This window comes from Microtus oregoni, unplaced genomic scaffold (assembly GCF_018167655.1).
Source record: "Microtus oregoni isolate MIOR12 unplaced genomic scaffold, Mior012 000065F_ref0000479, whole genome shotgun sequence".
NCBI lineage: Eukaryota > Metazoa > Chordata > Mammalia > Rodentia > Cricetidae > Microtus > Microtus oregoni.
In genome coordinates, this window is record NW_024543875.1 from 6,936,687 (window position 1) to 7,008,775 (window position 72,089).

A 72,089-nucleotide genomic window follows, 5' to 3' on the forward strand; every position below is an offset into this window, starting at 1 on the left:
TGGGTGACTCTCACACATTACCAAGTCTGGCTTCCAGTACGAGGTTCAATCTTAGCTGCCCCTGCAACATATCTTCTCTGTGTTCTCAAAAAACACTTCTCAGAAGATTTCACCTCAGTGACGCTGGTCTCTTCTTAAACACCTCTAATTTCTTAGCTCCAGCAACCAGCATCAAGTATCCCAGCAAAATATTTACTTCAGCAGTTCTGGTATCTTATTAATCACAGTTGATTCTTCAGCCCCAGCTAACCAGAACCACAGAATCTTAATTCAAAATAACAAATGGACCTGATAGAGTCTTTAAACTTCTTCAGAAACTTGACAAGCCAGGCCTTCATCCTCTGTACTGCTCTTAACATTCTTTTCTTCCAGGTCCCACAGAGCTTTTAACACTCAGTGGCTCTTCTAGCCCAAAGTCCCAAAATCCTTCTACAATACTCCCCCAAACATGGCCAGGTCTGTCACAGCAACACCAACTTGTCTTAGAAGCTCTATTGCTGTAACCAAACACGGTAACCAGAAAGCAAGTTGGGGAGGAAAGGGCTTATCAGGCTTACATTTCCACGTTATTGTTCATCACTGAAGGAAGTCAGGGCAGGAACTCAAACAGGGCAGGAACCTGAAGGCAGGAGCTGATTACTGGCTTGATTCCCATTACTTGCTCAATCCACCTCCTTATAAAACCCAAAGACCTGCAGCCCAGAGATGGCACCACCCACCAGAGGCTGGGCCCTCCCGTTGATGACTAAACGTGCAAATGACTTACAGCTGGGTCTCTCTGAGGCAATTTCTCAACGGACGCTCCTTCCTCTGATGATTCTAGCTTGTGTCAAGTTGACGCATAATACCAGCTTGTACACAATCCTTGTAGGATTTCTCAGCTTCTAAAGTTGTGTGAGAGTCCCCAGTAAGTTTTTCGCAGCCTGAACCTCTTCAGCTCTGTCTCAGGACATGGATATTGCACATACAGAGTATGTGCCATGAGCTCTGTCTCAGGACATGGATATTGCACACACAGAGTATGTGCCGTGAGCCCTGTCTCAGGACATGGATATTGCACACAGAGTATGTGCCGTGAGCTATGTCTCAGGACATGGATATTGCACACAGAGTATGTGCCATGTGCTATGTATTTAATTTTCTCTTTGTTTTATGTTAATCTCTTTCCATTAAACAATGTCTGGATGAATAGGCACACATATCATCTCACATATGTTGATATGTATATATGATAATTTAATATAGGTGATTTGAATAAGACAAGGCATATCAAGGTTTATAGTTAATTGTTTTTACTGAGCTATGAATTTTTGTCCACTTCCCTCCCTTCCTCTCTTCTCCCCTTCCACCCTCTTTTGTGACCCCTCATGCTCCCAATTTACTCAAGAGATCTTATCTTTTTCTTCCTCCTATGTAGATCCATGTATGTCTCTCTTAGGGTCCTCTTTGTTGTCTAGGTTCTCTAGGGTTGTGAATTGTAGGCTGGTTTTTCTTTGCTTTATGTCTAAAAGCCACTTATGAGTGAGTACATATTATATTTCTGGGTCTGGGTTACCTCACTCAATATGTTTTTTTTTCTAGATCCATTCATTTGCTTACAAATTTCAAGATGCCATTATTGTTTTACTGCTGTGTAGTACTCCATTGTGTAAATGTACATTTTCTTTATTCATTCTTCGGTTTAGGAGCATCTAGGTTGTTTCCAGGTTCTGGAAGTTTTTCCTCTCTATTCTTAATAATACGTTCGTGCATTCTGAACTCTTTTAGACTTCTCACAACTGCAGACCCATTCCGTAGGAGGGGTATGCCGTGAAGAGTTTACCTCTCAGTGAGAATGGACCTTGTTTTACCCTTGGCTGTTAGAAGAAAGACACGCTGACCTCCCGCACACACCCGTTTTCACATATGTCGATATGCACCATGATAAATTCCTACAGATTATCTCCCTTGCATTACCAAATAGTTTGTTTTTAACTTTATTGCATGAGTCTTGGGAGTGAGTTTTGCAGACAGCAGCAGATTGTCACAGTATCAGAAGGCTGGACTTGCCTTCGACACTCTTGTAAACCATAATGTTACCAAACTCTTTTCTCTTGGATGGTTCACAGATGAAAACCTTTCAGTTTGTCTTTAGTTATAAGCAAGACTGAGCATGTTGACATGTTTAAGGTCTGTGTGGCTATAAATGTGTCCCTAGCACCTTGCTAACTACACGTCATCTAAAGATGAGCCCTGCCCATCAAGAGTGAACATTTTAAATATATGTGTCTGGCTTTGTAGTTAGGGGTTGTTTTGTTTTAATGTAGTTAGATGACTCAAGCCTTCCTTTGTATTGTCCAGAGCATAGCTGCACAGACAGCTCTCCTGTCTGGGATTCAGGAAAACAAGTGTGCTTTATGTTGAGAACTTGCATGTCTTTCTTCCATAATTTACTGTTCAGGCAACTTGGTATCTGTTTTGGTGACAGCTAGGAAGTTTGGTCACACCCCCACCCCAACCCGGTGTGTGTGTATGTGTACATGTGTTAAGTGTGGAACCCAGGTGTTAATCCTCAGGTAGCAACACCCTCATTCCTCCCTTCCTTCCTGCCTCCCCTCCTGCTTCCCTCCTTCCCTTCTTCCTTATTTCTTTTTTAAATTGGGTCTCTCACTGGCCTGGGTTGCTCAGGTAACCTAGGCTGGCTGTCCAGAAAACTAAAGTGACCCACCTGCGCCCCCCACAGTGCTAGGGTTACAACTGTGTACTACCATACTTTGCTTTTGTTTGTTGTGTGTGTGATAGTGTGGTTTCTGGAAACTGGCATCAGGTCCTTGTGTTTGTACAGAAAGCTCTTCAAAGACAAAGCCATCTTCCTGGGTCAGCGGTTTATCTTTTTAATAGAGTACGACATAGTGTTCTGATGATTCCCTGAGCAATCCATCTTTCCCTAACTTGAAGTTCCATCGCATATCAACAGTGCAGTGGGAACAGGCCATGGCTGATTTCTGTTTGAGCACACACTACATGACTTCACAGTTTAGGGCTTGGTACTCACCTACCCATATTATCCTGTCTTTAGAAAATTCAACTATGTTCACTTGGGACTGTAACCAAATATGTAGGTTAGTTTGGGGGAAACTGACTTCGTTCTGATAAGGGTCACCTGAAGGAGGCATGTGTTTCTACTTCTCTACCCTCTCTCATAACCCTCAAGACATTTCAAGGCTTCAATAGTGGGCCTTAGCTATCTTAAGTACTCCTAATATTTTCACCTTAATTGTTTGACTTGTAAGTGGGATCTTTAATCATTTAAATTGGATACTTTGGACATAGATGATTATATTGGTTTTTTTTATACTCTACTGTTCCATGGAATTCTCTTATTTCTAACTTATTATCTTTACCCTTTTTAAGTTTATCGTCTTGGACTTATTAAAGAAATAACTATATTTCTGCAAATGATAACAACTAGAACTCTTTCCAACTTTTTAGACTTCTTTCCTTCCCTGGTCTAGTTATCAACAGGCTATAAGATTCTGTGACAGCTATGGACCTCTGAGTTCCTTTCCTCTTTTGTGGGGACAGCAAGATGTCTGCTCACCATGACAGCATCTTCGGGGTGAATCCTGCATGTTTCAGCAACAAAGGAACAGGTCTGGTCCTGCCATATGACTGGATTTGCAATCACCTAGGAGACACAGTGGGCATGTCTATGAGGGCATTTCCTGAGGCCAGCAGAGCCACTCGGAGTGTGAGGGCACCACTCTGTTACAGATGTAGTGCGGGTCTCTGGTTTCTTTTCTTCTTCCAGGAATAAATTCAGTTGAAAGACGTAGACAGAGTAAGCAGAAGTTTATTTATCAAAATGGCAGAAGCAAAGCAATCATTCCAAAGAGAGACTAGAGTGGGCTGCCCATAGAGAGAGCAGCAACACAGAGGGTTCAGCTCTGTGGAGGTTAGAGGCATTTTATGAATATGTATGAGATGAGTTGCATATTCATGAGGCAAGGTAACCCTTTTTATACCAAATAGTGGTAAACCAGAACTTTCTTTTCAGCTATTTTCTCCTGTGATCTCCACAAAAGGAGAGGATTGTCAAAAGCACAGCGTAAGGGATGCTGTCATGATGTGCTCTCTTCGGAGGATGCAGGCCCCTTGCTTGTACGAGTGTGTGGACAAATCCATGGTGCTCTCGCTTCTGATAGGATGTGAATGGCTGAACTCCAGTGGTGAGGATGTCTAGCTACAAAGAGGCACTCTGTCCATGAGCAGATCCAGGAATCAAGAAGCAGCTGCAGATTTCCCTGCTCACCTCATATCTAACTCCTTGTGGAGCAATTTGGGGTGACCTTCTTGGCATGGGGGACTCTTTCTTAGAAAGCCGTCCTTACTCACAATTTAGGGTGTTCCAATTAGAAGCATTAGGCGACAGAATGAGTGAAAGGGCCACAGTGCCTTGAGCATCCTCAAAACGACTGTCATGAGAGCTTGCCAGAGCCTCCCCAGACCGACGTGACTGCTCTCCCCAGAGCGTTTCCTCTTCTCTGGTCTGCTTGGTTAGCTCATAGGCAGCAGTGAGCACCTTCACTTTTCATCCCTAGTGTTCCCAGCCTTGTCATTTTAACCCTATTCTTTTCATTTATTTTAAAGATTTATTCATTTCTTTGTGTATGTGAGTGTATAAGGTGTGGGAAGTGGCGTGAGAGAGAAGAGAGAGGGAGAAAGAGAGAGACAGAGGCAGTTTTATGTGTAGCACATTCATGAAAGAACCAGAGTTATATTCAGTTGTGAGCTGCCTGATATGGGTGCTGGGAATTGAACCTGGGTCCACTGGTAGCACAGAAATTGCTCTTAACCATGAAGTCATCTTACCAGGCCCTTGAACCAAGCCTTTTAATATTCACTTTAACTCTGATACTTGACTGTCCAGCAGCTTTCATGGGCTGCACTATCAGACTACATGAAAGAAGAAAGGAGAAAGTGGACTGATCAGAACCCTCCCTTTTCTCTGCTTCTTGGTGGCCATCACAGGCCAAGCTGGTTTATCCACCACACCTTCCTCCACCCAGCACAGTGGACGACATCATAGTTAGGGTTTCTATTGCTTTGAACAGACACCATGGGCATGGCAAAGCTTATAAAGGAAAATATTTTTAGTTGGGGCTGGCTGGCAGTTTCAGAGGTTTGGTCCATTACTGTTGTGACGGAAGGCATGGCAGTGTGCAAACAGACATGATGCTGGAGAAGGAGCTAATAGTCCTAAATCTTCATCTGCAGGCAGCAGAGAAAGACTGCTACATACTGGGTATAACTTGAGCATAAAAGACCTCAAAGCCTGCCCTCACAGGGTCACACCTACTCCAACAAGGTCATACCTCGTAATAGTGACACTCCCTATGTGCCAAGCATTCAATCACATGAGTCTATGGGCGCCATACCTATTCAGACCTCCACAGTCTGCATTCCTTCTGAGCTGTGAACCAAGATAAACTATCCACCTCCTGTAGACTATATATATATTTTTTTTAATCATAGCAACAGGAAATGCTATAAAGACTACCCTTGTGCCACCATCAAGGGACCTGGCCTCAATGCATCTCCATATGAAGCAGTCCCATCCAAATGCTGGAGCAAGGGTGGCTGCTTCAGTAGCTATTCTGCCCCATCCTGATCTTCATCACTTTCAGCCTAATGGTTGGATGGAAAAGAGTCAGAATTTGGGGTAGGAGGGAAACAGGTGAGGAAGAAAGGCTCTATAGCAAGATACAAGGCATGGAAGGTGGACCTGCGAGCTGAATTCTGAGGGCTGGGCTTCAGAGCCCTGCCTGAGCACACTAGGGGACAGCTCAGGAACCAGCAGGAGGGGATGAATGTCTCTCTGATGAGCTGGGGCTCACCATCTTCATGCCTTGGCTCCTTCGCATTCTCAATTGCAGTGAAAGCCTTCAGGAGGTAATTCTGCAACACTAGGGTGGGATCCCTCCTAGGCCTTCACCATGCAAGCACTTCAGCTCAGTATGGATCTACCTGTTATTGTACCAGCCAGAGGCACTGGCTCAAGCAAAATTCCTTCTCGAAAGTCCACCATCATTCCTTCAGCTACACTCTGGACAGGGAAGAGGTGAACTTGATTCTGAATGCTCACACCTTCCAGGCCCTGAACTGTTTTCACCCAGTGGTACACATCCACACACTAGAAGTGTTACCAAGCTCACATCAAGGCCAGGTAACACTGTTGGGAAGAGAGCCCACACAGCTCACACCCCTCGTCCCCGGGCTTTGGGGACAGGGTCTCTACTTTTCTGAAACCACCATGTGCTCTGAAGACAGTTCAGTGGCTCTTCTGGGACTTGGTCAGAGTGGTCCACCTTCTCCCTGTGACACCAGCCAACTAAGTTTTGGACAAGTGATGTCAAGGCTCCCAAGAGCCACAATTTCATTATATCACATACAGCATGGCTTGAAATCAAACTGAAAAATCAATTTAAAAGAAGGGCAGACTATGTCCATGAGCTGGGGCAAATTGCGGACATCAACTCTCAGCTCTCTGGTAAGCCTTCTTGGGCTGGCAAGCCCCTTCGCCTGTGGAGCCCTCTGGCAACTGGGTTGTGATGTTTGGCAGTCATGGATTTCTCTCTCTCTCCCTCTCTCTTTTTTTTGCCATTGCTAATCTTCCGTTATGTAGCATTAGTGCACAATGTGTCTGCCCCCCTCGCTGCGTTCTGCAATTAGTCTCTGAGTGACCATGTTAATAACACTGACATTAGCCGTGTTCTTGGGAGCCCTTTCCTGCAGCACCGCCCGATTCGGTGCGGTTTGGAATAAAGGGCCTGGATCCCTGTAAATGGAGCCAATAGAGCCCAAGGCAGAAATGCAGTGATAGGTTTCTTATCCCAAACGCCCCCACTGCCTTTGAAACTCAGCTAAACAGAAGCTTTTGACCATTTTGGATGACTTGAATGGGAATATTATATTTGTCTCCACTGTGAGAAATTTGCAAAACCTCGTTAAGTCTTTGATATCTAGGATATGAGCCTAATAAATATTACCGGAAATTGATTATCCTATGAATCGACTGGGAGGAACAAGAGAGTGATTGTTAATGCATTATTAGCTGTTGGCAAAAATACCGTATTTTACATTTTACTACACGGATTTTATATCCTGGCACACACATTTATATGGCACAATCTTTGCCAACATGGTAGCCATTTTCAGGGACTTTCAAAGACTACTTCTCAGAATATCAAAGCAAAATAATTTACGTTTATAAAACAGGTACAGAAAATGATGCTGTCTGGACCAGCAATGATCATCATGTCAAGACAGCCCATTGCCCATCACTGGCTTTCTTCTCAGAAAGTAGAGATCATTAGATGTGGTTTCCAACATTTCTAATGCTTCACAAATCTTCCTGGGCAGAGATTTTGTTTACTAAGTACAGTTCACAGAGAGCAGGGGGGAGTATGTGGCTGGTCTCTCACCAGACAGCCACAGGGAAAGAGGACACCAGGTACGTATGGGACTGTGCAGGCAAATTCACGGCACAGAAGAGCACCCTACTGCACACAGGCCAGGCCCCCAGCCAGAGCCACTTTTTGCTTCAACACATTCGAAGCCTGGCTATATCAGGCTTTCTTTTGGGCCACCAACCAGCTCCCAAATCATGACTCTTGTTATTAGTTTTGAATGCTCAGCCTTATCTTATGCTTGTTCTTATAACTTAACCTGTTTCACTCCCTCTACATTTTGCTCAGTAGCTTTTACCTTTCTTTCCTTCTCTATGTTCTGCTCCATCTAATTTGCTGGCTGGCCCCAAGTGTCTCTTCTTTTTCTCCCTGGTTCTCTCCTCCTTCTTCTCTTCTCTCTTTCTTGAGCGTAGGTTTCTTCTCTTGTTAAATTTCTTTGCCTGCCAGCCCCACCCATCCCTCTCCTACCTAGCTATGGGCTGCTCCAGGTGCCTTAGGCAAGCAAGGTGAAACAGGAACACATCTTTACATAATTAAACCAGTGCAGCATAAACAAGTGTAACACACCTTTACACAGTTAAAGTAATAGTCTGCAGTATAAACAATTGTAGCACATCTTCGCCTAGTTAAAGTAATATTCCACGGGCTGTGTTGTCTCTGTCCTTATCTTTGGAAGGACATCTCTAAGGCCCATTCAAGTGCTCTTTTCAAACCTGCCAGTCAAAGTCTTGCACTCAATAGAGTCCCTGGCTCAAGAACTGTGCCAAGCCTCATTTCCGGTCACACTACAACCCCTTATGTTCATCTTTACCCTTGTTATAAAATTTCTCCAAACCTAAGAGCCTGGTGCGTGATGGTCCAGGAGGCCTCCTGCTGAACTGATTGGAAGCTTTCTTTCTTTCCTTTAGAAATTGTTATGTGTGAGTGTCAGATACGTGTGTGTGTGTGTGTGTGTGTGTGTGTGTGTGTGTGTGTGTGCCCTCTCTACATGCCTTATGCCTGTAGAGGTCAGAAGTGGGTGTTCGACCGCAATAAAATGGGATTACACACAATTATATCTTATCCTGTCTGTATCTGTAGCTATCATTTGGATGCTGGAAACCTAATTTTAGTCCTCTGCAAGAGCGGCAAGTCTTCTTAACCACATCTCTCTAACCCCACCACAAAGCTGTCTTGGTTGATCATGCTGACCTGGTAGGGGAAACTCACAGCCCGCCACAGCCCAGTGTCTGTACTTGCTCTGGGTCTAAATCCACAGCTGTGATGCACCACGGTGCCTTCGTCACTGTGAAGACTGTCAGCCTCACTGCCAGTGTCATCCTGACTGCAAACAGGGATCTACGGGAGCACCAGGATGGGCATCACCCTACAACTGTTACCAGGGAAGTGATGAAGAGCCAGGCATTATCCTTGGTTCTTGCAGAGCCATGGCGTAGGCTCTATGGGTGCTCTTGGTTTTCATACACAGCACTAGCCTGGGCCTACCCAGGTTAACTCAGGGCAAGATTCCCAGGGGTACCTGATACCAAAGCCAGAGGACTCAGATTCCAATTCAGAAGAGTCCCTCATAGATGAGTACAGAGCTCAGTTATAGGTACCTTGCCCACACGGTCAGCACCAATGCCCATCGTCAGCACTTGCATCTGTAGTCAGCATCCGTGCCCATCGTCAGCATTCATGCCCTTTATGAGGACCTTGTCCATGCTCAGCACTTGTGTGTGTGAGCCACACTAGTGTCTGAGCTCAGCACTTGAATCTGTGGTCTTCACTCTGCACCTGTGTCCATGCTCAGCACCTGCGTCCATGCTCAGCACCTGCGTCCATGCTCAGCACCTGCGTCCATGCTCAGCACCTGCGTCCATGCTCAGCACCTGCATCCATGCTCAGCACCTGCATCCATGCTCAGTACCTGTGTCCGTGCTCAGCAACTGTGTCCAGGCTCAGCCCGTGCACCTATGAATAACACTCATCACCTATGTCCATGCTCAACACCTTTGTCCAAACTCAGCACCATGCCCGTGGTCAGCATCAGTGTCCACTCTCAGCACTCATACATGTGGTCAGCACTGTCCCCTGGTCATTACTAGATGTTCTCTGCCAGCACCAGGTCTCTGCTGTTCACCACTTAATGCTTAGGGGTCATCTAGAAACTGAAGGTACTCACAAGCATGAAAACTTTCAATATTTTCAGCCTGGAGTACTGTTAGCATATACCAAAAAAAAAAAATTAAAAAACAAAAAGTCCAGCTTGCTGTGAGCAGCTTTTGTGAGAGTTCCGTTTGAGCGGAATCCAAATATATTTTAAACCCAAATTCCATGCATTTTACAAATTGCTTTTTGTTGTTGTTGATGTGTGTGCTTTCTTAATTTCTGGTAATGCTCAAGCGTGTGGTCCCTTCTGTATGGCTTTCCTAAGTCTTGATCCTTTCGGCTGCCAGAAATTAAAACAAAAAGGCCATATGCCTCCTTGTTCTGACACCCGAGGTTCCCTAAGGAAAGCCATTGTTAACTGCAAATTACACTGAATAACTCACTTGGTATGGGCTTTTCTCTAAATTCTAATTATTAATAATTACCCTAAAGTTTTGGAGCTGAGTGTAAAAGGAAATATTCTTGCTCCTACACACCAAAAGCCCATGGCCCCCTTCCCATTCTGCCCCCAGTGGAGTCTCCTGAGGAACAGAGGGGGAGGAGCCATTATGCACTTGACCTTTTATGAAATAAACATGTTCGTGGAATATAGCACCAACTATGGGCTATTTTTAATGAATGAGGAGAGTTAATCACACCTCGGCAATAAATATTACAATATATAAAGGCTTATTGATAAACAACTATCTTCTAACTTATCTGGAGTTTTTCAACCTATTTTTTTGCCGAGAGGATGCTAGTGAAAGTCAATCAATTAATTAGGCAAGAGTGGTTTTATCATGTTACTGCTTCATGGTGGAAGCAGAAGTCCTCATCAGAGAGTTGAAATGACTGACCAGGGGTTGAGTGAGCTGGGACCCCTGGTCCTGAGACAGTCAGGCCATCCGAGAACACCACGTGAGTCATGACAAGCTCACCTCGGAACCTTTCTGTGGATTCTGGGTCCAGGTTGCTACTGCACCCTAGTAGCCTAGCCTTCCCAGAGTCCTGCAGCTTAATCCTCTAAGAAAGCTTATTCTTCTCACTCAGAATCTGACTCTCTGAACAAGAAAAGCAGGATAGGAACTAAGCTGAAAGCAGAACGCTCAGAAAAAGAATCGGCCAGTTATTTGTATGTGTGTACATACGTGTGCAGGTGTGTTTATGGGAGCACACGCATGTGTGGACAAAGCTAGAGGCTGACGACAGGCGTCTTCCTCAGCCCCTCTCGACCTTGTATTTTGAGGCAGATTCTCTCGATGAACCAGAAGATCTTGTTATGCAAATCCAATTGATCTTGACTAATAAAAACCTGGAGTCAGATATCAGGGTAAATGCTGAAAGATGAGAGAAGTAAAGGAGCCAGCCACTAAAGAGACTTTTTACCTCTACCAAATCCTCACACCGATCACTGCAAGATCCTGTCTCCACGAATCCTCAGACTGAATGGGCTGAGCTCCTGTCTCCTCTAGCCTTTTATATTCCTCTCTCTGCCCAGCCATATCCCTTCCTGTCTCCACCTTCCTAGCCTGGGATTAAAGGCATATGACTCTCAAGTACTAAGCTTAAAGGTGTGAGCCACCACTGCCTGGTTCTGGTTCTCTTTTAGACTGAATCAATCTTGTGTAACCCAGGGTGGCCTTGAATTCAGAGATCCGTTTGCCTCTGTCTCCTTAGTGCTGGGATTAAAAGTTTGTACCACCAGTGCCTGGCCTCTGTAGCTAACTAGTAGCTCCAGACTCTGATCTTCAGGCAAACTTTACTTGTTAGATCACAAACAAAATATCACCACAAGCTCCCCAGTTTTGGCCAGCCAATGAGCTTCAGAGGTCTTCCTGACTCCACTTCATCAGCTCTGGGATTACAGGTGCACACCGCCTTTTATAAAAGGGGTGGGGGTCTGAACTCGGGTCCTCATGCTTACAAGGCAAAACATTATTGACTGAACCATCTCTCTAGCCCAAAATGCTGAACTGTTTAAGTTATTTTAAATAGGCTCGCCTTGGTAGAGGCATAGCTGTCTTCTTGCCTCTCCATGACTTCTCTCACCTCCTGTCTACTGACTTGAAGCAGGTAAGGGGGTGGGTTCCAGGAAGGGACTCAGCCCAGTCAGTCCTGTCATGGAAAGAGAAGTGTCTCCTGGCATCCTAACAGAGACCACAGGCAACCAGAGATCAGAAGCTGGCTGGGATCCCAGCAAATAGGACATCGCAAATACTTCCTCCTCTGAGGCTATACCACCCATCAAAGTTGCTGCCCCTGGAGCAGATTCCAGAACATACAATGGAAATCAATTGCCTTTGACCAATGGAATAGGGATTTATGAAACTAACGTGGAATCTATCCACAAGATGTCTCTGCCATAAACCAGCCAAAATCCAAGGGGCGGGAACCCTCAGTTCCCTCCTTCTCCTTCATCCTCCCTCCCACTATTACAGCACTGCATCTAATTGACTTACAATTTTTCCCTAATATAATTCTTTATGAAACCTGCCTTGAGCGAAGGATCCATGATTGCTCACCGAGGGTCGTGCCTCATTTGTTCCTGTAGATCGTGCCTAATTAACGCTAACTTGTCTGTACATAAAAAGTACAATAGACTGTCCTTTCCAATTTAATGCCGACAGTTTAATCGAATCTGTGTTCTTTCAAAAATAATTAGATCATTTACACTTCATTAACATGTAATGTAATGTTGGGACATCCATCATAATGATTTCTTATTTTTCTTGTGCAATATTATCCCCTCTAATGAAACTGCTAGCACCAAGCATGCCTTAATTAGCTGTATCATATCACTGACGATTTCTGAATAAGGCTCTTTTTACAGATGAAATTACATTATCTCAGTAGGTACATTTTCAGCAGAATATGCTCTTTTTCTGTTGTTCAAACACCTTCCCGGGGTCCAATCTCACAGTACTGTGATTGGTACCCTCAGGAAGACCTAATGGAAACCCCATTAGAAGAAGGACTGTGTGAACATGGTGGAGTTGACTCTCCAAGAAAGTCCGCCTGTTAAGGCAGGTTGCTGTGTGTGCTGTGGCCAGGAGAAGCAGTGTGGGCATAGGACTGTCTTGCTGAGTCACTAGTGAAGAAAGAGCACAGTGGTCCTTCTGCAGCAGCTCAGGCAAGTAATAGCGTCTGAGAATGGTACTTCTGCTACCCCAGCTGGCTTACAGGGCTGAAGAAGGAGCTCTCGGGGTACACACGCCATCCTCCTTCGCGTGTCGCCGTGGTATGAGGTCCAGCATGATGTCGGAGGAGACTCAGTCAATGTGGCAGGCGAGTGGATGGTGAGGTGAGGTGACCACACATGCAGCCACTCTGTCTGCAGATCTGCATACAGGGCAGTCACTGCTTAGGGAGGGAACCAGTGAGGGCACCTGCCACAGAGGATTGGGCATCTACTGTGCCTCATTCTCCAGATGCATTTGCCTTCCCTCCATTGTTAAGGAACAATGACAAAAGTCACATAATATGTACAAGATGGTATATAGTACGACATAGGAAAAATTGAAGGTCACAGATTTGTGTTCTTGCCCCAGTCCTGTTCTCCCAGTTCGCCAGCTGGAAGCAGGCTGTGGTAGTTGGCTCCACTTACATTTGTGAGCATAAAAATGATGTTTATAAACAGATTCATTTGGGAAGGATTAAATTACATTGATTAACACATCTATCCGCTACGACTTGCCGATTTTTCAGGGTAAAATGTGAGAAATGTTCTCTCTTTCAAATTTCTGTGGGTAACAAAGTGCTGTTAACTCCTCAGCATGCTGCTCAGGTCTCCAGAACTTGCTCTTCTTCCCGCCAGAAATGTTGTGCCTTTGACTGACACCTCCTCAACACAGCCATGGTTTCCATCAGTCTCTCCCTGAGTTCGATTCGTATCACAGAGATCAGAGGACCTCTCTATTGTCTCTTTCAGCATGATGTCCTCTAGGTCTATGTATGTTGTCACAAGTGGCAGGGTTTCTTTCCTGCACAGGGATAAATAGTATCAAGACTCAAACAACCAAACACAAAAACACTCTCTTAGATGTAACAGTTTGTTAAAGCTTGTAGGATACAAGATCAACATGCAAAAACCACCAGAGTTGCTATGCACTAACAACGCATGATCCAGAAAAGATATCAAGAAAAGATTTCACCTACATTAAAAGCAAAAGCAAATACCTAGGAATACATGCAACCAAGGAATTAGAAAGCAGACCTGTGGAATAAGAAGTGAAAACACGCTAAAAAAGATGGGAGATGCCATAAATAAATGAAAGTTATTCCATGTTCCAGGACCGAAAGAATTAATACAAATTAATTTAAATAGACATATACCCTAAATGAGCTACAGACTCAATGGAATACCTAACAAAATTTTTAAGGAATTTTCTGACCACCCTAAAATTTCTATGGAGCCACAAAAAATCTTGAATTGCCAAGGCTATCTTGAAAAAAGGAAGGAGAAATTGATGACGCCTCCTGGGCAATTTCAAAATATACTCCAAATTGGCAATAATCAAAACAGTACGGCACAGACGTGCAGACATTAAAAACAGAAAAACAGACACATAGATTAATGAGACACAAAAGAAAACCACCATATAACTCTATGAACTTAAAATTTATCTTTGAGTAAGATGCTACAAATGCATAGTAGAGAAAGGAGAGTCTCTTTTTAGTAGGTGGTATCAAGAAAACTTGATACCCATGTACAAAGCAATGCGCATCCATTCAAAATGAGGTAAATACTTTTAAACAGGAGAAATTATTTGAGGATATTACAGGGGCACACTTCCTGAGGCTGATCAAGGGGTGGGTTTGTCTTAATTTACACCCAAAGCAGCAACAAAAACAGAAACAACATCACGTCAAACCAGAATTCTTCTGCACAGCAATGAAATTAAGCAACAGGCTGAACAGACAACCCTCCCAGTGGAAGAAAATGTTTGCAGGCCAGACATTTGATACAGGGTTAACAGCAAAGAAGTAAATGATCTCATTTTTAAGATGAAGGCCTGTGAATGGCCAGTGAGTACGTGAGAAAGTGCTCAGTGTCACACGCTGTCAGGAAGTGTGTAAATAGAAACCAGAACGAGGCCTCAGCACACACACGTTGGGATGTTTGTTATCCGTGAGAGGAGAGACAACAACCACGGGCGAAGAGGGGGAGTGGGAGGAAATGGACACATATATGCATTATGGATGTACAGAAGGGGTTCCTCGGGTATCAGATGCAGCTGGTATACATCCAGATGAAGAGAAATGAGCAAGTACAACAGACACCTGTGCTACTTGTTCATGGTGACACCACTCACAGCAGCCCAGATAGGGGACCAAGCTGCTGTGATTGGTAGATGAGCCAACATTCAGAAAAGAACCATGTTCTGTAAGATCCAATGGGCCCTGAGCACGTCAAGCATTATAGTTGCCCAGGAGAGTGAACTCTGTGGTATTCACCTTGATGTCCAGGAAAACAAAAGTATCACTAGGTCACCAAAGGACTGTGAACAGAATGTGTGCACTCTTGAGCTGTGACACCTACATGCACCCCACAGCATTCCTGGGTGAGGACTTGGATCTGGGGTCTTTGTCCACGCTAGCCAGAGGATGCTCAGAAACCAAAACCAAGCATCAAGATGGATACTCCTCGGGAGGGATCTGAGTTGGGATACTCCTCAGGTGGGATCTGACTTCCAAGCCAATGGTGCCCTTATTCATGGTGTTTTAACTCTTCTGAGAAATGGCCCACGAAGAGAAGAGAATGTATCAAACCTGATCCTGGCTGTCCCACCTGCCCTTCTTGTCTTAAGTCAGGAATGATTCTAGTTAGCACATGATTGCCTACAAGCTCAAATACCTGGGAACCGAAGCAGAGACTGGATAAGATGGAAGTGTAGGAGAACACGACTACAACGCTAAATATGTCCTCTCTGTCTGGAAAACTGAACTGTCCCTGCAGGACAGGTGAAGAAACATCCCCTGCTCCAACTGCATGCCACGGTTAAACGTGCTGCCATCCATCAAAAGCCGTGAACCACTCCCACATTCAGCTCGGTGTGTTTGCGGCCACCGATGTTTTGCTGTTCACCCATTCTTCTCATCTTTCCCCCATCTTTAAATAAGCAGAAACCATGCATCGGTTTGCGTTTGGGCAAAGAAAATGGAGGAGCAGGAAACAGAGCAAGCTCGTTGCAATTAGATGCTTCGTGTTTACCTTCTCCTCCATGGAAGCCATGAGGAGTGCGTTGGGTGACGACAGGACCACAAAGTGGAGGTAGCCAAATGCAGCTCTCAGACGTTGAGTCTTTTGAAAGCAGCACAGCATAATTGTCCTGAAAAACATTTTGGGGACTCCAGGCTGCTAATTAACCGCCAGTGCATCAATTAGTTATAATAGCCATAATAGCACACAAACAAGGGCACGGGGCTCTGCGCCGCTGCGCAGCTCGGGGAATTTGGTGAGCATTTTTTTATAAACCTTTCCTTTGAAGATTTAAGTTAATAATTTATTCCTAATGAATGGAGTCTTTCTGTTTCCCTGGTACAGAGAGTATTGAAATGGTTGGAAGATGCTATTAACACAATTTTGTTTCAAAGAAAACTTCCAATACAAAGAATAACGTTTTCATATCCGTGTTTCTATTCTCCATTCCAGGGGCCATGTGGCGGAGAGCCTCGGTGTATAGCGAAGCTACAGGAAGTTGGTGTGCGGCTTTTGTGTGTGTGTGTATGTGGGGAGCGGATGGTTTTGTTTTTGTTTTCCTAATGATGATGATTTGACAGCATCTCATAAAAATGTAGCCCCATTTTCTACAGCATCGCTAAGCACATGTAGCATTGCAAAAAGAAAAATAAATAAAAACAGTTGCTAATGAAGCAAAATTGTTTCTAAGCTGTCTGTCCATTCTTGCTCAATAGGAAGATGTGGTGTGTGGAAGGAAATCCATTTTTCTTCAAAATAAATTTCAAGTAGTGAAACCTCCCAGCATGTATCTGTACCTGTCCAAAACTGTGTTTACCTTGTAAACATAGAGCTGGGAGCCATGGTTTCTGCCCTTATTTCTCTTCCCTCCAGTTAATAGTGTCATGTCTTCCTCTTGGACTCCAACTTAATCTTTTTCCTTCGTACCTCTGTACCTATCCTGGTCTGATGAGCTGTTCCTCTGGGACTGCCCGTGAGCCTGCACATTGACCCCACAGCAAACAGGCAGTGCGAGCATTCTCCCTCCTCTGGAAAGCAAGCATGTTGCAGATGGGAATCCTGTGTAATGTATGTAGCAAGCGGAAGTGTCCAAAATCTCAAAGAATTTGACTCAGTAACTTTAGAACTTTGTCAAGATGTTTCTGCTCACAAACAGTTTCTAAAGCTGCTCTCTGCATTTCTGTAAACCATCGTCTAGCTGAGTTTCCCTCAAACTTTGAACAATGTCACAGGGTCTCCCAGACTGGACAAAAGCACCTCCACTCCAGGTTCTAGTGTGATAAGAACAGACCCTTATGTTCTCCCTCCTTCTGTTCCTCATTTGGACCTTGGGAGCTCAGTCCATTGCTCCAATGTGGGTGTCTGTCTCTATCTTCATCCATCGCCAGATGAAGGTTCTATGGTGATATGCATTAGTATGACTATAGGATCGGGCCATTTCAGGCTCTCTCTCCTCAGCTGCCCAAGGACCTAGTTGGGGACATCTCTCTGGACCCCTGGGAACCCCTCTAGAATCAAGGCCCTTGCCAACCCTAAAATGGCTCCCTTAATTAAGATATATACTTTCCTGCTCCCATATCCATCCTTCCATTATCCCAACCATCCTATTCCCCCAAGCTCTCTCCATCCTCCTCTTCTCACCTGTTTGAACATCCTTAGGCAGCCCTGCACAACTGGGCAAGGCTGAACTTGCCATTGGGAAGATAAAGACTTTTCTGAAAACAGACTTCCTGAAACCCTGAGCAGAATCAACTCCGACTATTGACAGAAAAAGCCTATGGTGCAGGGATGTGGAGCCAGTAATTCTCCATTGCACCTACGGACCACCAGAGCCTTACAGGCAAAGACATAAGCCCCTATCCTGTGCATCCTTTGTCTGACAATCAAAGCAGTCTAACCATAACCAGGGTCACAGGAGAGGGTAGAAGGGGAGAGGGTATGCTGCACCCTGAAGAGATGGTCTCCCAAAGACACTGCCATTTGATAACCAGGAACTGAGAGGCAACCTAAACTTTTTAATTAAGGCTCTCCCTCAGCCCCCATCTGGATCCAACAGCTGTTGTGAGGTGGTTAACTTTTGAAGATTGTTTATGTGTTTTTATCTGGTGTGAAAAGCGACAGTGGCTTCTGTCAGCCTCCTCTTCCCAAATACAGCTGTATCCCACTGATCCCTGCCTGCCATGGCTGTGGACAGCTCTGCCAGTGCCTGCCATGATCAGATGGCCCAGAGAGCTGTTACCTGGAACCAGAATATCCCCAAAGCAACCTTCCCAGGCTTAGCTGCCACTGGGATATGCCTGCATGGCCGCTTCCATACACCGTCAAGTCCAGAGCATTGATCCTATGTTTGATGTGAAAAGAAATTAAAGCCGTGCTCTCATTAGACGAAGCAGTTCTGGTGAGAGATCACAGGAGAGGTCTTCTTTTGTCCATGCCGAGTGGCCGCAGCAGGCAGCTTCTTGCGCACAATTGATTTCAAGCAGAGTTTTGTCTGAAAGTCGCTTCTAGATTATGGCAAGAAAGCGTTCTGTAATCCTCCTGCCAATGCAGTTACGTTTAACAGACGAGCCGCTCCTATCACTGACTGATAACGCTTAACTCAAAACATATTTCAGCTTGGGGAATGTCAATATTTTGCCTCCGACTGAAGGTGACCCCCGCTCAGTTTGTTTGTTAGTGTGCACCACGGCTTGCTGGTGACTGGGGGGGGTGGCTGCGCGGGAGGCTCCTATGGATTTGCTATCTTAGCCTGAAGTGCTTGCTGCTGATTATGTGATTAAATCAATAATAATTTCTGCTTGGATCCCATGCCGCCCAGCTCGTCCCTGAGTCCACACCTTGGCACAGAGGAGCATACTCCTATGCTGAACCCTTGAATGCTTTGTCGTGGAGGAAATGCCCAAGGCATGGCAGGTGCTCTCCTATCTCTCTAGAAAGCAAAACATTAGAAGGAGTCTGCAGGTGATTGAGTGAGTGGTTCTGGGCTGCAGAGGAAGGGGCCCGGCAGGTGGAGGCTGCTCGGCTGAATCAGTGGGATTGCTTTCCCCGCTGCACCCTGAGCCCCTCATATCCAGATCCTTCCTTTCATATTAAGCAGATGTTCCTGCTAAGGGGGGAGGTGTGCTTCCTAACAGCTGTGACACTTACCCCCCTGGCCATTCGATCATTCAGTGGAGAGCTTTCCAGAATCCTCCCTTCTCAGAAGTCACAGCTGGCTCAGCAGGGCAGACTATCGTTCTTAACACTCCTGGCCCCCCAGAAGACATATTCATTCCTGGACATTGTGGCTTAGGATAACCTACACAGCGTAGTTAGTGGCTTGGTTTATAGCAAAGGATATCAGAAACGCCACTCGTCACTATTTTTGCATACATCTGTGACATACTGGGAAGGACTTCTCTGTCTGGGCCATTTTCCTTCATCCTCCTGACACTGCGGTATCAAGAGAAATATACCTTCTTCAACCATGAGGCCCTCAGCAAAGTAACCCGGGGCAATTCACTCTCCTGATGGGACACCAGCAGATCTTTTAAAAATTAAAACATCTGGTCAGTCACCTTCCCCATATGGGTACACAGCACTTTGCTAATAGGCAAGCCAGAAAAGGGATGGAGATGAAGGTAGGGACTGGACAGTGCTGGGGTAATGCTTCGACCCAGGAAAGGCGCACACTGCGTAGGACAACTGTGCTAATCAGTTCCTTTAAACAACAAATAGCTCCCAGTGATGTTAAATATTACTTAAAAAAAAAAAAAGTAAGGCCGCCCCAGGGAGTGTGTTCATCAGTTTGTTGGTAAAAGGCAAGCTTCCTGAGGTTCTTGCACTGAGAGCCAATTCAGTATTTATTACTTTCACGCAATTGTAAGTGCAATTACTATTTATCTATTGGGAATTGAGCTTTTTTATATATAAAAGGGGAGATTGTTTTGTTGGGAGAGCAGGCCAGGGAAGAAGAAAGCCTTCTGTTTCCAGTCAAGCTCCACTTATGGGGAGCCCAGAGGCCACTGCTGTGTGGGATGTCCTGGATGGGAAGCAGATAACAGCAGAGTGCTGAGATTGGCTATGCCCACTGCTGTGCCAGCAAGGAGCGTGAGACTTCTCTGACCCCTCCAAAGCTTGGGCTCTCGTGCCGCATTGCAGCAAGTCCCATACACTTGCAGCCTCTGGCTTGCTGTCTTGGCCAGCCACTGTTGCCAGTTCCAATGAGAACTCACCAAACACAGCCAGCTCTCACGTACCTGCAATATGTGTGGGAGTGGGGCACTCAGAGGCCGATTGCCCTCCAGACCTCCTTTGATGCAAAAACATTGCCCTTGGAACCAGATTTGAACTATGGTCAGCTCAGCTCTCTGTGAAGTCGATGCTCTGACCCCTTGAGGTTGTCCACCTGTGGAATAGAAAGCAGACAAGGGTCAGACTAAAGCTTCCCCTGCTGAGATGTAGAACCCAGAAGCTCTTTGTTCTGTGCAGCTCACCTATCTCATTGAACATTTAACAGTATCATAGACTACCCAATTTCTCCATTAATAAACAACAAAGACTGATGCACAGCCAATTACAAAGACCACTTCCAATTGTGAGCAGAAGCGAGCTGAAAACATCATATATATAATAGTAAGGAAAGATCTTGGTAGCTTACTCTTTATGAATAGTAAACATAATACTAAGATAAATTCACTGTCCTAACCAGTCACTATCTACCTAAACAGAGCAAGATCTATGTGTCCTTTTACTCTTTTAATGATTTTTAAACTTTAAATTAACTTTAAGTAACACATAAAAATTACACAAACTAATGGAGAGCCATGGGAAGTTCAATGCATATATGCACTGTGTAATGTGAAATCAAATTAAATGTGTCTGTCTCCCCAATCAGTTATCATATCCTTATAGTGAAGAAGATTTAAAATCCTCTCCTCACACTTCTTGAAAACACTTACTGTTGGCCCAGGTCCTCCATTTTATTTGATCTAGCTGCATGGCCCCACGTTTTAAATGTTTGCGGCAGATAGCTGCTGGGGTAATTTCTTTTAAAAGCCACACTGTACATCATTTGGCAATTTTGTCACTCCAGGTATGAAAAATATCCATGATTATGTGTGATTTGGTTAAGTCCCCATAAAACTCTTTCCAATTCAAAGGAGCCGGCTCCTCAATGAGTAACGGCAGCCCCAAATTAGCCATCACAGATTTTCCTTGGCGTTTAATTGAAACTGATGTGTTTTGAAACCATCGTGGGGGTCTCTCAAGAAAAGTGCTACGTGTTATTCAATCAACACAAACCAGGCTGCAGTCAGCAAGGTGCTTAGCTCCTACCCTGGGACTGTACTGCTGGCAACATTGGGCCAGACCACTGCCTTGCCCAGTGGATAAATATTTAAATTATATGTGTGCATTCTACAAAGCAATCAGAAGAAACCTGGGTTTTTCCTTCTCTTCTCTGGGTAAACACTGAGAACTAAAAAGCAAGGAACCTGTAAGTTAGTATAGTCTTGCCTTGTTGGGTCAGCTGGAGCCAGTTCCATTTTATGGAATCCTAGGACAGGGAGACACTCCATAAATTTTTCACAATGATCATAAAATTCCTTTTTATTGTATTCTTCATCCCCACCCCTTTCTATGCTTCTAGGTTTTTATTCATGTCATGTGAGGCGTATCTGGGCTGTGAAACCACTACCACACACCTCAAGACTGATCCTGGCCCTGTCATCTGAACTGGGTGGAAAAATACCCCCACCTATGACACGAGGATGTTTGCCCTGTTAGCTACCGCAATGGCTGGGTTACAGCTGCAGTGTCCCACGGGGCAACAGATTACCTGGCAGGCAGTGTCGCCTTCATGAAGGGCCAGTGATGACTGCTTCACAGACAGAGCACCCTTCTGACGCCCTGGTGAAAAAAGGGAAGGGTCAGGGTCTAGAGGGATGAGCACAACTCCTTGAAGCCCTTCAGGTTAATAGTATGCAGGAGATGCCTTGTGTGGGAGCCAGTGTTTCTTCAGCTTTTGCTGTTATTTTGATTGTTGTGATAGGAACTCATTAAAATAGATTGACCCTAAGCCTGCTACATAGCCATGGATGACCTTGAACTTCTGCCTTTACTTCCTAAGTGCTGGGAACACAGGCATACACTACAATATCCTGCTAGATTTTAAAATATAAATAAACTATAATATTTCTTTAATTCTTTTCAATTGACTATCATTAATTTTTATCGTCCAACTGATGTCAATCGTAAAATTAAGCTTAGATAGAACAAACAAGCCCATCCTATATCTTATGGAACACACATTTTAATACAAGAATTATCTTCATTGTTCCTGGTTGAGAGAAACAGACAGTCCAAAACCGCGTGAGAAGTAGTCTCTTGTCCTGAGAATGTAAGCTCCCAAAGGAAAAGCCTACATTCCAGAAGGCTTCCGGCCACCATTACTGGATATGGCTTGGAGCCGAGTGTGGTCAGCTGTAGGGAGACATTGGGTAATGACATATTGTGCTTCCTAGACCAACTGTGGGCACCTTGGGCCTGATAACCCTTCATTTTATTTTCATTTTACTATGCCATGGCTCAAATTCAGGGCACGATAAGCAAGCAGTGTACCTCTGAGCCACATGCCCAGTTCAATGTGACTTTTTTTACAAAAAGTGAAGAATCTGGCTAAGGAGAAAGCTCAACTGGTAAAGCAGTTGCTGTGCAATCTCAGGAGCTGAGTTTGATCTCCAGAACCCGAGTAAAATGCTGGGCACGGTGACATGCGTTCATAATACCAGGCTGGGGAGGCAGAGACAGAGGCTCCTTGTGCTGGCCGCCAACCTAGCCTACTCCCACAAGGTTCATGCAGTGAGAAACTTTGACCAAAAAATAAAAAAAATGGGGTGCCATGGCTGAGGATAATACCCAAGTAATACCCAAGTTATCCTCTGGCCTCCAGACACATGTGTGAACCTGCCCATATGACTTGTGTGTATGTGCGCACGCGTGCACACACACACACACACACACACACACACACCGGGCGGGGGTGTGTGTGTGTCCATCCATTGGATCTGAAAGAATCCTTGAAAACTGTCCTTTACTGGAGCACATTTTCACCCTGAATGGAAGATCACGTGGACACACACGCACATGCGTGTGCGCACTCACACACACACACACACACACACACTGGGCGGGGTGTGTCCATCCATTGGCTCTGAAAGCATCTTTGAAAACTGTCCTTTGCTGGAGCACATTTTCACCCTGAATGGAGAGGGCGAGCACACGAACACACAGCTATCCCTGCCCACAGGCAGCAGAAACTACACACTCAGTTGTAGATTTGAAGAAGACTGACACAGAATTTGGAGGGGAAGTTTCTGGAAGGGACCTGGAGAGGAAATGAGTGTGGAGACTGGAGATGTTAACTGGGGACACCATCTGCTCATCTCACCCCTTCCTTGTCCGGAGTGTTTTCTGGGAGGGAAACTCCTGAGACATGTTGAGGCACTTCTGTCTCCTGCAACACCGATATCAGAATGGCTTATGTGGAAAACTCACCTGATGTCACCCCTTGAATAAGATTGCTGGGGATGGAATTATACTCCACTGATCCTATCCCTGTATCCACCATCTCAGAACTGACTCGCAGTCTGTCCCCAAACAGTTTTTAAATTCTTAATAAAATATGTAATTACATCATTCTCCCCACTCTTCCCTCCAATCCCTCCCAAATCCTCTCCCATCTCAAATTTATAACCTCTTTATCTTCACACACACACACACACACACACACACACACACACGTACTTCTTGCTGAGTCTGTTTAGTGTCGCTTGAGTGTTTATCTTTTTAGAGCCAACCAGTTTACAGTGGACAGTCAATCCCCAAGCTTTTTGTAGGTCTTCTCTGTCACACAAATGGAGGTCTCTCAGCCCAGCAGGTATTCATTGACTAGCTAGAACACACAAGAATGCACCAGTTGCTTGAAAAGTTCCAGAAACCTGTTGTCTTGGGGACAACCTCCATTCACACATTTGTTCCACGTGGAACAAATGAGATTATTCCCATGTCGTCTTTCCACATGGTAAGAACAAGAGACTCATCAAGAATCGGGACCCTAGTGAAGGGGGTGAAGCTGGCAGGCCTCTGAGCTTACCTGACCTCCTTCAGGACCGTCTCCTCAGTTTTATCTTCAGATGAGCTGAGATTCGCCCACAGCCTCCTCCAGGTAGACAACAGGTGTCAGGAAACACTCACACTTCCCAAAACCTCTCGCGTGTCCTCCTTCATATCAGAAGAGGGGGCATTGGTCCAGCTCGGCAGGCTTACAGGCTACACAATTGGTCTGAGTGCTCTAGGGGCTGTGAGCCAGGCTGTGCGCACCCCAGAGATCAGGTGGACTGAGCCAAGGAGGGCCAGTGTCAGGTTGCCTGGGCCAGGTTGCATCTTCCTAAGTGACAGTCAGTGGAGGACAGGGCCTGATGCTCCCCCACCCCACCCCCACAGCTGCTCTGAACCCCAAGATGTTCCAAGAGCCAGAAGCTCTCCCTGACTGCTTTTTTTTTTTATGTTTCTGGACCTTTGGAGACTTTGCTGTCTTATTAAGAAAATGTGTTTTCGGGGTGAGTGAGGTAGGGGTTGTTACCTGTCGTGTGAAAGACCCTAGACACCCCCACTCCTGAAGTGCTTAAGGGAAAAGGTCTCCAACTTCTTTCCCATGTTCCTTCAGGGTTCAGAAATCCCTCGACTAAAAGAAATACCAAATCCTTCTGTCTGTTATGAAGTCCAGCCCCAAGAATTGTAGAAAATTCTGACAGTCAGAATTATTTTAATTTAAAGACAGAAGCTTGTGAAGAAAATCGATTTAGAGCTAGAGAGACAGGTCAGTTGGTGAAGCGCCTGCCTTGCAAGAACAGACCTGAGTTTGGTCTCTAGAACCAAGGTAGGAAGTTAGGCATGGTGGCATGTACGTGTAACCCTAGTACTGTGTAATGATCCCTACAGCTCACTGCCCAGCCGGACGAGTGTGAAGTCAGTGGACTGGCTTTGACAGGCTCTCCTCTCAAAAGTGGGACCCAGTGACGGATCAGAAGGGTGTGCATGGCTCAGTTAGAAGCTGCAGGCCTCCCAGCATCTCCCACCCTAAGTCTGAGAGGTGGCAGGAAGGAGTCCCAAGAACTTTACCAACCTCTTCCAAACCTGGGAACTTACCAGGAGTGTCCTTTCATGCCCATGCACATGCACATCATCACATGCTTTGCACACTCACACACATACACACACACAAGCCTGCACATAAACACTTTCTGTGCACCACACACAAGCATCACATTCATACTCTCGCATATCCACACTCTACAAAAGAACACATGTGCACATTTCTATGATCACACGTGTCTGTACACATTCACCCTGGCAAACACCCATTCATACACGCACACGTGCACACACACACACACACACACACACACAGAGAGAGAGAGAGAGAGAGAGAGAGAGTCTCAACAGCTATCGCAGAACTCTGGGAAAGGTCTTCCACCTGCTTGTTATTAAGCTCTTTAACCTCCCGTTTTCTTAGTTGCTCCAGGGCCTGACAGAAACAAGCTCCTCTTCCGTGGATCCTCCCCCACCCCAGTTTTGCACATGTGTCATTCTGCATGTGGAAATGTATCTATACACACATACAAAGGCAGAGAATCCCACACGCGGGGTTGGTGAGAGGAGAAGCTGTAACCACTGCCATGTTTGGACTCCATACTCCCCTCCAGTCCACCTTCTTCTCCCTCAGCTCCCTGCTTGCAGAAGCCCACGCCAGCTTCCCTTTGTAAATGTCCCTGACCCAGAACTTTCACCCTTTCCGCGTGTTAGCTGACACGTGATGTCCTCAATCCACCCGCCATCAGTCCTCGGGAGCAGAGTTCTCCACAAGCTGCCTCCCAGCGTCACCTCAGCGGCTCACACCTACTCATACACACCTGCTCGCCCAGGGTGGGGTTCTAGAGCTTGTGGCACATGGCAGTGAGCTGATCTCTTTAGAAATAAATCCGACCAGTCCTTTCTTTGTTGTGACCTAGTCCCGACTTCCCCCGCCCTCTTCCCCATGCTAAGGATAACATCACAAGTTCTCCAGTCTGGGAAGCTGTGCCAGCTGGTTCACCCTTTCCTCCCCTGCCCCTGTTGTTCCAACCACTCCTTTCACAGGGGAACCTCTTCTCAGCTGCTGAGACGTGTCACTACTTGCTGGAACCCTCCATTGAGCAGAACTCTCCCCATCTCCCCAGTTAACCTCTTCCTTGCCGTATCAGCCATGATGGTCATGTTCTTCTGATCACAGGACATACACTCAAGCACTGCTCCAGTGACCCCAACCGCAGGATGTGCTAACCACAGGTGAAACAACAGATGAGGCAGAAAGGAAGAGAACATCTGGAACATTCTCCATGCGTGCATGTTGTTCCCACCTACATAAGCCCATTGTTCACACAGTCCTCATTTTTGAAAGATGGCTCTTCCCAGGTTTTCTAGAACTTATGGTTAAAATTGCTTCTGAGTAGGTGGGGGTTCCAAATAGCAATATTAAGGTAATAGGAACATCAAGTTCACACTCTGTCCCAGACGGCACAGCCAGCCAGGCATCTTGATGGTTTCATCCTCTCACCTCCCATTCTCTTTATGATTTGTGAAAACAGGAGGCTCAAAATTAATGCAATTGTCTTGTCAGGATGAAACCCCCCAAAAGATGAAATATGGCAACAGAACAGAAATCTGGTTTTTTTTATTTTTATTGAGAAAAAAATCAAAGCTATACAAGAAAAAAAACTGAGTAGGTCATATAACGGGGGCTGCATAGGAATCGTTTCCCAACAAAGGCAATATTTAATTTGTAATTTGGTGATAAAATGCAGATGATAATGTGCAGTGAGTGTTGAGAATAGATCCATAACATCATTTAGTTTGCCCAAAGTAAAATTAATAGCAAAATGAAATGCATAAGGTCTTTGAAAAGAACTCATCCCGAAAAACATGCTTTGTTTCCGAAGTTATAATTTTCCTCTTAGGAAATCAAATCGTTCATAAAAAATTCCAACTCTGCGAGAGGAAACCCTTACCCTCTGCTCTGCAAATGCTCTGTGCATTTTATCTGTGCTGCAGTGTGCTAGAATAGACGGATGTCACTGTGAATGCTGCGGGCACTGCATTGTAACCTGGAGCACATCCTGAACTCAGCAACACAGCAGGAAATGGACCCAGACACGTCAACCGCTGTCTTCAGCATCCTGCCCATCAGAGCTCTTGACAGCCTGCATTCCATTGTTCTCTCTGTGTGTGTGCACGCATATAATTTATCATCTATCTCCAATAAATCAAGAATGAGCTAGAAGGCTGGGAGCACCTATGTATGGATGTATATTTAGCGTTTGTACTTGTATTTGGTCGTTTGGCGATGAAACCAAAACTCTCAACTATCTGCATACAAAGTGAAGCCCAGCGCCATAGCTTTTAATTGTTTGCCACTAAACCTTATCCAAAATGTTCCTTCACAGAAAGGTTTGACATCCCCACTGAAATAGAACTAAAAGGGGTGATATCTGGGGGCTGAGGCAAACTGGATACATAACACATACCCGAGTTCTTCATAACTTGCTTTCTACTAAAGAAGAAAGGAGATATCAATTTTTACCACACTTCTCACTTGGGCACTGAGGAGAAAAAGCCTGTGAGGTGGTGTGGAGAGTTACTGTAACTATTTTGTAGCCTCAAGTCCCCAGATCTCCTCACCTCCCCCTAGGCTCTCCAAGAGCAATCTGGCTATATGGGTGTTGACAAGTGAGGAGTGCCAGCCTGGCTGCTGCTCACCTTGGACACTGGCAAATCTTACGCTCAATGCAGTCAAGTGCAAGCTAAGTCTTGATGGACTACTCTTGAATTTTTCTTCCTATTGATAGGCAAAGTTGGCTTAGCCTTTTTTATGAAACCTTATAGATGCTTCTGGAAGGTAAGCACTGCCCTCATCCTGACTCCCAGCAACATGGCCCTGAGTTCAGAGACTCAAGTTGCCCAATGAGAGATTGCCACCTGTCTCCCATGAAGGGAGCCTGGGAAGGGAGTGGTCTGGGTCCTATCCTGTCCCAAATACACAATCATCCCATGTGGAGTTCCATGGAGATGGAGAATAGGTACTGGGAATGGCAGTAATCTACCATCACTGTGAACAGCCTATAGGTCACCCAGAAAGCTCAATTTCTTGGCACCAACATATTCTGCTCATTCCCAACTCTTTGTCCACCCAAGATTATTCTGAACTGTAGGTAGGATAAGAAACACCCAATATCCCTTCAGAGAAAGTGTGGCAATCAATTGCTAGGCACCCTCACTAAAGATGGCAGTCCCTTAAACCAAGTTGATTCTTCCAAATGATACAGTCCCCTCTGAAGAATGTGGCCCACTGACACCAATCCCCCAGCTCTTAGAACCAAGTATCTGTCTATTCCCACCCTTTTCAACCCTCTGGAACTCAACAGAAAGATCTAGATAGGTAGAGCATTCCATGAACACAGTGAGTAACCTTTGCTCATATGTGGGGCAACAAAACTAAGAACACACTCCTGCCTGTGGCTCATATGGTAGAGAGAAGAGGGTACAGGCTTGGCTAATGGAGCCCTGGTGCAAGATAAAGTCAGCAGTGGCCAGGACTGACACTGGCATTGGTGACCCTCACTACTACATGACCTTTCTCTGAACCAGTTTGTAGCATTGCAAAGAAACACTGCTAGTGATTAGTTTTGTCTCTTTTCATCAGCTACAAGGAGGCAACACATGCCCTTGCCCTAGAAAACGGCTGTGAGATGTCCATCCTTAAACAGGAAAAGCACATGGCTCTCAGCGTGAGAGACTGGGGTTATGGCAACACAATAGAAGAGACAAGCAGGGTGGAGACAGAGGACTGTGAAGACAAGCGCAAGGAGATGGGATACGGGATCTGCGGGATGTCATGGGAACAGCAGCTGGGCACAGGGACACCACAGCCTGTGGGGAGGTGAGCAGACAGAACAGGTAGCCCTGGTAGTAGAGTTAGAGAGAGAACTTTGCAAAACCATCCACAAGGAAAGGGGGACATTAGCATTTTGAGGCATGACCACGGGATAAGGAAGATGGGGCAACAGATGGCAGGAAACAAGGTGTCAGGACCCGACCATAGCCTCCAGAGACAGGTGTCATTGTGCACAAACTCCTGACAATGCCTGCAGCATGGACCATCTCAATAGGATGAAGGAAACAGCCCATGTCAAGGGAGCACGAGCCTTGGAGTTGTTGGCAATGTCCACCACACCCGTGGACAGTAAACTTCTTAGTATGCCCCCATATCTGATGGAACCATCATGCCAGGCACAGTTCGCACATCCTAGATCCCACCATTAACTCCAGAGCTGCATGCTTAACGAGTGCTTCGGGATCCCAGCCACTGAGGTCACATGGAAACCCAGGAAATGCTAATAAGAGGACTGATAATTGCCACTGTTAGTGATAGGACACTCTTGGCTTCTATTGCATTGATTTGTAGTGGGACCAGCGTTAACCTGAGAGCCTGCAAACCTCTGTTCTGCACAACCTTGGGAACTCTGAGGACCCAAGAATGACAACCTCACTGGAGAGAAAACCTCACAAACAACAAGCAAAGCAATGGAATCCTCTCAGCCTTGGGGCAGCAGTTTCTAAATAACCAGATCTTCAGAAAAGATGAGCTCAGCACTGAACATCGCACCTGCAAACTTCCCGTCTTCTAGCCAGTGCCAGCAGAACAAACACCTGCTCCCATATTAATCTAAGAACCATACAGAAAGAACGGGAAGTAAGCCTTGCCTTTCGCAACCAAGTCCCCTGAGCCAGGGACACACAGACCTCTGTGGCTGTGTAAAGAACTCGCAGTGAGCGAGGGGCAGAAGGTTTGGGATTAGAGAAGATTCTTATAAAGTAGAGTGAGCGTTGTGTCGGCTCCAGTTTAGCTGAACAGTTGTACAGTGAGAAGCTTGGCTTACCCAATGAGTCGGTACCCAAGGCTGCCCTGGAAATGCGCCACCCAGCTGCTCATGTGGAAACATGACTGCCTTGAGTCACTGTATCTAGACAATGTGACACAACAGAGGGATTATGACATCTAAAACTAAAAGTGAACAAGAATTTAATCCCAGACCTCCCATCAGTAACTACTGGGGTGTATGTGTGTGTGTGTGTGTGTGTGTGTGTGTGTTGTGTGTGTTCATGTGTGCAGGTGCATGTGGGTACGTAGGTGGTGATACAGTCAGAGGCAAACCTCAACTGTTTTTCCTTAAACATCATCCACCTTGCACTTTTTGAGACAAGGTCTCTCACTTGCCTGGAAGTTGCCAAGTCGGCTAGACTGGCTGACTGACAGCCAGGAGGCTGCCTACCTCCAGCCCCAGCCTCTGAAGGGAATGGACTGTTGGAGGAGACTCAGCGCAGACCTTCTCAGCAGGGTGTGTGTCCCGAGTTTAGGTCTGTGCACATCTTACGTGACGTCTCACTAACATTACATGGGGCAGTTGCCATTGACAACTGACCAAATGCTGCATGGTGGAGATGATCTTTTTAGCAGAGCTGCCCAAATGTCCCACTGTGGCTCTAGGGTTTGATCACTAACGACTTCCATACTGTCCTGGTACTTGACTGGCTTCCTAACGATGCATTCTGATTGGCTGGATTTTGTTGCAAATTGTTTTCCGTCAAATTAATGGAGAATGAAAGTACAAAACTTTATCTTCTTCTAATGTGATATTTTATGTAGAGAATTATGTTATAATAAAAATTCTCTGTGCTCTATAAAACAAGTGATTTAAAGCTGAGAAAGAAATCTCTCGGTGTCTTGGCTAACGCCAGCTGCTAAAGAGCTGTAAAACATTTATATGCACAAGAGCACACGTCCAAGCCACCAACCTTGAGGAAGTGTTCTTTAATGCCTGTGCATCGTGTGACTAGAAAGTTGTAGAATGGGACACGGTGCCATCGGGTGCTTCAACCATCTTCTGCCTCTCATCTCCGTATCATTAGCCATCGACAATCTGCTCTTCTCTCCCTCCCTCGTCTCTCCTCTCTCTCTCTCTCTCTCTCTCTCTCTCTCTCTCTCTCTCTCTCTCTCTCTGTGTGTGTGTGTGTGTGTGTGTGTGTGTGTGTGTGTGTGTGCATGCTGTGTCCATGTTCCACGTCAGGTTAGAACTTGCAAGAGTCAGCTCTCTCCTTTCACTCTGAGTTCTAGGCATCACACTTAGGTCACCAGACTTGAGCTGCAGGCTCTTTTACCTCCTGAGCCATCTTGCTGGCCTTTTATCTCCATGTAAATGCATGTTATAGCTCACAGCTGTCTGAAGTTTCAGTTACAGGAGATGGGACACCCTCTTCTGGCATCTGTGAGCACTGCACACACATGGTGCACAGACAGTCTTACAGGCAAAATACCCACACACATGAATTAGTCCTTAAAAAAAACACTTTATTTATTTATTTATTAAGGATTTCTGCCTCCTCCCCACAACCGCTTCCCATTTCCCTCCCCCTCCCCCCATCAAGTCCCCCTCCCTCATCTGCTCGAAGAGCAATCAGGGTTCCCTGACCTGTGGGAAGCCCAAGGACCCCCCACCTCTATCCAGGTCTAGTAAGGTGAGCATCCAAACTGCCTAGGCTCCCACAAAGCCAGTACGTTCAGTAGGATCAAAAACCCATTGCCATTGTTCTTGAGTTCTCAGTATTCCTCATTGTCCGCTATGTTCAGCTAGTCCGGATTTATCCCATGCTTTTTCAGACCTAGGTCTGAAAAAAACACTTTCAAGTATAAAATTATACTGACAATGTGTGTGATTATTGCAAAGAATTCAGAATGTTACCTGAATTTGAATACCAAGATGGCTGGTTTTTTATTTTACTTAATATTATTGGGAGTGGATCAGGGAATAGCTCTGTGAATTTATTCCTCTCCTTCTACCATGGGTTCTAGAGACTGACCCTACGTCATCAGACTTGTAAAAGCAGTCTTACCCTGAGCCGTCTTGATGCCCCAGGGGCTTTAAGGGGACAACAGATCTGACACAGTCCTTCCATGTCAGATGAGATGAGGGGGCTGTCACCTCCTCACCACTATGGGCACAAGTGTGAGCACATGGCAAAATGATGTAGTGTACAATAGAAAGGAATAGGAGAATAGGCTGGAAGTGTGTCCTAAATGCACACCAACACAAAGGCCTGACATCAGTGACTTCAGCCTGGTCTCCTGTGGGCCTCTTCTCTCCACATTAGGACTGAACTAAAGGTTTGAAACTCTCAGCTTGGAATCAGAAATTAAAACAATGGGAAGAAGGGGAGAAATTCCTTTTAGAAAAATTCCAGCAAGCAAACATGGGAGGAGTGAGAGCAAGACAAATAGTACGCTGTGATTGCTGAGGCCACCCAGCACTCAGCAGTGACCGCTGGGGACACCTACCTTCCATGAGTTGCTAAATAACACTGGAGATGTAAGTGTCAGTAGGAACAGGGCGTTCCCACCCTTTCAAAGCTCCAGCCCCAAGACATGTCAGTCACAAAGGAAAAGATAACCATGGGGAGACCTGGCCAGGAGACTGGGTCAAGTCACCAAGCACTCGACAGTCCCAGGCCCTCTTATAATATTCCTTCTGTTGCATCACAAGGGAAGCTCTCCTAGAGTCCTTGATATTGCTACCAAAAACACACAACTCAGTCTAATCAGAGAAACACCCCCAAAGAAGCAAGCCTTTCGCCAAGTAACTGGCCAGTGCCCTTCAGCAATGTCAAGGTCATGAAAGACTGAAATACTCGGGAGCTGCCAGAATCCAGGAGAATAAAGAGATGTGACATGCAGGCGTTCCGGGAGACCTGCTGATTCTGTGGGATCCTGAGGTAGGAAAGGGCATTATTGGAAAAACCGTGAGAAAGCAATGAAGTCTCCCACCTATCGATAACACTGTGCCAATGTTAATTTCCGTTTTACTATCATTCCGTGGTCATACGCGGTGCTAGCATCAGGATAAGCAGAAGATTTCCATGCACCATCTTTGTGACCTTTCTAGAAATCTAAGATCATTTCAAAAATTTTAAAACAGTCTCTGGAGCACATGCTAAAGTTTTGTTGATTCCTTTGTAGTATCTTCCTACAAGCCCAGGAGACCCATCACTGCATCCTACCCTGGAAGGAGAGCAGCTTCATAGAATAACTGCAGAAGGGGAGAGAAAGGCATGGGTGACTTCTAATAGGACAGTCATGAAAGCCCCATCTGGAGCTTCCAGGTGCTGGTTTCCCTGCCAACAGCAGAGTGGAGTCACCATCAGAGATTCTGGCCACATCACCTGGAGGATGTCACCTGGAGGACATAGCCATCCTCACCGGTGAACAAATGAGTTGTGATAAGAAGTGATTGAAGCATGGCACCTCCAGAAGGGAAGTGGGAGTGTGTTTCCAGAGCTGCTTCCATGTGAGACTAGGTCCTGTCCCATCATACTAAGTTACATGGAGCAGACTTCTAACCAGAAGTCCAGTATACTTTAGAAGACATCCCTGTGACATCACTTGCTAAGCTGCACAAGGACAGGAGGGTGGAGGTTGACTCCCTATATCATCAAAATAGTCCAACGTTGTCCCCTTAGAACTGGGTTACAGGCAAAAAGGAAAGTTATCCACAAATAAAATTTACAAAAAGCATGTAGCTCTGAGGGAGTGGAAGTGAAGGCAGGCACGTAGCACTGTAGCTTTTGTGGGTAGATGGCTCACCACCAGGGCCCTCAATGGTAGGTGGACGCTCACAGGGTCTCTCAGCTCCCGGACCTCATCACATGTGGCTCTAAAAGGCTTGCTCACACAAGCCTCCCATGGAACTGATCTCAGGCCTAGAGTTGACCTAGCTCAATGATCTAGGGCTGACAAGGCAGATTTCCCTGTATGTGGTTCCAGCTAGGGTTGGATTAATTAATGCAATAGGGCTGCAGCCCATTAACCCTTAATGGGGAGAGAGCCAGATATCTGTCTCCGTGGACAAGAAGCCACTTTCCAGTGACTGAGAGTCCATCACAGGACGTGTTCCAAAAATCGCACACTAATACTCCCAGAGCATGTGACCCTGACATCTCCTCTGGTCTCCAGTGCATGTGACCCTGACATCTGAGATGATGTGTCTCCTGTGCAAACTAAGACAAAGAGAGAAATTATACTTTTTAATATTTTAAATTTTTATGACATTTATTGGGGGTACTCTGTAACCTCTCCTGGCCTGGAGCTTGTGTGTACTCTCCTGCCTTAGTACTGACCAAGTGCTAGAATGGCCAATATGTGCCCCTGATAGAATCTTTGAGTACTTTTTTTATGCTTCATTTTCTACCTTAAAAAAAATCAGTGACCCCCACTGACCACACCAGGCTGGGACTCAAACCGGAGCTCCTGGCAGCCATCATTAGAGAAGTATCTTCCTGCAGTAGATGGGTATTAACAGAGCCCCACAAGTGGGCACTGTGCAGAGAGGAAGAACTTCGGAGAGCTCAATCTCCAATGGGATGTCTTCATCCCATCCCTCCCTGTGAGCCCAGGGATCTGTGTGAAAGAGGAGAGTGGCTTGAGAGCCAGAGGTGCTAGTTGAGTCCATGAAGCAGTGTCTTCCAGACACACCAGGACTGCTACACTAGGAACTCATAGAGGTGTACGGACCTGCAGAGGTAAAACCAGACAAAACCCCAAATGTTAAAAAGGGGTAGTGGACACAAGTCCCCACCTCTAACCAAGAAGTTGCTTGTCATTGATGCCTGCTGGGAATGGGAAAAAAAAATCATACATATATTTTGATCATATTTACCCTCCCCCAACTCCTCATAGATCCTCCCTACCCATCCAACTTCATATTCACACTCCTTTCCCTCAAAAAATAAATAAATAAAAATAAATCTAATAGGGCAAAAAAAAAATACCAAAACAAAGTAAGAGTTCACAGTGGGGAAAGCAAACGAACAAAACTGGAGCACCTTTTGTGCTGGCCAGCTATTCCTAGGCATGGGACCTGCCCAAGAGTGTAGTGAGAACTCAGTCAGTCCACCTTCTGGGTGCTGGGGATAGAACTTGGGTCCCTGGGGTGTGTGACAAGCACCATCGCCTGCTGAGCTGTGTCTCTGGTCCAGGAAATGGTGTTATTAAAGTGAAATGCCTCCTGGTTAAGAGGATGGGGAAAAAGTCCCGTCCAGAGAGGCCTTCTCTCAGGAAGTTTATTGAAGATTATAAACGAAGACATTCCTCTTCAGGCACCTAATATCACACTGTGCCAAAATAGCAAGTCCTGAAATATTTATATGAACTGAACGTGGAACATAATTAATGCTGCCCACTGCCATCGCGGGCATCTCTGTATTGTCGCTGAACTGGGAGCGTCCCTCGATGTTTTACAGGCCTTGTAATCCTGCCCATAATACACGAGACCCCTGGGTTCTTCCATGAACACCGTCTGTCATTTATTATGTGATTTATGTGCGAAGGAAAATTACATGGGATATTTTTTTTAAAAAAAAAAAACTTTCCCACTGTATCCTGAGATTAGATTTTCACGGTGAATTAGTTATGTGAACACACACTACATTTGATGAAGATATTCAGAAAACATTTTCACCTGTTCAAAAGATTGTCATAGTCATAACTAGGCAATGCATGGAAATTGAGGTGTGCTGGTGCTTGAGTCCCATGCCAAGCCACCATGCTCTTCTTGCCGGCTCCTTTCTGTATCTTCAAAACTAAGGCAGAGCTTTGGCATTTCCCAGACCAAAGCAGAGCCTGGTAGGCATACTCCCAAGAACAGACAATCCATGGTCGGCCAACCTTAACAACTGACAGACCATTGTCAGTACACCCCAACAATAGACAGACCATTATCAGTATACCCCAACAACAGACAGACCATTATCAGTACACCCCAACAACTGACAGACCATTGTCAGAATACCCCAACAACAGACCATTGTCAGTACACCCCAACAACTGACAGACCATTGTCAGTACACCCCAACAATAGACAGACCATTGTCAGTACACCCCAACAACAGACCTTTGTCAGTACACCCCAACAACAGACAGACCATTATCAGTACACCCCAACAACAGACAGACCATTATCAGTACACCCCAACAACAGACAGACCATTATCAGTACACCCCAACAACTGACAGACCAACAGACAGACCATTGTCAGTACACCCCAACAACTGACAGACCATTGTCAGTACACCCCAACAACAGACAGACATGTCAGTACACCCCAACAATAGACAGACCATTGTCAGTACACCCCAACAACAGACAGACCATTGTCAGTACACCCCAACAACAGACAGACATGTCAGTACAACCCAACAATAGACAGACCATTGTCAGTACACCCCAACAACAGACAGCCCCTGGGCGGCACACCCCAACAACAGAGAGCCCAGGCTACAGGAGCAAAGCAGGCCACAAAGCTGCACTGTCTCAAGAATCTCTGACAAGTGTTGAAGAGGGTTTCCCAAGAGTCCCACGGTGCTGGGAATGATGTGGAGTGAATTATATGGGAAACCTCAGAGCTTCTTTAAGAGAATCAAGCACACTGTGAGATTCCACTATCCAGGAAAGAATTACAAACACAGCTGATGTCAGCAGGCCATGCCAGGTATACACAGGTCCCCCAAGCAACTGGCCGACCTCTACTGAGCACCAAGTGGGTGGCCAGCCCTTGTGTCCCATTTGGCACTGTTAGCATCACCTATAGTCTGCAGGAGAGAAAAAAGTGGAGGCTAGGAGTTTCAGTTGGTGCCAACTAAAAGACCTTGGGGGCAAGTCCAGAAGCCTGGGTAATCCTTGCTGTGCCCTGCCCTGCACCACACTGCCAGCGTCAGGTAAGGCTTCACACTGCAGCAAGGCTCAGGTTCATCAGGTTCAAGCTCTGCCTCCTACCAGATGGCACGGGTCATTCATGAATGTACATCCAGCCTGGGACTCCTTTCTCTCCACCAATTCATTACCTACCAAGTTCTGCCCACCTAGGCATCTGACCTTCTGGTATATGGTTCAGCCTTTTCTTCAGAAACCATTACATCCTCAGTTCCCATGTGCAGCTTTCCTCAAAGCAGAATCCATCATAAGACATGGGCTGTCACAGCAGGCAGATGTAGGACGGAAGGAAACACAGAGGGTGACAAGGTGCCCTGGAGGAACAGTGTGTAAATACAATGTGCTTCTCTCTGAGTTGGGGACTGTGATGCCTACGGGAGGTCTGCCAATAGTCAAAGGTGCAGACAGACAATCTCTTAGGCTGTGCCAAAAAAAAAAAAAATACTCTCAAATTGTTAGCAGACAAATAATTTACTGACTTTTCCCTGCTGAGCAATGACCTCACAGTTTCACATAAAGTATCAAATGTCAAGAAGTCTGCCATTGGGGAGACTCCAAAAGAGTCTGTCTCCCTGAGAGTCATGACTTGCAGCCTGGGCTACCTGACTTCTTTGCCTCTGGTGCTGGGTCTCCAGGATAGAGAGCTGGAGAGGTCCTCAAAGTTCCCATCTCTGAGAAAGAAACACAAGTGTAGAAAGTCAAACAATCTTAGGAGCTAAGCACATGTGGGCTGTCTTTTCAATGGTTTTGTTGTCTGATTCATTCAAAGAAAGAAGAATGAAGACAGAATAGGCTACTTGTGGCTTCCAATTGCCCAGCCTCTCCAGACATTGCCTCTCTGGCTAGGCATGCATCTTGAGGATTTGTTCATTCACACTTAGTTGGGCTCTTCTCTCAAGGTTGCTTAACCCAGAGATGTCGTAGAATAAACTCTGTGTAGTCTCGTTCTTGCAGACAAGACAATTCAAGAGAACAAGTGGAAAAGCCATAGTTGGTGGAGTAGTCAGAGAGGGACCCAACGGCGTGACCGCAGGATCTCCAGCTGCAGGTGTGCAGGCTGTTTCTGCATCAACTGTAATATATGTAGCATCTGTCTACACAGTATCTGCCTACGCAGGTCTCAGCCATAGTTCACTCATTCCTCAGAAAGCCAGGGTAACAGGGAAGAAGGCACACAGAGAGCCCTCATGGCCTCGATCACCAAGAAGCTCTGGAAGTACTGATTATAATTCCTCTCTGCCCCCAAGAAACTCAACTTGTAATGGGTTCCAAACCTTGGGGTGTGGGGACTTGGGACTAGGGGTGGCTGAAGGAGACCATTGCCTGCTGATTCTCACCTCGGCAAATGGCAGGACTGCGGGTTCCCTGCAGGGCTTAGTAGCGATGGGGTGGCTATGTTTACCCTTGCCAAGAAGCACTCACAGGCCCAGAGGGCTTCCAGTAAGTCACCTGGAGTGAGTGAGTACCGGAAGGCTTCCCTCGGGCCTACCAGTGTGATTCTAGACCCACATGCCATCCCAATGTTTGTGACATCAAGACCCTGTTGTTTCTTGGCTTATTCGCTCCCCATAGTGTTGGGCCTTGCCACAGTGACTCAGTCAGCTCTCACAGTTGAACCTGCTCTCATCCCGTAGGGTTGGGCCTCACCACAGTGACTCAACCCTCACAGCAGGGCCCACTCTTTTTGCTCAAGCTTCCAGGGTCAACACCTCCAGCTCCTAGCTTCTCCCTGCTCTGCCGCTCCACACACAAGGTTCAGGGCAGCCCTGGTAAGGCTGCTCTGAGGAAACTCACAAGAAGGAACCCCAGTGCCTGCTGCGTTTCCTTCACTGGATCAAAGTAAACCAAAGACCAAATGCTGGGCTAGAGAACAGAACAAAGCTGGCCAGAGAGGTATTTCAACAGTTGAAGGGGATTGCTCTTGCATAAGACCCAAGTTCTGTTCCTAGCGCCACCCTGGGAAGCTGGTAAACACCTGTACCTGCAGCACCAGGGAGCCAACACTCTGGCTTCCACAGCATCCAAAGTCACCTACACTTACACATACACATACAATTTTAAATATAATTAATGAACTTTAAAGGCACGCACAGGATGGAATCACAAGAAATAAAGTCACCACAAAGGCCTATAGAGCTGCTACTGGCCCAACCCCATCCTCTAGACCTGCTCAGGCAGAAACAGAACAGGACTCTGATCCAGGAAGCATCACTGAGACCAGTGGACCAGTTCAGATCTGGCAGATACTCTTGAAACAGATCATCTCTGGGATGTTGCAGTCTATTCCGATGCACCAAGCTGGATGTTAGCCTGAAGCTTCTGTCCACAGAATGCCTTCAAGACACCTCAGAGGGGAGACTGCCCTGCTTGCTCCAGTTCAGCATTGCCGAGGATGTTCCTTGCAACTGTTGACAAAACATGATCTGCAATGCCTAGAAATGTCTTTCCAGAGACTCCCTGCTCCCCACAACATACCTGGGCAAAGGTCCAACCAGGATCTGGTTCCTTGAGCCCCAGACACCAGGTGATTTTCTTTTCAGACCTCTCCTGAGGGGAGGTCACAGGTATCTCCATCACTGTACCCACTTCCATGGATTTCATGGATGCCACCTCTGGCTCCAGATGTCACTGGGGCAGAAAGACCTGCCGTCAGTATACCAACATATACTCTGTCCACCAGCGTCACCCCAAAAGCTCAATGTAAAGACAGCCTTCTCTCGTCTTCCAATGTGTATAAGCAGGATAGCAGCCAGACTAAGTGGGAGCCACTCGGAATCTCCACAGCCCAGGAAAATTCTGGTGTGGTGCTCCAGTAGGCAGAAAAAAAAACCCATGAGAGTACTGAGTTCTCAGTATTCAGTACTACATCTTAATAAAACAGAATTTTTAGATGCAGGTGAACTTCATCAGGACCCAGACAATACAATTGAACCCAAGCCCGGGCACCAAGTTGGAACTCGGTTGCTAGGCATCAGCTGGCCCTGATCCATCGGCATCATTGGCTTGCAGGTTTCCTAAGGCCACCTTCACTCACACACTATATAGACATACTTGCTGTGACTCCAGCATTGAAGGTACTCAGCATATGGGGAGATGGATGGATGGTAGATGGATGATAGAGAGAGGGAGGAAGGGAGGGAGGGAGGGAGGGAGGGAGGGAGGGAGGGAGGGAGGGAGGGAGTTAGGTCATAGGGAAAATGTCTCTTTTTTTTTTTCATTTTCCTGCTCTTTTAGGAAGGGTCACCAGGTGAAGAAAATGCAGTAAGATGGCCACCGTCTCCCTTCATCCACTACATTTTCCTCTCTTAGTCTAAGTTAGTTGAAAATGTGTGTTACAGTGTAGACTAGAGTTGGCAGCGTGGCAATAGCCTCTGAGGTGGCATCACCCAGGGTAGAGCCAGAAGCAGAAGCAGGGACTGTAGTTGAGTCCCTCACTCTCACAAGCTCACACTCTAATACCTGTCCCTCGGGAATCAGAGCTCAGCAGACCGGCAGAGGACCCAGAGCTCTGAGGTGAGAGGAGCATGCCTCCACTTCCTGTGCGGAGGGGATAACGCCGCCAGAATTGCAGAGAAACAAAGACAATGACTAGAAGATTCCCACACACACACACCATGAACTGCTGCTGGCTGGCCAATGTTTAATGTTATTGATTCTCTTTCTTAAAGGTCGTAAATTACAGGGGGAAATTATTAAGGTACTTGTTGACCTGATCTTCTCCAATAATCTATAGCCAGCCCAGGTTTGGGGGATGTTCACCCTTGGGCTGTGGTTATGAAGTCCTCTGTTCCTCACAGTCAATCCCACCCTCCTCTGTGGGCTCTGAAGGTGAGTCCACAGCCTGGCTGCACCTGTGTAGCCTTACTGTGGCCACACCTGAGGTGGGGGAGCATGCCCTCTTCAGGGAACAAAGCTGTCCTCTGCGCTGGGAAATGAAAGGCCCACTCCCAGCACAAAAGGAACGCACGTGTCAAGGTGTTTGAGAGCCTGGTCATCTGCTATGTCACAGCAAAATGAAGGACAAAGCCTGTGAGACCTCCCAGAGTCATTTCAAAGCCACATACAACCTAGTGGTGATGCACACCTGTAATACCAGGACTTGGCAAGCAGAGGCAAGGGATCACAAGGCCAGCCAGAGCTCCATAAAGCGCTCCAGGCTAACCTGGGCTATAGGCAGAGACATTTGGTTTTTTTGTCGGGGAGGGTCATTTTGTTTTGTTTAATTTCTTAAAAATTGCCACGCTGTGGATTAAGGCCATTTTCAGGCAGGTTGTGAAAAAAAGGACAATGACATAGGATCAGCCAGGCTCACAAGGTATTCTTTTACCTGCTTAAACCAACAGGGAGCAGGCTGGACAGGAAGTGAAAGGGAAGCACAGCTTGGCTACCTTGTACAAAGCTCTGTGTCCCTGGACCATGTCCTAAGGTGGCCCACGGCAGATGGTGAATTTGCCACCTTTGTTTTAAGAGACTCATTACATTTCTATCTGTGATCTCAGCACTAGATAAATGATACAGGGTAATTTATTATTTATACGGTGTCCTTCGTGATGAGTGTCCAGGATGTTTAGCAGCAGGAAGGAGGAAGAAGAGCAAGGACTCGGTCACAGTGGCAAAACCTTTCCACTCACCTCAGTCGGTGTCACCCAGCATCCCCTACCCTCACCTGGGCATGTCCCAGCCCCAGGGAACCAAGCACAGACGCACAAGTACCGCAGCAGAACCCGAACCCTTGGGACTCAGCCAAGGACAGCTGTCCTCCTGCCTACCCCATCACAAGTACTTATTGCGGGTAGCCCAGGCACAGAGACTCAGGTTCAAAGCCACAGGGCACCATGCATGCTGTGGGGTCTTTGAGTTTGTTGCTGTGTTGTTTATTCTGGGAGGCAGATAAGACTAATTTTACAGCAGTCGAGAATCATGCAAATATAGTTCAGGAAGAGGCATTTAGTTCTTTATTGCTGTTGCACACACACAAATAGGACCTCCAAAGCCAGCCCGGCTGAGTGTTTTTAGTGCTATTGCACGATACAGTACATCACAATGTTAATTTCCACATTACTTTATCCCTTCTCCAGACCGTATTTTACAACAGAGAAAACAAACTGCTTGTAATTACACTGCATGCCAGGACAAATTAAGTAAACACGCATTTTTAATGCTTCGGGCTGTTAGGGTACAAAACAAAGGACTTCAGTTAAGGTCAATATTAGAGTTATGCAATTGCCCAGGGATACAAAAGACAAACCCTTGATTGAATGTGGGTAAATGGAAATGGCTCCGCTCAGTGCCACAGAGACAGACTCTCCAAAGCAATACGCTGGCTGCCAAGGAGACCGGGACGCGGTTCCTGGTTTATATTCATTTTCTTAGGGATTGATGTGCATGCCAATAATAAAACAATATTAGCGAACTAACAGAAAAATCCATCATGTCATTAGTGGGAACCGGTGTCACCCGCAGGGAGCCTGCTTTCCTCCACACCTGCCTCTCACCTGCCATGTCGTTCGCAAGACCCCGTGTGCTCATTTCCTTCCTTACTCCTCACCTGAGAAAAGGGGACTGACAACCGGACAGCACTGAACACAAGGAGGCAGAACAGAGACAGGAGATGCATGTAGCGTGGGAGGGGTGGGGAGAACACGCGTGTGCACAATACAGAGGATCGCCTCAGTGTCGTTCCTTCCACCTACAGTGGTTTTAGAGGGGGTTTTGTGCCAGACTGGGAGGTGCTTGTTTTGTTTGATTTTGTTGTTTATGTTTTTGTTTTCATAGTTTTAGTCAGGCTCTCTCGCTGTCCTAGAACACAGAAAGTTAGACTATCTGAGAAGGAAGCCTCAGGAACACGCACATAGACACACACATACACACACACACACACACACACACACACACAAATGTCACCACCTCCTCGGTCCTGGGATTACAGAGTATACTACCATGTTTTGGATTTTCTTAACATAAAAATTCTTTATTCAACCTAATCCAGCCAGTATTGTATTTTCTATAGTAAATATGAGGTATTTTTAATTACAGTAGAATTAACAGGGCAGTGACTAATAAAGTCACTAAATTTAACTATGTTTTTTTCAATTATTTGATAAGTATGTAATGATAAACAATATTTTCAGCCTCTTAAATGGAGTTAGCCTCTACAATAAAAAGAACTTTACTCTGACTACTGGCCAATCAGCATTTTATTAAACCAATTCAAGTGACACACACACAAAAAAAAGAACTTTACTAAACATTGGATTTTATAAAAAGAAGTTGAAAACATTGACATTTCTAGAAATAACAGAAAAGCAACATGAAAATAGGCTGGAGAACAGTTTATTCACACAGCCCTGAAGTCTTCAGTTCCCCTCTGCTGTCTACTGACCTTTTCCATCCTAGAGTGCAGAATCCTCCAGGAATGGAGGAAGAAGAGTACCATTTGGTGGCATCCTTGATACCCAGTCCTGCCCCATCCCCTGGATGCTGTCCTAACAAGCCACTAAACAAGAAAAGTACTGCATACTTGTTGGGGGAGGCCACTTGTTTGTTCCCGGCTGCCCAGAATCAAAGTAATCACTCAGAAACTATATTATTTGCAATACTGTTTGGCCAACAGCCTATGCTAGCTCTTATATCCTTAGCTAAGACATCTCTTTAATCTATGTATCACCACAAGGTTGTGGCCTACTGACAAAGTTTTGGTGGGCTCCAGCAAAGGCGTCTGTCCCTGGCAACAGCTACATGGTTTCTCCTTGACTCTGCCTACTCTCTATATATATCTTTTCCAGTGTGGCTATTGGCCAAAAGCAGCTTTTTTTTTATTTACTAACCTAAAAGCAACACATATACAGAAGTACTTCCCACACTACTCCAACTGTCCTTGTGTGTGTGTGTGTGTGTGTGTGTGTGAGAGAGAGAGAGAGAGAGAGAGAGAGAGAGAGAGAGAGAGAGAAGGCTCACACCTATGTAGAATGAGGCTTCAAATAACTTCAGAGGGGCATTGCCCTCCCCCCTTCCTTTATTATGCTCATCAATTCACCAGCATCCCCACCACCCATGTTTCCCAACAAACTTCTTAATGCCAGGATTTTTCAGGTGTTCTGTAGTCTTGTAATTGGCAGTAAAATTTGCTTTTGGAACCCAACATTCAGTTCTCAGATCTGTTTCCAGCAGTCATGCAGGGGGATAGATGGCTTCTGTTGGTGCCCACACGCTTCTTCCATCCCAAAGCAAGAATTAAGGTGTCCTGTCTTCCATAATGAGGACGGAGCTGGGCTGGGCTCAGGCAAGGCTGTGTCGACACAGTGTTACATTCTGTTGTCTCAACAAGATGTTTCATATTTCACTGGGACAGGACTGCATTTAACCTTGTCTTCTCATGAAGAGCTATCTGATTTCTAATTGGAGCAATGAAGACTTGAACAACAACAATAAAAAAAAATGACTCCATTGGCCATTGCTCAAACCTGTAACCACCAATGGAGAGGCTACTTAAGTGACAGAATTTGGTAACTGTCCACACTGAAGAGCAGATGCCACAGCAGGATGTGAGGTAGTTTGTCTTAATTTGCTGCAAATTCCCTGGCCATGCCCAGCATCTCCATCATGAGATCAGCAGGAAACAGGAGTCAGTACGAGAAAGCCAACTACCTCCAGAAGTAGCTATGACGCAGCAGCAATCCCAGTGGCCATCCCAGCCATGCCAGCAGGGACCTCCATGATGGCTTCTCACTGTGTGACCAGTGGAGCTTCTCATAGGCCACCACACTGTGCACATTAGTGTCCTGCGCCCTACCCGGTCTCCCAGGACCCAAACAACCACGCAGTCCAATAGGATTTAAGTCTGCTTCAAAAGCAAGGTTGACACGACATATAAATATGTATTAGTGTGTCAGTGTGATTTCCTTGAAACAGTGTTCATCTTTGGGTTCTTCAAAAAAACAAGATAAACAGAAGGGTCCCACAAAAAAAGGCAGTAAAGGCATGACTGTTTGCATGAGTTCACACCCAGCTCCTCTAGAGAAGGCTAAGTGCTCCCCCACAAGAGCCTCCATCCTGGGCCGGTCAAGAAGATGGGCCCTGGCCCTGGTGGACTGAAAACTCCTAATCTCGGTTGCAAGGCCAACAGGAAGTACTGCTTTAATGCCAAGAGCCTGGCTCAGGGGGCAATGCAGCCGAATTGCCAACTCTGCCCTCAAAATCCCCTCATCATGCCATTCGTCTTGGAGATCATGTACCCACATGCACACAAGTGTTTGTCCTGAGGCAGTCACCGCATAAGGCATTGTGAAGTACAGCCAGATCTGAGGCCATCCAAGAGCAGGTGATATGGTCAAGAGATTATAAACCTGGCATATCACTTGTCAATAAAACATCGAAAAGATATTGAGAATGCAGGATGCTCCAAGAGCAGACCCAAAGAGACAGGACAAAGTCCAGGGCAGCCAAGCATCTGGAGATACTGACTGTGTGGAGCAAAGATGGAAGTTGTATGTAAGGTACATCTCCTGACCACACACAAGATGTGGCATGGTGTTTTATTTCATTGCACTCTGCTTGTTGCATGACAGTTCAGATGCTGGTCATATTCCACTTCTGCATTGGGAGCCTAAAGCATTAGCATCACTGAAGAAGGGACAGCAAGGTCCCCCCAGACCTGAGCGACCAGAGAGACCCGAGCCACCAGAGAACAGCCATAGAGAGCCTACTCTTTTTCAAGAGTCCCTTTCCCCTGGGTGCCAGGCCCTTGAGAAGTATAGTATCATTCTGGCATAATTGTTTGCTACATGGGAGTGGAACCACCAGGAGCCTGGTTCTGAGTTTTCCAGCTCAGAACAGAAACAAAAAGATGGATAAGTGGGTGAAGGCACTTTACACCAAGCCTGATGACCTGAAGTCAGTCCCCAGAATCAACATCATAGAAAGAGAGAGTCTACTTCTGAAAATGCCATCTGACTTCCACACACGCACCATGGCTTGCTTCTACACACACACACACACACACACACACACACACACACACGTACAAGTGCAAATATACACCATGTATATACATAAAAATTTAATTTTATACATAAATAAAAATTTAATTTATACTAAAATAAACACATGTAGCATCCTAGGCACACAGCTTCAGGGACCTTCCCTAAACAAGGAACAGTCACCAGACTGAAGGGACACAATCCTTGGGTCCTCATTTGCTGAAGCAAAGCTAATACTGCCACGCAGTGCCTGCCTCATTGCCCACTGGAGGTCAGAACAAGGCTGGCACAGCCCCTGGCAGCTCTACACCCGACAGAGGCCACTGGTGTTGTGCCTGTTGAAACTACAGCTAACATCGCTGGTTTTCACTAGTCCACACACAGGGTTAGCATGGAGCATGCCCAGATGTGGTCCTCCTTGGACTCTGACCTATAGTGTCACCATCTCCTTGTCATTTATTCTTTTTAGAACAAAACCTTGGCATTAACTGTTTCTTCCTTACGTGTAGATGGCTCCTCAAGATCTCAACTGCTCATGCAATGAGTCTTCACACAAATACTTCTTCCTTTGCTTGCAAAGAGATAAAAATATCAAATCTAAGAGCATATTTTAGAAGTAAAAATCTCATTTAATCCACCATTGGGAAGCTAATAAGTTTTCAAAGTCAAAAGTGTGACGTGGCTGAAATTCCAGCACCTGAACCTGTCTCCAGGAAAGAGTCTTCAAACACACTCAGCTGACCACATTCCTGAAATTCTCAGGTTTGCTACTGATTTTTGCAGCCTGTTGTTAATTTCTATCATATATTATGTCTCAAAGATACATCACCACTCGAGACCTGACAACAACATACTTTGTTGAGAATAAAAAGCAATCAGTTCAGACAGTGGGGTGGTGAGTGCCTATACTACCAGCATCTTGGAGATGGAGGCAGGGTGAGCCAGAGTTCAAGACCAAATTCAACTTGGCAGAAAGTTCAAGGAACTGTCTGGATTATGCCAGACCCTGTTTTAATAGAAAAAAATAATAAGGAAATAAAGAAGGGACTGGAGAGACGGCTCAGTGGTTAGGAGCACTGGCTGCCCTCTAAAGGGCCTGAGTTCTATTCCCAGCACCCACATGGTGGCTCACAATTATCTGTAACTCTTGTCCCATGGAATTCTGCACTCTAATACAGACATACATACAGGAAAAATACTAATACATGTAAAATAAAAATAAATTTTAAAATATGTATTTTTAAAAGAAAATAAAGAAGAAAAGCAGTAAATTAAAAAATCCAGAGATATTTAGTCTTAAAATGATTGGTGATATTAAAGCATAATTCTTTATAACATTGCTAACTTTCTTTTATGTGTATGTTTTTCTGTGTTATAACATGTGTGTGCATGCATTTATGTGTGTGTATGTGTCTGTATGTGTGTGTATGAGTGCACACATAATGGACATGAGTGTTGATGTATGTGGACAACTTGGCTTCATCTTCCTCATTGTCTAAAACAGCACCTGTGGCTCAACATTGTGTAAGCTGGCTGGCCCACAGACTTCAGGGGTTCTCCGGTCTCTACCTACCATCTGTAGGAGCATTAAAATAACAGACGTGTTACCGCACCTAATTTTATGTAGGTTTGGGGGATTCAAACCTGAGTCTTCACATTTGTATGGCTAATGATTCCCGCCCTGCCCCCCAGGTCATCTCTCATTCTCACTGCTAATTTTATGAATGGAAATGTTCCCTTTTGTTAAAGTTCCAGATTTACATAGGGAGATGGTTGAGCTCCAATGCCTCATGCAGGGAGGAGCTCGCTCATGCAGGATTTCCTTGCTGTTCCCCGTAGCTGAGGTGTGTGTCACAGGAAACACGTATGTGCCCACATGGCCCTATTGCCTACAGACCTCCCAGATAAAGAATTCCATTTTTAAGGACCTAGTTACTAAGTGTGAGAGTGGTAATGTGCAAATTGCCCACATAAGTTTTTCTGTGCAGCTGCCCCTTCTCTGCCTGGCTCTGTATCTCCCAGCATCCCCTACAAAGTCCCCATCAGAAAGAGGAACTCATTGTTTACAGTCTTCAGATGTTACCTTCAGTAAAAGACACTTCAAAGGGTACATGTGGGACTCTCCCCAGCCCAGCAAACACTGAGGCCCATGGCTATGATTGATGGACCTCTCCCAGATTTAATAAATACAAGCCGCTGCCCAGCTCTCCTAATGGGATCCCAGCTCACGGGTGGCCTGGCTGGGCACAGCCTGAGAATGAGATGGACTGCAATGACAATCCAGGCCTTCTTTTATTTCTTCCCGAAGCTCCCTTTGCAGAACATCAGATGGTCTGTTAATGTTTCCTCCTTAGATTCCACGATGGTGACTTCATCCTCCTTTGGAGGACGATCCCCATAAAGATCTGCTCCCTTCTTCTCAATATCAAGTTGCCCAAATGGATCCGATGAGCATCTTTAATTAAGTACAGAATGTAAATATGTTCGAATGTTACCTTGCCAAGCACGTTAACAGAGGGAAGGCTAGATGCTGCCAGTGCCCCCCGGAGAGCAGCCAAGGGCAAGGCCCACTCCTATCACTCTGCACATCCCAGGCAGAGCAGGAGCTCACATCCAGCCCTTCTCATCGTGCTCACTACAGGAAGCTCGGAAGGAAGGTAACTGGAAGTTCTTGTCTGTGTCTCTGATACAAGTGGTTTCCTTGTCCCAGATTTGCAAGCCCACCACCCTGTAGGACAATCATTTTATCATATCTGTCCCTGTAGGTGCATCTTCACTGAAAGACAGAAGAAAACATAACTTGGAAAATGAGGTTTGCGTCTGTCCTCGTTATAAATCACCCTCAGAGTGGAAGAGACATGGCACAGGAGCATGAGGCAGCTGGTCACATTATAGTCGTAGTCAGAAAGGGAGAGAGATGAACACCGGTACATGTTTTTCTGCTTTTTATGCAGTCCAGGACATCAACCCATGGAACAGCACCACCTACAGGTAGGAGGGTTCTTCCCACGCCTATCTGCTCAGTCTAGATACTACCTCACAGACATGCCAGAGGCCTGTATCCTGGAAGACTTGAGAGTCCATCAAGCTGACAATCAATATTGGTTGTCACAGAAAGAAATGCACATCTTGTCTTTAAGGAAAAGGATGCTCTATGAAGATGCAGCTGAAGAAGGGAGAGAAAAGCAGCTATCGGATACTTATCCCACACAGCCAGTGAGTCTAGATTCTACACTGATATAACAAACTCTTCCAGACAGTGGCCAGGTCACCCGGGTGGTTTACATGGCTTCAGTCAAAGAACAAACAGAATGGGCTGAGGCTCAAGTGGCTGCCCTGTGCATGCTGCTCCTGGTGGCCCCGCATGGGTCAGCCACTCTGAAGCCACTGGCTTCACTGATGACAATGAGAAGCCTCCTCTTCCAAACCAATTGGGGTGTTTAAAACAAGTTTAGCAAGTATGGGCTCCTCTTTGTCACACATGAATGGAGGCCACAAGGCACAATTGGTCATTTGTATCTGGGAGTATTTTTTTTAATAATTTGGAGCTTTCTGAAGGCATGCGTTCTGACCTGACCTAATCCTTGTAGGTATAACAGGTGATATGCAGTTTCTTGTCTTCAAGCTTTACAGTGTGAAAGGAGCCCATGGTGTCTTTCCATGCTCACTATGGCATTTGCATTACCAAACTCCCCATAGTAACTGGGTGCAGAGAACAGATAGCCAGATGCTGCCTCTTAGTTAAAAGTTCATACCATCCTCTGCCTCTAATGGGCTTGGGATTCTGCTCCTTCCCAGCTCACGAAAGCCAGCAGTGTCCAGTGTCAAGGCTAATAGAACTCTGGGGTCCTTTCTACACAGGTCCTTCAGAAAGGAAACTCTCCATAGACCATCTGTGCCCATAGGGAGTGAAGATGAGTACCACAGGATGTGGTCTATAGAAGCAGCCACTCCTAATTTTAACTAAATCACCGGCCAAAGTCCTAGTCACTTTTTATCAGTCTAGGATGGGCCATTCTTGAGCTTCTGATTTTCTGCCAGCAGTTAACACCTGCATCATACCCACTGGCAGTTCACATCTGCATCATACTGCCAGAAGTTCATACCTGCATCACACCTGCCAGCAGTTCACACCTATATCACACCTGCCAGCAGTTCATACCTGCATCACACCTGCCAGCAGTTCATACCTGCATCACACCTGCCAGCAGTTCAATAAGTCTATATCACACCTGCCAGCAGTTCACACCTGCATCACACCTGCCAGCAGTTCATACCTGCATCACACTTGCCAGAAGTTCACACCTGTATCACACATGTCAGTAGTTCAAACCTATATTATACCTGCCAGCAGTTCAAGCTTATATTACATCTGCCAGCAGTTCGTACCTGCATCACACCTGCCAGCAGTTCATACCTGTATCACACCTGCCAATAGTTCATACCTGCATCACACCTGCCAGCAGTTCATACCTGCATCACACCTGCCAGCAGTTCATACCTGCATCACACCTGCCAGCAGTTCATACCTATATCACACCTGCCAGCAGTTCATACCTGCATCACACTTGCCAGCAGTTCATACCTGCATCACACCTGCCAGCAGTTCATACCTATATCACACCTGCCAGCAGTTCATACCTGCATCACACTTGCCAGCAGTTCATACCTGCATCACACCTGCCAGCAGATCATACCTGTATCACACCTGCCAATAGTTCATACCTGCATCACACCTGCCAGCAGTTCATACCTGCATCACACCTGTCAGCAGTTCATACCTGCATCACACCTGCCAGAAGTTCATACCTGCATCACACCTGCCAGCAGATCATACCTGTATCACACCTGCCAATAGTTCATACCTGCATCACACCTGCCAGAAGTTCATACCTGCATCACACCTGCCAGAAGTTCATACCTATATCACACCTGCCAGCAGTTCATACCTGCATCACACCTGCCAGCAGTTCATACCTGCATCACACCTGCCAGCAGTTCATACCTGCATCACACCAGCCAGCAGTTCATACCTGCATCACACCTGCCAGCAGTTCATACCTGCATCACACCTGCCAGCAGTTCATACCTGCATCACACCTGCCAGCAGTTCATACCTGCATCACACCTGCCAGCAGTTCACACCTGCATCATACTGCCAGCAGTTCATACCTGCATCACACTTACCAGAAGTTCACACCTGTATCACACATGTCAGTAATTCAAACCTATATTATACCTGCCAGCAGTTCAAGCTTATATTACATCTGCCAGCAGTTCGTACCTGCATCACACCTGCCAGCAGTTCATACCTGCATCACACCTGCCAGCAGATCATACCTGTATCACACCTGCCAATAGTTCATACCTGCATCACACCTGCCAGAAGTTCATACATGCATCACACCTGCCAGAAGTTCATACCTATATCACACCTGCCAGCAGTTCATACCTGCATCACACCTGCCAGAAGTTCATACCTGCATCACACCTGCCAATAGTTCATACCTGCATCACACCTGCCAGCAGTTCATACCTGCATCACACCTGCCAGCAGTTCATACCTGCATCACACCTGCCAGCAGTTCATACCTGCATCACACCTGCCAGCAGTTCATACCTGCATCACACCTGCCAGCAGTTCATACCTGCATCACACCTGCCAGCAGTTCACACCTGCATCACACCTGCCAGAAGTTCACACCTGCATCATACCTGCAGAAGTTCAATAAGCCTATATCACACCTGCCAGAAGTTCACACCTGCATCATGCCTGCAGAAGTTCAATAAGCCTATATCACACCTGCCAGCAGTTCACACCTAAATCATACCTGCAGAAGTTCAATAAGCCTATATCACACCTGCCAGCAGTTCACACCTAAATCATACCTGCCAGAAGTTCAATAAGCCTATATCACACCTGCCAGCAGTTCACACCTAAATCATACCTGCCAGAAGTTCAATAAGTCTATATCACACCTGCCAGCAGTTCACACCTGCATCATACTGCCAGCAGTTCATACCTGCATCACACTTGCCAGAAGTTCACACCTGTATCACACATGTCAGTAGTTCAAACCTATATCACACCTGCCAGAAGTTCACACCTGCATCATACCTGCCAGAAGTTCAATAAGCCTATATCACACCTGTCAGCAGTTCACACTTGCCTCAGACCCATAGTAGCAGCTTCATCACCCATCAGCTCATCTCAGCCAGGGTCCAGGCATTGGCTCCCATAGCCTGAATGTTGCTGTAACTGTTCCGCCAATGTTAAACTATTTCCCATGCTTATATCAGGCACTGTTCAAACCAGTCCTGACCTGGACTCTAACCCTTTCCATCCCTTCCTGCTCAGCAGTTTCTGTGTGCAATCTTGCATCCTAGACCCTTCTCTGAGGACTTATTCCAACCCCAGGCTGGCCTTCCCAATTTTCTTTCACTGAAACATGACATGGCACTTTTTTTGGTGGATGACACTCATCATAACATCTTCTTCCTCCAACCCCACATCCCTGAAAGTCCATGTGAAGTTTGCTTACTTCAAGAATCAACAGAGCTCAACAGGAATCCCAAGACACCCAAGTGGACTTTAGAACCTGAAGCCAGCAGGTGAGGTGACATAGTGAGTGGGCTACAACCTTTAAAAATCACTACTAGGCTTTTTATTTGAGGGGACAGGGGTTATCTGGAGGAGTTCCACGGCAAGAGCAACAGCCGTACATTAACACACAACAACCGCACACACAGGTATAGATGTGAGCTTGTATGCCAGCCAGCCATTCACGTGACCATATGTCCTGTGCAGATGGCCCTGACTATGTGCTCAGGGCTCTTTGTTAGGCATAGTTTTCATTGTATACTTGAAAGGAGGGGTCTTTCAGTTTCGTGAGAGCAGTCAGATGTCACAGGTCAGAGGGGCTCATATCTGAAGCCCCCAGTCCACCCCCATGTTGGTGACATGGCTTTCCAGTACTGCCCCGTCATAGTGTCCTGATGATTGCAGGCTTTGTTGAACATCGCCTTTGGTTAAGGAAAATGGCTTTGAGCTCCTGGTATCCACAAGACAGTAAACAAATGGAAACCACAGCCCACGGCTACCGCGTGTGCCCTCAGGAGCCCACTGGTGCTGCTGCTCTTCCCGCAGGAAGGAACATCTTACTTCTGCTAGTCTCCCCAGCCAGAGGAAGAGCAGGCTGCATGAGCATGCGCTCCTTCCCTCACAATGAACCCCATCTACCTCTGGAAGGCCATCTCTCATTAATAGAACTATTGTAATTAAGAACTAAAAAATGCAAGAAATATAAAATTCAAAAGCCCAGTTGTGGCTACAAGGTAATTACCAGCTTCCTGATTATAACTGTGTCTTACCTATAATCCCTGTTCCCACAGTCATTAGCATCGTTATTATCATCATTGCTGGAGTCTCGAATTAGCAGCAAGCGAATTTCCACCCTGTGAAGGAGCAATTAGCCGGGCTGCCTCCCTTCCCTGGCCACTCGGCCACCAGCGAGCCCAGAAGGAACCTGCATGCCCTAATGTTGCTTGCACAAAGCAGAGAAGGGGTAAGCTTGGGGAGGGGCACCAAGTAGCCCCACTGCCTATGAGTCTGTGCCTCTGGGGAGCAAGTGGCTCAGGCAAGTAACCAACAAGTTACACTTTTAAAACCTCATATTCCTCTCTGAATTTTTTAGATGCTATTTGTCTAGTTCTCAGTTGTCCGGATGTCCTTTTGTGTCATAGGTTGGACAAAAGGTTCCCAGTGCTACAGTTTGATCTAGTCCACTGTGCAAAAATCCTATCAGATCTCAGGGGCTGCTGTCATCCTCCTGAAGAACACATAGATACACAGTTGCTGACTTCCCCGGGGCGCACATTCTCAGACCTGCTGCCCCTCCCAGAGGCAGCAGACCGCCTGGGGCCTGCATTCTCCATTCTCCCCCTACCCCCACTTCTCTGGTCAGTGCACCCTGTCCTCTGCAGCTGACGACAATTAAATCTACGGGTGGAAGGAATTCACCCCGCGCCACTCCGCTGTAATTATAACTTTGCTGCGACTTCCAGCTCCGATGGGCTCCATCTTGTCTGCGTCTCGGTGCTGTGGCTTTTATTTACAATCTCAAAAAAATGTCTCAGAGAGGATGGGGTGTACCCATGCCAGGGGCTGGCAGCAGATATACTGCGGGATGTTAGGAGGGACAAATACTGAGAGGCAGAGACGGGAATAATGGACAATTATGTAAATTTCTTAGAAAACTTTATGGCAACCTTTGCCACAGAAGGGGACATCTGAGGCCAGCACCAAGGAGGGCACAGAAGAAACAGGAGCATCTCTGCCACTCACCCTCTGCAGAGCACTGTCACCAGGGCAGCAAGCCACCATGCCATCGCTGCTGTGACTAAGCACGGGGTGCTTCGTGCCACGTCAGTGGTACTTCCGCAGCACAGTCCCCGGAGACCAGTAATCACAGGAATCCAGGAAACTGACCTGACGCCGGACAACAAAGACAGAATCCATCTTAGAGCCCCTCTCTGTCACTATAGCAGTTGCCTGGGGCACTGTACACGTCCAGGACTCACTACCAGAACTGCTGGGGTTCCTACCTGAATGAGGAAGAATGTCCCAAAACAAGAGTCAGCATGGGACCAACCAAGAAGAGAGTCCCAAGAATAAGAACAACATGCAGTTCTTATGCCTCCCTGCAGAAGTATAAATTGGCCCCCAGATTATAGGAGATCACTGTCCTTCCATTAAATCAATGGTTCTCAACTCCTAGTGCAGTTCCTCATGTAGTGGTGATCCCAACCATAAAATTAGTTCTGTTGCTACTTTGTAACTGTAATTTTGCTACTGTGATGAGTCATAATGTAAATATTTGTGTTTTCCGATGGTCTTAGGTGACTGATCTTAGGAACAGATTTGTTGACCCCCCCAAAGGGGTAGCAACCCACAAGTTGAGAACCCCTACATTAGGTGCAAGCTACACAACACTGCTAAGAAAGACCATGAGCAAGATGGTTGGTTGCCACATGCTTGCACAACAAAGTACCTGGTCAAATAGATTCTATATGTGTCATCCTGGTGGAAATAACTTGTCATTTCAGCTTTGCAAACAGTATGTTTTTTCCATATTCTTTAATATGTACTAAATAGGCTTCATATCCTTTAACACATAAATGAGTTATGTTCTTACAGTAATTACTTGTATACCTTCAGGGAGCAAACTCCTCTGGAAAGTTTTGTCCTATACATCAAAGTCTGTAGGTTGGTTTTTCCATCTATGTGAAAGGCTCCTCTAGCTCCTTTCTTAGCCTCTCTGTTATAGAAGGCATAGGGCTGTCCAGGGACAAGCCCTGTTGCAAAACACGTCCATTTTAGAAGGCACCCTGACTCTATAGCCTGCCTATGAAGGGAGCAGGCTCTTAGTTACACAGAAAGAGCCTCAGGAGTGCCGGGATAGGAAGAAGTCATTTCCTGTTTATTGGACCATGATCCACTGAGACCCATCAGAACCCTGTAACGAAGCTGAGATACAGTTCACTGAGGTGGAGTACTTGCACTGAGTTCGATTCCCACTACTGTATGAAACTGGACTGGTGGGGCACCCCTAGGATCCCTGCACTAGGACGGTAGAGGCATAGTGATCAAAAGTTCAAGGTCATACAGAGCTACATAAAGATATCTTTTACAAAAAGCCAGGATGGGGTTTAAAAAAAAAATGGCCAGACAAAGAACAGCAGAGTGGGCTTGGGCATGGTGTAGAAAATTCAGGAGAGAAAGGAGCAGGTACCACAAGGCCTAGCCACAGCTCAGATTAGTGGTCAGCCTGGTTAAGCCACCTTCCTGGTGGCCACAGCCTTTACATCTGGAATCCAGGATTGGGGTTAAACAGAAAGGAAACAGGGAGACCCACAGCACCTTCTCCCAGGACAAAACATTCCCAAACCCCGGGCCAGACAGGTTTGTAGGATGAGAAGACTAGAGATGACTGCTTTGTTTGGGGGCCCAGAACGCGAGGCACAGCGAGAGAGAAGGGTGAGAAGGGCCTGTCCAGAGCCCTGGTTGCTCCCAAACAGACCCTGATCAGATCTGAGAATTGATTCATGGGGAAGCAGACCCTGATGGCTCCCGTGCAGCGTGGAGGACTTTCCAATGACACGGTGCATTCTTCGGGGAAATGAACGCTAATTGCTGTCTAGACATTTTATTACTGCAGCGGGACACTGGTCATCGGCCATCATGTCCCTTCCACAGGAGCTCTCGTCAGGCCTAAATCCTCTGCCGCTGGAGTAGGCTACAGTAGATGAGCAGACTGGGAACTGGGCTGTAGCTGGCGGGCAGCAATGGCCACACAGCTCAGCTGGGCCTGTCTGAGCATTCATGTCTCTCACCTGTGACGCAGAGTCTCCTCTGACGTCTTGACCAGGCTCCAACCGGGGTGTGCTTCTTTCCTGTTGGTAAGTTTTCTTCTTCTCATCATGCTACAATGCTTTTTTTAAAAACTCACTTTCAGCTTGAGAAGCTCTGACTGCCAGTCTTGACTGCCATGAGTAGGAAGTATGGGTTAGAAAAGCTTTATGGACAGAGTGCATGCAGGCACAGCATCTTTGGGGCACAGATGCCCATACCCTATGTGCAAATGACTACACTCCACATGCAGGTGCCCACCACCTGTGTAAGATGCCTGTACCCCAGTATGCAGATGCTCACACCCTGTGTACAGATGCCTGTACCTCTGTATGCAGGTGCTCACATCCCTGTGTAAGATGCCTGTACCTCTGTATGCAGATGCTCACACCCTGTGTACAGATGCCTGTACCTCTGTATGCAGGTGCTCACATCCCTGTGTACAGATGTTTGTACCCCTGTATGCAAGTGTCCGCACCCTATATGCAGATATAGGGTAACTATCTGTATATAGATACAGATGCCCGTCGCCTTCATCCTCTACACACCCTGGATGTCTGGTTAGCAGACAAACGGAGCACATCACCCAGACCATGAGAACTGTGCAGTTATCCAATTCCAAGACAAGTAGGGAGAGAGAAAAAACTATATCAGTTTCTACATGCCTTTCTCTTCCAAAGAATGGGAAGGCAGCCAGGTGTGGTAGGGCATGCCTGTCATCCTCCCAGCACTTGGGAGGCAGAGGCAGATGGATCTGTGAGCTTGGGGCCAGCATGGTCTGCAAAGCAAATTCCAGGACAGCTAGGGCACACAGAGAAACCCTGTCTCAACCAAACCAAAACAGAGTGGGAGGGCAGAGAGAGAGGCAGAGGAGATAGGGTCTCAGTGCATGCACACAGACCCTCCCCCAATGCTGGCCACCAATACAGACTAACCAGGAGAGGCAACTATCTAGGATATCGAAAACGCACAAGTCAAGTGTTCCCTAGATGATGGTGGTACTCCAGGAGAGTCTCCTATCACAGGAGCAATGGCTGTGACCAGGCACCCAGCTCCAATCCCCAGAAGGAAGGCTAGTACAGAGAGACCTGCAGTATGAGCAGAATTGTAGCAATACTTCTTCTAGTATCTCATCACACCCTATGCTCCACTTCAACCCTAAGCCTCACTTCACTGGCAGCACCGAGTCTCCGTGTGCAGTGCATCTCAGCAGGGATAGCGGGCAGAGGTCTTTGCCAGACAAATGCTGGTACACTACAACTAGCTTTTACTGTGGTCCACAAGGGCAGGCTAGGGTCCAGCTGTCCAGGCTCTGCCTGAAGACATTGAGAGAATGCTGTGAAAAAGGCTGTGGACACACATGTTCCTGTCGCTGTGAGGAAGGCCAAGAAGAAAGCCCTTCTGATCTTCAACAGAAGGGCCAGACCTTCAGGTAAGAGGCCTACATGACCAAAAGAAGGTCCTCCATGGGGTCATGGTCCAAACCTGTGGAAGGCAGCATGGCCTGTGTTTACATGTGAGGACTTTTCCCGTCTTATGTCTCTATTGACATATCAGAAGTCCACGTTTTAGGGTATTCTCCAAGTCTCGCACCATTGCCAGCCAGACCCTAAGTTCACAATATTTTCCTCACCACGAAACAGAGCCTGTGCCCTTCAGTCACCATCCCCATCCTTGGGACAGCAAGCCACATTCCATCTCCAGACCCCGGAAATCTGGACACCTCAAACACAGCATCATACAGTATGGGATGTTTTGTTGCTGGTTTATTTCCCTCCACACAAGATGCCAGTGTCCCCAGTGTTGCAGCATCAGAGAACAAAACATCTCCTCTTTATGCGACCACCTGCTGTCCCACTGTGCACACACACCGCATTTCATCTGCCCATCCATCAACTGAGGGACACGTTGGTTGTTTCCAATTTGGGACTCTGATGTACATTCATGCTAGCCACACGCACATGCTTAAGCATCCCATGTGGGCATGTGTTTTCCTTTCTCCTGGGCATGCTCCTATGAGTGGAGTCATGGGATAATTTTTTGTTCAATATTTTGAGAAATATGTTAAATTTCTTGCCTATTGAAGTCTTTCTCACTCCTGCGTGCGTGTCTGTCTGTGTGTGTCTGTGTGTGTGATTATCTGGGAAGGCAAATCAAGCACCTGCAATTCTTACCTAGTTTGCACTTTAAAAAGCTGCAGCCACACACATTGTATCCCACACAAAGTTTCCGAATGGGCAGGAGCACAAGTCTCAATTAACCCGCATTGACACAAGGACCACGACAATGGCCGGGACAACGGGTGTTGTTTTACTTCTTAATCCACGGAGGTCCCAAGAATGGGCCCCAGTTTGAAATGACCTAAGAGGCACTTGTCCCAGAGGCTAACTTGAAGCATCTCAATGACATGAAGGGCCTTTTATCTCGGAGCTTTGTTCCTGTCTTTTATGCATAATCTGTCCCTAACAAGGTACCTGCCCCAGCTAATTCTTTTCTTCTGAAACAAGCAATGGAAGGAATTGGAGTTCTGCGATTCTTGTTTGTGGGCCAAGAATAAAGATGATTTCTCAACAAGCAAAGAAAGAAAGGAACTGAGCTTGCTCTCCCCCGACCCTCCTTGCCATTCGTCAGCACGTCTAGCTTAAGTATGAGAGGGAACAGCGATTTTCAGCTGTCGTTCACCCAAAGCTTCCCTGCTTCTAGCGACCAGGGCCTAGCTTCGGAATCCTCACCAATTAATTGGTGGCCCAGCGACATGAGCAGGGACTCTGGGTAGTAGTCTCCGTGTAATGAGGCTCTGCTTGGCCACCAAAGGTCAGGCAAGTGACTTAATAAATAGGAGTCACAAGTACCTATCTGGGAATCAGTGGCAGAGACTTAACCACGCATTGACGCCGCCCAGAAACACCCTGGAGGAATGGAAGCAGCACCTCTCTGGCTTTCTGACTAAGGGAATGAGGTGCAGCACCCTGAAAGGTGCGTTTACAATGGGGGTGATTTACACCCCAAATTGGTGACAAGCTGGGTCCTCCAGTGACATGGATTCATGATCTCTGCTGGTCCTGTGCATTCAAACCCTCCGGGACACTGAAAATTGCCCTCCACCCTGGCTCTTCTCAGGAAGGAACTAGGACCCAACAGAAGCCAGAGGCTTCCCCAGGCCCCACTAATAAGGAAAAGCACACATCCCTGTTACCTTGCCACTTGAGTCATTTATTATGGCTTCCCATGACACGCCACTCTGTATCCGGCTCCTCAGAGTCATCAGCAATAGATGAGGTGCCCAACTGAGCCATGTGTCATCAGACGCACTCCTCCATGACTTGACTATGTAATGCCAGTAAGGGTTCCAACAACAAAGCCAGTCCATGCTCAGGGAGAGCCTGCCCCATGCCAGCGTTCACCCACTCCACCTCTGAACACTTCCACGGCAGGCCCACCCACAAGGATGCTATTCAATCAAACGATAGAGATTGTAGAGAATCTAGGGTGTCCTAGGGGTCAAGGAAAGAGAGCTGGGCAAATGGGAATGGTAGCAGGCCAGCACTGGCACCAGGAGGAAAGAGTCCAGAGCTGCCAGACAGAGTGGCCAGAGAAGACAAGGTGTGCCACCCATTTTCTAATGAGAGAGGCTCTACACACCCTCTGCAATGGACAAACAGAAATGCAGGGCTTTACCTGTCCTCCCTCCCTCCACAAATGTCCCTTCGGGTTCAAACCCTGACTTCCCCTTTTGCCTCAAGACAGCCAGTCTCACTAAGAATTTCACCTTTCTGAATATGTCCTTATAGTTGTGCCTGTTTCTGTGTTGTTGTCTCATTGTTTCATGTGCGTGCACATAAAACTTGCATCCTCAAAAGATTTTTTAATAAATTTTTTATTAATTCCTTGAGAACAATGTATTTGGATCATGTTCACCTCCAGTTCCTCTCGGTAACTCTGATCCACCCACATCCATATGCCCACAGCTTGGTGTCCATTTTGTTCTTAATTCAGCAACATGTCAACTTGAGTTTTGTTGCCCATATACTTCTGGGTATAGACCAATTTTGGAGCCTGGATGCCCAGCAACCACATCCTATAAGGATACTGATTCTCACTCCCCAGCAGCCAGGAGCCCTCCTTAGCTTCTCAGTTAGGGGCAGGATCTAGGAAACCCTTCCCACTCCATGCTAGAATGTTGGTTGACTTGATCTTGTACAGGTGTTGTAAGGGCAACCACAGCCGCATTGAGTCCATGAGCAGAGCCTTCTGTCATGGCCAGAAGACACAGTTTTGCTCCTGCCCTCCCTGACCTCTGGCTCCTGCAATCTATTGACCCTTCTTCCTCAGTTTCAAAAGTTGTGAAGGACTTTATCTCCCTCTGAAATCCCCAAAACGTCTTAAATACCACACATCAGTCACTCACAAAATATGCAGTTAATCATAATCTCTCAAGGAGAAAGGCAACAGATGCAAACAAGCCCCTCTGTAAACCAATCAGCTAGCTCACATAAAAAGAGGCCTTTACAGGGGACCCTCCAGTTCCTGGACGTCTGCAGGGCCAGGACTGTCATCACGGTTTACCCCAACATCTCCCTTGTTACTAATACAAGCCAACTCCAACAAGACTGCTGTTTAATAAAGGGAAAAAGAGAGAAGTAGATGCCTTGGGGACTAAAGTGTGAAGTGTGAGTTTAAATCCCAAAACCTTTATAAACGCTCGGTACAACCGCTCGCATCTGTAATTCCAGCGCTCCTGCAGGGAGGTGGGGTGGGTGAAAAATCTCCAGAAGCCTCAGGCAGGCAAGATAGCCTGACACACACAAAGCAATGAGCAACAAGGAGACCCTGTTTCAGAGAACGTGGAAGGCAAGGATAAACACCTGAGGTCCCTTGACCTCTGCAGGCACTATGACATGCATGTACATGCACACACATGCGCTGAGGACAAAAGCTGGCACAATAAAATCTTCCCTTTCCTTTTCTCAAGACATAACATGAATGATCTCAAAAGTTCCGTTCACTGGGAAGCTGAGGCAGGAAGACAATGAGTTTAAGACATGGCTACATAGTGAGATCCTGTCTTGAAGGAAGCCAGCAAAGAGAAAAGTATAGTCAACTTGGAAGTGTTACTAACATCTCTTTTATCCTCTAAGGTATCGTGCCAAGAGCACAGAGGGCTCGGACATTTCTGGGGTGGATATGTATGTAAGGCAGCTAAGGCAGCTAGCTAAACAAGCAAGCATGCAGCATGCCAATGTGGATAAATACAAACCCGCCGGAATGAAGTGGAGGGGCAGCAATGCAACCATACACGGAGTGAGTGTGACTGGAGAAGCTGATGTCGGTTGAGTGTGATCTTTGCCCTCCACACCGTACTGGAAGGACATACAGGAATGCAGGTAGAGAGGGGCAGAGGGAAGCCAGGAAACAGAAGAGGAAGCCCTACCCATGTGAGCCAGGGTGTGACAGGTTTATGGGCCCTGGGCCCACCAGGAGGCTTGATGATGCCAGATTTCCTCTGTCGCCATCTCTGAGTGGATTAGGAATGGGAACCCCCTATAGACTCAACATCCACACTCTAGCTCCCAACTCTCAAGGTGGTAGTGTTGGGAGATATTGAGGTCATTATGGGTGGGGCCCTCCTAATTGGGATTAGCGTCCTTGTAGAAGACACCCCAGAAAGTTGCCTATCTTTTCACATGAGTACACAAGGAGACATCATCTAAGAAACAGCACATAACCCTCACCAGCCGCCAGAATTTTCAGCCCCCAGAACTGCAAGAAATAAGAATCTATTGTTTAAAGCACCCATATGTGATAGTTTGCCATAGCAACTGGAACCAACTTGGACAGTTCTTGGACACTGTAGGGAATTAAGAGGCTGGCTGCTGTGGAATAATCCTTCTGTTCACTGAGAATGTACGTCACTCTTATTGGTCAATAAAGAGTTGACTAGGTGGAAGCTGGGCAGGAAGTATAGGTGAAGCTGCCAGACTGAGGAGGTTGGGAGGAGGAAGGGTGAAATAGCAAGGAGACACAGAAGGAGAAAAACATGCTAGAAGACAGCTAAAGCCACGGGCCATGTGGCAATGCAGCAATTAATAGAAATGGGTTAATTTAAGTTATAAGAGCTGTTTAATAATAAGCCTAAGCTATCAACTGAGCATTTATAATTTGTATTAAGTTTCTGAGTGATTATTAGGGAGTGACTGAGGGACAGAAATTTCTGCCTACAGCTAACAGTGACTGCCTGCAAGTCCCTTGGTCAACTGCTTGAGTTAGAACTTCTGAGAGAATGAGATGGTGCCCAGCTGGAGCCAGGGGCTCAAAGTTGGAACAGAGAAGTCAGGTCTGCCCATGAGTGTGAATTCATGATTATCTGTGTGCAAATTTGTTTCTGTCTGTGAGTATGTCAAGTCCATCCTTTGAGTTGTAAGTTTTAGTGTTTGAGTTGTGTGTACATGCATATACTGTGTATATTGAAGTCTATTGAGTGTGAGTTTATATCTGCTTTACGTGTGTTTGAGTGTGTGTTCTCATGCTGTGCATTCACATTTATCTGTGAGTGTAAGTTCAAGTCTATATCTATTCAAATCTATTGCAGTGTGAGGTTTGTCTTAAATATGTTTGTGTGTCTGAGCATAGTTCATGTACTGTGGTATATTCACACCTCTATGAGGTTATGTGTGTATGTATTCAAGCAAGGTGAGTAGAAGTTCCATCTGAGTCTATTCACAAACTGTGTGCATAGTGCTTATCTGTGGTTTGAGGTCACGCGTGCGAGTCAGTCCCATATCCTTGTGTACTGGGACTTCTGTCCCCTGGTTCAGACTTGCCAGCCTGCTCTATTTACAATGTCTTCACAGTAGAGCCAAGGTTTCTAAATAAGAGGACACGCAGCAGGAGCCTCTGGGCTTGGCTGGTGCTGGCCTGAGCTGCAAAAGGCACTCTCCGAGAGAAAACAAAATGGAGCCTGGCTACCACGGCCAGATCTGGTTGCTTCTGTTGGGGTGGGTGTCTGGGTAGGATGGAACTGCTGGACTCTTTGGTGTTCCACCCACTCATCATCCCCGGGATCCTGGGGTTCTTTTCTCTGAGAAAATGTAGGCAATTATCAAAAATAATTCTCAGCCTATGCTCATAGCTTTTAAAGTGGCAGACATCCACACGCCAGGAGAGGTGGGGGGGGGAGGCAAGCGGTTTCACACAGAAAAAAAAAAAAACAACTGTTTTAACTCCACTGCCAACATCACTCATTCCAGCTAACCACCTCTGTCAGCAAACCCTCAGCACAGAAATCAGGGGTGATCACAGGGTCAAATGGAGCTGCCCCACCCACCCGTGGCCCCCGGAGCACTCATGACATGCAGCCACATCTAACTTCTTTCCACATAACTAAAACCATTCTGTAACATGCATGTGTCATCATTGCTGAGTCCTCAGCCTCTGACTAAGTGTCCAAGTCAGCTGAACTCTTCCCATGTAGGAGTGGACACATGTGCCCTGTTGTGTGCACATGAAAAGGCAGTGGGCCACTGGGTTCGAGGTCCTTATCAATACTTGCCTGTCTTAGCTGATGCTGCAGATGGCAGCAGGGCCTCGGCAGAGCCACATCAAGCCAGTAACCCTCTCTCGTCCACTCACTCCCCACACATGTCACATTGTGGGCGCTGCGTCTCGGGACCCCTGACTCATTCTTGATACCCCCATGGCTGGGAACAAGCAACTAGACAAATGTCACAATGATGGTATCCTCAGAGAGAGTCATCGGGCTAAGCATTGTGGAAACACAGAAATGGGGCAGCCACCCACCAGATGGACAGGAAAGGGGTCAAAAAGTCAGGAGCCGTCTTCTAAGGTGCCCTCGAAAGGCAGGGGCCGACATGAGCTGGAAAGGTACTCAGTAGGTCAGACGTAGGAAGGAAATACTGTCCTCATAAGCCATCTGTCCAGATGTGGAGTGCTGCTGTGGGGAGGCTGCCAGCACCAGTCTTTGGCAAGATCTGGCGGTGCCTGCTGGTGATGCTGCGGGCACCAACAGGTGTACAGAGGGTATATATGAGAGTGTATGTCAGTGGGAGTATGGGCATAGGAATGCCTGTGTCTGTGCAAATGTGTTGTGGTACGTGAATGTGTGTGTGTGTATGATGTTGTGTAAATGTCACAGCGTGTGAGTGTGACTGTCACAGCATGTGAGTGTGATCATGTCAGGGTGTGTGAGTGTGACTATGTCACAGCGTGTGAGTGTGACTATGTCACAGCGTGTGAACGTGACTATGTCACAGCGTGTGAGTGTGACTATGTCACAGCGTGTGAGTGTGACTATGTCACAGCGTGTGAGTGTGACTGTCACAGCGTGTGAGTGTGACCGTGTCACAGCGTGTGAGTGTGACCGTGTCACAGCGTGTGAGTGTGACCGTGTCACGGCATGTGAGTGTGACCGTGTCATGGCGTGTGAGTGTGACCGTGTCAGGGCTTGTGAGTGTGACCGTGTCACAGCGTGTGAGTGTGACTGTGTCACAGCGTGTGAGTGTGACTGTCACAGCGTGTGAGTGTGACTATGTCACAGCGTGTGAGTGTGACTGTCACAGCGTGTGAGTGTGACCATGTCACAGCGTGTGAGTGTGACCATGTCACGGCGTGTGAGTGTGACCATGTCAGGGTGTGTGAGTGTGACCATGTCACAGTGTGTGAGTATGACCATGTCAGGGCTTGTGAGTGTGACCATGTCACAGCGTGTGAGTGTGACCATGTCAGGGTGTGTGAGTGTGACCATGTCACGGCGTGTGAGTGTGACTATGTCAGGGCGTGTGAGTGTGACTATGTCACAGCGTGTGAGTGTGACCATGTCAGGGTGTGTAAGTGTGACTATGTCACAGTGTGTATGTGTGTATAGAAAGTATGTATGCATAGTATCGTGTGAATGATCACAGCGTAAATGTGTATATGTATGCATTGCATACGGAGGGACTAGGTATGGTATATAAATGGTGTGTGCATGTGTGTGTGTGTATGGGTGTGATATGTTTCTCTGTGTGTGTTTAGAGAGAGAGAGTTTGACACAAAGAGGCACTGTATGTCTACTGACCCTCGAAGGCCACTGGGGTCAACTTTCAGCCTCGGGGATGCCTCCAAGGTTAGTAGCTCAAGAACTCTCCAAAAAGGGCAAAATCGGTGTCTTAACAATGGAGCTTTCTTACGCTTCCTACCTACTCCTCCTCACTTAGACAAAATTCACAGGTGTAGAAAATGTGCAAAGCAAGGAGTCAGTGTTTCTGTCTGGGAGGGGTGAGGAACTGGGAGGCAGTGGTGTGGTCTCTACGTGCACTGCTCCAAGATTCTGGACGCCAACGCTCTTTTCATCTACCAATGAACCTCCTAGATCCACTCGGGATGGGTGTCTGTTTCAGCCCTTTGCTGACTTTTAAAATTGGATTTATTAGGCTTTGGTTGTTAAATTTAGTTCTCTATATATTCTATGCGAGTTTGTATATCCCTCATTACATATGTGATTTGTAGATTCTTGCTCCTAAGGGACAAAGACGAGCCTTCAGAATTCCGCTTCTCTCAGTTTGCGAGCTGTTCTCTCTGTAGGACAGCCTTGGCACCGTGTTGAAAGTCACTTGAGCACGTATGTAAAGGTTATTTCTGGGTTGCCATCATATCTTGGTGGCTGTCTCCATGTCAGTGCGGCATTATTTTAATGTCTGTGGTGATAAGAGAATCCATGTGCATCTGCTTAAGGCTTATCAAGGATTAATTAAGATATGAATGGGAGAAATACAGGATATAGTAAATCCAGGTGCAGAGTCTTTGACAAGCTAGGGACTGACCATACACTGCTTCACACCACCCAAGAGGCCACATCGGCAGATGAGAAGCATGGCCTCCATCAGGCCAGACCGCCCAAGGTCATGGACAGAGCGGATATTCACTACCCCAGTTTTACAGGAGACTTTGAAGTTAGTCGGAATGGCTCTTTCAACGTACTCCATATTCCTTGAGATTCCCTATTGACCATAAGGTGGATTTCTCTATTTCTGCAAAAGGCACCACTCCAATTTTAATAGGAATGTTACCTAGACTGAGTTTAACTGGGGTAGTGTTGACTTTTTAGTGTTGTCTTCCAGTCTGTTGACATGGGATGTCTTTCTGTTTGCTTCCGGCTCCTTAGATATTTGTCAATATTTTGTCAAATTCACCTTGTAAGTCTTTTCCTTCTTTGGCTAAGTTCATTCCTAGGTGTTCTATTCTTAGTGATACTCCTGGAAGTAGAGTTGTTTCCTCAGTTCCTTTTCAGATTGCTCATAGGTGGTGTAGAGAGAGGCAACTAATGAGGTGGGCTGGAGCTCAGGGGTAGAGCACTTGCCCAGCATGTGTGAAGCCCTGGGTTCAATCCCCAGTGTAATCAAAGAAAGAAAGCAACTGAGATTTTAATGCATTGACATTATAGCCTGCTGCTCCTCTGTGTTTATTGTTGATAGTTTTAACATCTTTGTAAAATTGGAGATCACATATAAGATCTTAGTGTTTACAAACAGAAGTTTATGTCTCCCTTTCCAAGTCAGTTATCTTTTATCTTCTTTGTGGTCTAATCGGTCCAGCTAGAGCTTTCAGCAAGAACACTGCTAAAACCAAATATTGTCCAATTGTCATGGCAGACTGAAGAGGCCTCTTTGCCTTGTTCCTTGTTCCAGGAATTTAGCTCTTCAGCACTGAGTTCAGTCTTCACTGTGTTCAGATTTTATGTAGAGGGAGTTTACTCTTAAAAACAGATTTTTTTTTACTGTTTTAATTGTAAAACTGTGCTCCATCTTCTCAAATTATTCATCTTATTTTCTTTCTTCATGCCGTTAATAGGGATATATTGCATAAATCAATATTTATATATTTAACCATCCTTGCATGCCAGAGATAAATTCTTTTATACACTGAAATTTAGTTGTTAATGTTGCTAATATTTTATTGAAGACTTCTGGGACAACTTCAATACAAAACTGATGAATAGTTTTCTTTGCTGGCTGCATCCATCTCTGATGCTGCTATCAGGGCAAACTGGGCTCAAAGGATGAATTACGAGGCATTGCCTCCTCTCCAACTCTTTTATTATATTTGAGAGGGATTTCTGATAGTTCCTTCAATGTCTGATAAACATCACCAGTGAAACCACCATTCTCAAGGCTCTCCCCACCCACCCCAGAAGTTTTTGATGACTGACCCAGTCTTCTTCCTAGATACAGCCGCACTCAGATTTTCTCTGTTGCTCCATCATTCCACCTTGCTGGATGTTTGCATTTGTAGGAATTGGCCCACCTCAAGCAGGTTATCTTGTGTTGCCATCCGATGTTTAGAGAACTCTTGGTCAAGACTGTGTATTTCTGTATCATCAGTAGTCGTGGGTCAACATTAATTCTCATCCTTCTCATTTCTTGATCCATAGTTCAGTCTGTTTTCTTAAGTCTTTTTGAAAATCCATTATTTGCAGGAAAATAGATGGAGCTAGAAAACATTATTTTGAGTGAGGTAACCCAGACACAGAAAGATAATTATCACATGTACTCACTCATAGGTGGTTTTTAGACATAAAGCAAAGAAAACCAGCCTACAAACCACAATCCCAGAGAACTTAGACAACAAAGAGGACACTAAGAAAGACTTACATAGATATAATCTACATGGGAAGTAGAAAAAGACAAGATCTCCTAAGTAAACTAGGAGCATGTGGATCTTGGGGGAAGGTTGAAGGCGGGAGGGGAGAGGCAGGGAGGGGAGCAGAGAAAAATTTAGAGCTCAATAAAAATCAGCAGCAAGAAAAACAACAAAAAAAGAAAATCTATTATTTTGATGTGGGTGATTTTCTCTATTGTTTTTCTGTTTAAGTCATTATTATGTTTCCACTTCTAGCTTTGAGTTTGGCCCATTCTTTGCCCACTCTTTAAGTTGAAAATCTAGGTTACTAATTTGAGTTCTCACCTGTTTCTAAGTACAGGCATTTGTAGTTATAAAGCCTTTCAGCGTGGCCTTTTCTGCATCTCGTGAGTTTTAGCATGCTGTATTTTTTCTTTCACTCATCTCTAAGTATTTTCTAGTTCTTTCTGAGATGCCTCTTTGATTGATTAAGCGTTTGTCATCTAATTTCCACACATTCCGGTTTTACATCTGATTTCCAACTTCATTGTATTTGGTCAGAAAAAAATATCCAATAAGACACCCTTCTTTCTTAATCTCATGAGACTCACTTTGTGGCTATTTGTTGTCTATGTGACTACTAGCTTTCTTACCCATTTATTTTCTATAACTCCAGTGTGTTTGGTTGATTTTGTAGTGGAGTCTTTTTAGTTCCTTCTTATCCCCTTTGTACATATTCTAGAGTTGCTTATTTTGGGGATACAATTGGAATCACATTTATATCTAAATTGATAATACTTTATGCTTATGCCAGCTAAACTTCAATGACATATCAGAACTCTTACCATTTGTCAGCTAAACAATCTCTTTAATTTAGTGATATCTCATGGTATACTTTTATGCAAGCTTGGATAAAAGCATAAATACATATAAATTATGTATGTGAATATGAATCGCTTGTCAGATATGTGGTTTGGAAATATTTCATCTAGGGACTTCAATTTCACTGTGTGGATTGTTTCCTTCACTGAGAAGAAGTTTAAAGAACATGATATCTCCTAAATTATGTAGAAAAGGAAATGGAGAATGACCAGTCCCAAACATGCCCAGTGTCTCAGTTTCTTTCCCCGCAACTGTGCAACCTAAGAGACCAAAGCAACCTAAGAGAAGAGTTGATGGTTTGTCTGGGGTTTGGGGGCTTGCAGCTCCAGGCTGTCTACAGCCCACCATGCAGAGAAGTCCCGACAGTGGGGCTTGAAGCAGCTGGTGACACTGACTCCATAGTTCAGCGGGAGCTGGGAGCAGCTGGCGATACTGAATCCACAGTAAAGAAAGAAACAGAGAGGAGTGCCTGTGCTCAGCTCCCTTCCTCCATTTTCTATGGTCTAGGATACCCACACCCAGGTATCACTGCAGTGGGCAAATCTCCCCATCTCAGTTAACACAATCAAGATAACCAGTCATTCCCAGAGACCCATCTCCCTGGTAATTCTAGATTCTGCCAAGCTGATGTTAGTTAATACTAACCATGGTACTTAGGCTCACCTTGTTTAAAATTCGCCATTGAGTCTCATGTATACCCCGGGGAGTACCTGTGTGCTAATCTGGCCTGGCCCAGTTCATTTCTGGGTTTTACAGTTGTTACTGTTGCTCATTGAGTGCTGAGGATGGACTGCAAGGCCTACCCCAACAAGGCTGGCATTACCCCACTGAGCTGCATTCCAGCCCTGTCTTGCATTTCTGCACATTTATCATAGGCAGACCCCATGCTTTCTGAAAGTAGAATGGGGTCTTTCATCTTTGTAGGGTACCAGAACAGCCACTGGCCATGAAAACCTTGGTCAGCACTTAGAGCAGACAACAGACTGACCCAGCTGTCCTAATGGTCTCCCCATCACAGAGCTGGGGTTCAGTTGCTACAATCTGGAAACTCTGGTCATACATACACGGAGTCCTGACTTTTCCTAAAAGTCCTTTCCTTAGCCTACTCTTCAAACCTGTAGAATGATGACTCTGCATTAAAATCAATGGTCTGAGAAGATCTACTTCAAAAACAGAACATTTTGCTCAGGAAGTGAGAAAAGGCCACAGCAAAGATTCTAAGCTGGCTCAGGCCAACAAGTATACTCTTTTCACAGTGCTGTAAGAGAGAAAGGATGGGCAACTCCTGTCTCCTGGACGTCCACTGTGTGCTCCTTATGGCGAGCACCCACCTAGTCCTGATCACACGCAACTCTCCTGACATTTATTCAAAATAAAATGATCATCACCCCTGGGACTGACTGCAGAGAAGCTAGAGATCACAGGAGGGAGGCAGATCATAACTTTCCTTACTGCCAAGGAAGTGCTGGAGGTGTGATCTCTCTTGTCAGCAGACAAGTTTTCAGGAAGGGTGGAGATGCCTGCTTTGCCCCAACCCCAGCCATTACCTGGCCAGGAGATGGACTACATCTCCCTTTCTCCCAGCTCATCTGAGCATCCCTCCAACTCACCACAGAGTGAGAGTAACAGCTCTGATCATGGACATGTGGTCTCAGGGAGAAAAAAAAAGCCAAGTGACATAGCTTTGCATGCAGACACAGATATGTGAACACAAACTCACTGCCAAGAAGTCAAGAGATCTGTGCAGCGAAGCTAAAGCTGTTCTCGGCAATCCAGGTATAACCCTGGAACCCTGAGTTCTTGTCTCTGGTCCTGAAAAGGAGTTTGGAATACACCTGTTAGAGTCTGAATATACCTCAGACCCTTTAGCTCATGCCATATGGCTCTCCACAGGCCTGTTTTCTGCTATACAGGTCTTCCTAGGAGTGATTGGTCAACACCAAAAATGAAAAACACTTCCATGGGCAACTGAAGAAGTGTTCACCTTTCAGCCAAAATGTTGGGTGACTGTAGAAATGGAATGTGATACAGGAAAGGCTCATGGTGGTGCTAGGAGATCAGAGGTGTGTTACTGCCCTCGGCCACAGCCCAGAGCAGCCTAGGATTGGGTAAGTTAGTAAACTGGCTGAACAAGACAAAGATGCCAGGAAAAGGTAAATTAGTCTCTAAGAAGTCAGATACAAACCAAAGGCACCAAATTGCTGTCCTCTTTTTTAATATTTGCTGCCTTTGAAGCTACAGCTATTCTAGTCATCAACTGCAACTCCATTGCTACCCACAGCGGCAAGGCCACAAGAGCCACAGCCTGAAGAAATTCTGCTCCCTCAGGCACCGACATTTTCAAAGATAAGAGAATTTATCTGAATCTCTGTCTCACTAAAGAACTCAGGATTCAAGGTTGAGGTAGAATCCTGCTTCCCAGAGAGGCTGAGTAGCAAGCAGCTCACCTAGATCACCTCCTTGCATCTCTCAAAGAAAAAGGGGGAAATGCTGTAGGATAATGTTCTTGTACACTGTAACAATTTGTAACTCACATTGGTTTAATAAAACAGTGAATGGAAGGAGCAACCAGACTAGGGGGATTCTGGGAAGAGGAAAGGCAGAGACATAGTCACCAGACAGATGCAAGATGAGAATGCCTCATTGGGAAAAAATACCAAGCCACATGGATAAACATAATAAGAACTATATTCAGGACTAATTTAAGTTTTAATAGCTAGTAAATAATAAGTCTGAGCTAATAGGCCAACGAGTTTATAAATAATATAAGCCTCTGTGTGTTCTTTGGGACTGAACAGCTGTAGTACTGGGCATGACAGAAACTTCTGTCTACACTAAATCCTTCTCGTGTGTGTGTGTGTGTGTGTGTGAGAGAGAGAGAGAGAGAGAGAGAGAGAGAGAGAGAGAGAGAGAGAGAGTCAGGGTTGACAAGATGACTCTAGGGAGAAAGTGCTTGTCACACAATTTTGACAACCTAAGTTTGATATCTAGAACCCACACAATAATGGAAGGATGGAGCCTAATCCACAAAGTTGTTCTCTAATCTCCACATACATGCTGTGGCACATGCACCACATATACACACACATACACACACACACCACCTCAACCACCACCACCATACAATATACAAATATGCTAATACACAAAATAATAATTAATACAATTTTTAAAGTTAATAATTCAGGTTGGGGGGGTGGCTTATTGGCTAAAGATACCAAACCGACAACTTGGTAGAAAGAGAGAACAAACTATGAAATGCTGTCTTCTGACCTCCATGGACACTCATTAGCATACATGCACAGGCACAAGCACATACACACATGTTCATGCAAAATAAATAGTTTTTTTAAAAGTAACCATTCATTAATTTTTTAAAGGTAACTATTGTCCCATAGCCACACTGATGAATATCTTGAGTAACACCATAGAACCTTCATCTGGCAATGAATGGAGATAGAGATAGAGACCCACACTGGAGCACTGGACTGAGCTCCCATGGTCCAGTGCTCCCATGAGGAGCAGAAGGAGGGAGAA